Source organism: Lactuca sativa, chromosome 3 (genome assembly GCF_002870075.4).
Source record: "Lactuca sativa cultivar Salinas chromosome 3, Lsat_Salinas_v11, whole genome shotgun sequence".
Taxonomy (NCBI): domain Eukaryota; kingdom Viridiplantae; phylum Streptophyta; class Magnoliopsida; order Asterales; family Asteraceae; genus Lactuca; species Lactuca sativa.
This window is the reverse complement of record NC_056625.2, coordinates 304,894,561-304,966,649: the sequence shown is the minus strand read 5'-3', so window position 1 is coordinate 304,966,649 and position 72,089 is coordinate 304,894,561. Positions and strand designations below refer to the sequence as shown.

The window sequence follows — 72,089 nt, the reverse complement described above, 5'->3', positions numbered from 1 at the left end:
CCTCCAGCTCTCCGAGCTATCAATAACAATATGACACTTAGTCTGACAGTCCTCTAAAAGGTCAACCAGGTCAACTCTAGTCAAGGTCAAAATCCTGGTCAAAGTCAACCTTCCAGGTCAACCCTACTCGCCGAGTCCACCTAATAACTCGCCGAGTTCATATGCTCAGGGTCCTTCTATTCGCGACTTGACTCGCCGAGTCATTCCCTATTCCCGAGTCCTGACCTGTCCAACTCACTGAGTCCTTGCTCGACTTCGCCGACTCGAGTCTTAACTCGAAGGGTTTGGGACTACTCGACCTGACTCGCCGAGTCTAAGAACAGACTCGCCGAGCACAAGGCAATCTTCAACCAACTCGCCGAGTTGTTCATCCAACTCGTCGAGTTCATGCCCATCTTCAACCGACTCGACGAGCTGTTCATCCCACTCGTCGAGTTCCTCCTCATCTTCAAGCTACTCGCCGAGTCCACTCGAAGGACTCGTCGAGTCTATTCAGATCTTCATACATGCAGAGGACTTTTGAGTCATGCATGGACTCCATACTGCATATCTACCCTTCCCAAGCCTATTCCCCACGTAAAGTTGCAAACTTTACGTGTGGAGAAGGAGACCTAGGCACCATACACCATAAACTAGGGTTTAAGACCAAGGGGCTACAAAATCCACTCAATGGCTGATACTTTACGGGGTTCTAAACCAAAACAAGCATGGATCTGAGGTAGCAACCCCAGATCTGGACCTCAAGCTTGAGATTGATCTTAGACATGGCTTAAAAGCCCCAAAACTCATAACCAAAGAAGATCTAAAGGAGAGAAATGACTTAATACCTTCAAATGCTCAGAAATGTTCCCCAAACCTCAGATCCAAGGCCACACCCTGATGCTTCAAAGATTCCCACTTCTTCTTCTTCCTTTAAATCACTCAAGGAAATGGCCAAAAGCTTGAATGAGCACAATGGAGGCTTAGGGTTTCTGGTTCTGGACTATAGGGCCGCAAAATGAGCCCTAGGGAAGAGATTAAGACGCTTAAATAGGATACCAAGTCCCGAAATTAGGGTTTCCCAACCCAGACCTGACTCGCCGAGTCGGTCACTTGCTTTACACCTGGATCCCGCTCCGACTCGCTGAGTTCCTCCCTGGACTCGACGAGTCAACCCTCTTTAACTTAGGGTTTTCCTTTCCTTTCTTGACCTTTATGATTTCGGGTGTTACAACCGGCTGACGAAGAGTGCTCACTTCCTCGCTATCAGTGAGAGCTCTTCTGCAAAGAGACTGGCCGATATTTATGTGAGAGAGGTGGTAGCACGGCACGGAGTGCCAATCTCGATAGTGTCATATCGAGATGCATGCTTTACTTCCAGGTTCTTGAATAAATTTCATGAGGAGTTGGGTACCCGTTTGCATTTTAGTACCGCATACCATCTGCAGACAGACGGGCAGAGCGAGCGGACGATTCAGGCGCTTGAGGACATGCTGTGTGCACGTGTTATGGACTTCAGAGGAGTTGGGACACATATTTTCCCTTGGCTGAGTTATCTTACAACAACAACCATCATTCGAGTATTGGTATGCCTCCCTTTGAGCTTCTATATGGGAAGGGGTGTCAGACTCCCATTTGTTGGGGGAGAGGTAGGGCAGTGAGTGATGGGTGGTACTGAGATAGTGTTGAGGATGACCGAGTAGATTCAGCAGGTCAGACAGAGGTTACTAACAACACAGAGTCGCCAAAAGAGTTACACGGATCGGCGACGATCTAAGCTAGAGTTCTAAGTTGGAGATTTTGTCCTCCTTAAGGTATCCCCATGGAAAGGGGTGATCCGATTAAGGAAACGGGGCAAGCTAGGGCCTCGATACATTGGTCCTTTCAGAGTGATCGCCAGAGTAAGTAGGGTAGCCTACCGGGTAGAGCTACCGGCAGAGTTGAGCTAGATTCATAACACCTTCCACGTGTCTTAGTTTAGGAAGTGTGTAGCCGATGAGACGGTAATGGTACCATTAGAGGACATTCAGGTGGATGCGAGCCTGAATTATATTGAGAGGCCGATTGCATTTTTGGATCGGAAAGTGAAGGTTATGAGGAACAAGGAGGTGCCCCTGGTTCAGGCCCAGTGGCAACATCGGAAGGGGTCCGGGTGCACTTGGGAGCCGGAGTCCGAGATGCGCGAACAATATCAAGAGTTATTTTCAGATCCTGACTTCGAGGGCAATGTATGATTCTAGTGGGGAAGAATTGTAACATCCCAAAACCAGGTAGACCTTATAAACCCTTGTTCTTTTGGTAAGTTGTCAATTTTAGCCCTTATTAAGAAAAGGGTGGTAAATGAGTATCCGGGGCGTACGCGTGTGTACGCTCAGCGTACTCATATGCGTGTTTTTGACGCGGAAGCCACCTAGTACGTTGGGCGTACTAGGCCCAGAGTGAAAACCCTAATTTGGGGTGTGGCTCTATATAAAGGATATGATGGCCTCATTCCTGGCCACCATCCTCAGACAAAGAACCCTCTCAAACCCTAAATACTCATCCATTGAGCTTGTGTGTCCATTTGTGAGCTATTGAGTGATCTTGTGTTTCTTTGGAGTGAAGAAGGAGCCTTGAAGAAGAAGGAGTGGGATTCCAAGATTTGGATCTAAGCTTACCTGAGTTTGGAGCTTCATTTGAGGTATAAATCTCAAAGCTTTCTCACTCTTTTGATTTGTACATCATGTTAGATCATTTTATGGTTTTGGTCCCAAAGTTGGATGCTTTATGAGATATCGAGCTCCATAGACTATGATCAACTCCTTTGAGTGTTTATAGTGATATAGTGTCATAAAAATTGAGACTTGGACGTGTAAACCAACCCATGCATGAGATATGAGCATTTGGAGATAAGAGAATGAGAGTTTTGGGTGTTTGTGACTTTATCAACCATGCAAAAACTTAAAGTCACAGACTTTATGGAGTAAGAGCCTTTAGGGAGTCCATATCTCTGATATGAGCTAAGGTCTCAACGAATTTAGACCAAATGAGTAAGAAGAGCAAAGCCGGGACGTACGCTGAGCGTAATCCCAGTACACGCAGTGTAGGGTCGGGAATCCCCGATGCATGCTATATCGTTGGATTACGCCCAACGTAGAGGTCTGGTGCGCACGGCGTACGTGCTGCTGTTGCCTTTTGGGGTTTGGTCAATTTGTGGACTGTTAAGGCCATGGAGGGGTAAAATGGTATTTTACCCTTCTGTGAGCTTGTAGAAGGGTTAGTCTAGCTTCATTGAGAGCCTTTATTAATTAGGGATAATTATCGTATGTGTTAGGTAGAGGCTAGATCGGTGATTTGAGTTTGAGGTTATCAAATTTCTTACGAGGTGAGTCTTCTCACTATACTTACCTTCTAACACTCTAAAAATTTCAACCAATTTAAAACTTTTCAAAAACAATCCACATTTATAAAGTTATTACAAAAAGGTTTTCAACACTTTTATTATCAGAGTATTCCCCAGAACCATATCATAAAACCTAAACATGAGGAGCGGTACGATCACGCCTTTGCCTTGCCACGGTCTCCTGAAGAACCTAAAAACATTTAAACCACAACTGTAAGCCCGAAAGCTTAGTGAGATACCCCCAAAATACCAACCACATATACCATACACATAACATGCCATATCATAACATAACACAGAACAGTCATGCACTTCAGGTCTACAGTGTGATTGGTCCGCCGCACCGGCCTACAGTCCACCTGGTCCACCCTCCGAGTCTAGCCATATACAACGTGTCTACAGTGTGATTGGTCCGCCCGCACCGGGCCTTCAATCCACATGGTCCACTCTCTGAGTCTACAATATGACTGGTCCGCACGCACCGGGCCTTCAGTCGGCCTGGTCCACTCGCCGAGTCCAAGACTATCTTCAACCAACTCGTCGAGTTGTTCTTCCAACTCGTCGAGTTGCTGCCTATCTTCATGCCACTCGCCGAGTACACTCATGTGACTCGCCGAGTAACTCTAGCTCTTAACCCATACAGAGGCTTTCCAAGCCATGCAGGGTCTCAAATCCATAGATCTACTCTTATACAAGCCATCCATCACGTAAAGTGGCAAACTTTACATGAATCCAAGGAGATCTAAGCATAATACACTCTTGGCTAAGGTTTAGGACTAAAAGGCTTCACCAACAGCTCTTGAACAGGAACTTTATGCTCTTTTGGATCATCACTACTCTAGATCTGAGGTAGCAACCTCAAATCCAACCTCCAAACTCAAGATAACACTAGATAAATTCCAAAAAATCCCACAAATAATAGATCTAGATGGATAACAGCTCAAGCAACAAATCCTTACCTCCAAAGTAGACTCCAACAGAAGAATAAGCCAAAACCTTGCAAAGCCCCTTGCTCCAAGCCTCTTAATCTTCAAAGTTTTCTTCAACAAACACTCCTTCAAGATCCAAATGCTCTCTAATTCTTTCACACACGAAAATTAGGGTTTCTGGACTTCAAGGGAGAGCAAAGAGGTTGGGGAGAGGGTATTATGTTCTTTATATAGGGATCAATCCCTGGGATTAGGGTTTTCTCCACACAACACCAACTTGCCGAATCCAACCACCGACTCGCCGAGTTTGCCACTTAACACGTGACCAGAATCGCGACCCTACTCGCCAAGTCCACCCATGGACTCGCCGAGTTGACTATCCACATTTTCACTTTGAACCCTGAACTTGCACTCCTGAACTCGGGATGTTACACTTACCATGAGTGGTATATATGAGTGACCAGAGGGTCTTATGTGCTTACTTAAGTTATGTGATATTATGTATTTTGACTGTGTGATATATATGCTATATTCTGTGCTTACTGAGATAGGACCGGAGGGTCCAAACCAAGTTGTGGGACCGGAGGGTCCAAACCGAGCTGTGAGACCGAAGGGTCCTCATTGAGACACATGACCGAAGGGTCCACACCGAGACGCATGAGACCGGAGGGTCCATGCCGAGTTATAGCAATGAGAGGCTTATTATTTGTGTATGTTGTATTTTGGGGAACTCACTAAGCTTTGTGCTTACTGTGTTGTGACATCCCTAAATTTTACGGCCAGAAAAGACCGACTTTGTTTATGCTTAATAAAAATCAGAGTACTTCTTTAATAAAAGTGTTGCGGAATTTGTCCCCAGAAAAACATGATAAATACGTTATTAAAACATTTTCGAAGAAACGTATTTTATTCATTTTAAAACGTTTGGGATGTCATCGTCAATACAGGAACATAAGCATAAACAGAACTTACATTTATTTACACTAATGATTTACATCTCCTTTATTCTCTCAGTGAATTATGTCTTTGTATTGATACCTGTGATACAAAGAAAACTGAGTGGGTCAGGCTTGGGAGCCTGGTGAGCATATAGGGTTTTCAACCCACAATAATACATTTATTATATTCAATTAACAACAATCAACCCAAATACCCATCCCCATTATCTTCTTTAAGGTTTTACCCTAAGAATCGATTATACTTTCTTCATTCATTCCTAAGGGTTTACCTAAGGAACTGGCATACAGTCCATTTGCTACCACAGTTTATACAATAGGCACTACGTCGCATAGTCACCAGGGTTCATACAATTGGCACTACGTCTCATAGTCACCAGGGCTTACACAATAGGCAATACGTCTCATAGTCACCTGGGTTCATACAATTGGCACTACGTCTCATAGTCACCAGGTCTTACACAATAGGCAATACGTCTCATAGTCACCTGGGTTCATACAATTGGCACTACGTCTCATAGTCACCAGGTCTTACACAATAGGCACTACGTCTCATAGTCACCTGGGTTCATACAATTGGCACTACGTCTCATAGTCACCAGGGCTTACACAATAGGCACTACGTCTCATAGTCACCTGGGTTCATACAATTGGCACTACGTCTCATAGTCACCAGGTCTTACACAATAGGCACGAAGTCGCATCGTCACCAACTATTCCATCTACCCATGTTCTACCCAACATTTTCGTAGATATAAATACGAACACAATTTAAATCATTTAACACCCGTACAAAAACATCAATTCCAATCCACCTCAAATAGATAATTAATATCTAACACATATCACGTATTTCATAGCTAATACTTTATATTTATGTATTAGAAGAAAGTAACTATGCACTCGCGCATATAAACAACAATATATATAAATATACACGTAACACGTATTTTATAAAATACTTCATATTTATGTGTAAGATGAAAGTGACTATACACTCACTTGCTCAGAAGATGATCCGACAGCACTACGGCTTGCAGATGTAGCGCCTCTCCGCAGATCTGGAAGATTCTTCACAAAAACCGGCTCCTCGCGGGCAGGGCTTCGGCTCGGGAATAACGCTCTTCGGGATTCTCGGGGCTTCGGATCTCGCTTCGGGGCTCGGGAATGATACCGGGGCTTCGGGATATGATTGGCACGCAAATCGAGGCAAAACTTAGAGAGAGGGAAGAGTTTGAACAAGAGAAAATGGCTGATTTCGAGTTCTATTTATAGGCTGAGGGTCTGGGATTACGCGGGGCGTAATCTCAAATTACGCAGGGCGTACTCAGTACACGGGGCGTACTCGGTTACGCGGGGCGTACTTTGACGTCACTGCATGCGTCGATCTGTGGCACTCGAGTATTGGTCAGACAAGTTGCATCCGACTGAGTACGCGGGGCGTACTCAATTACGCGGGGCGTAATTGACTCGTCGAACTTCTAAATTGCGTAACTTTCGCATACGAGCTCCGTTTTCGACGTTCTTTATATCCACGCGAAGGTCAGACCATACTCTACAACTTTCATTTAGACTCCGTCGGCTAATTTTGACTTTTATTTTTATTATTTATTTTTAGAAGGCTAGGAAAGAAAAACTTCGTTATAAATTCATAACTTCTTCGTTTGACGTCCGTTCTCGCCTAACTTTTCATCGTTTCGCTACTAACAACGAGATCTTCGATTCTCATTTAGATTGTTTCGGCTAAAAACCGCTCGATCTCAAATCGAGTATTCGGTCTGCATACTGCTAAGTTGAAACTTAGAAAAATCATAACTTCCTCATACGAAGTCAGATTTGGGCGTTCCTTTTATGCACGCTCTCGGTTTAACGAAATCTACGACTTTCGTTTAGATCGCTAAGGCTAAATATCGCTCTAACATAAATTCACATTTTACGTCACTCGGCGTCGTGCCGGTTCTGTCGCGAAACTTCGACAGGTCATAACTTCTTCGTTATAACTCAGATTTTGGCGTTCTTTATATGTACGGAATCCTTGTAACATATACTATAACCTAGTTAAGATTATTCATTCTAAATAATCTTCTATCAGAAACTCATTTTTGATGCTTATCGTCTTTAAATTGACTAGCCCTGATCTACGGGCGTTACAATTATCTCCCCCTTAGGATGATTACGTCCCGGAATCATCAACGAAATAGGGCTTGTATAATGATTCCATATGTCATCCTTCCATCCTAAGTAATCACCATGATGCTCAATCTTGCACCTGCTCTTCGTACTATGTTGGGCTTTCAATCGTAACCTTCGCGTTACAAAATAGGTCCTTATTGAGGACTCCTTCTTCTTCTCAGGATAAATACGTTCCTTTATCTATTGTAACAGACCGATGGGTCGTGCTCTACTGACCTCTCATCGCATGATGTAATGCTTAGACTTTGGTCTCTTAGAGTTAAATTCCAAAATGGAATATACCTTCCTTCATATTCTAATGTGATATAATCACATTTCAGCATGTAGCATTTCTGCCTACAAACTTCTTTTAACAACGAGCACGACACTATCAATCGCATTAACTTCAACCTTTTGACTTAAGTAAGATGTTACATCTAACTTGGTCCTCTAGACCACGTAACATACTCCTCGTAGTCGAACTCAAATTTAAACATGACCACTAGGGTCGGAACAAGAACCATCTTACTAGTCATTACCGAAACAATGGTAATGACGTACCAGAATAAAGTGGAATCAATCACTAGCTTCTTGGTAACCTTGTGACTTTCCCTGATCCAAGTGCGAGTCCTGTGCTTCCGGTAGTATATGCATCTACTACCTTTCACACCTACTCATACTCGTCCCAAGTATTGTCTCTCAGTCGAACCAAGTCACTATACAAAAATCACACAATCATTTAACACATCAGGTACTAAAACCATAAATATCAAAACCAGGGTTTACAATATAACTTGAAATGATTACACAAAAGCTCAAGTTCACCCTATACTATGCCTTTAATTGGCTATATCATAAGTTGATCCTTGGATATAAATTCCTCATTCTTGATTCGCTTCGTCGAGGATCATGTGGAATGCCTTTGGCTGTGGTGGTGCGTTTTTCTTTGGGCAGTCTCTAGAAATATGCCCTTCCTCGTTACATCCGTAGCACACCCTTTTGTTGGATGCACACTTGTTGGCGTAATGCCCCGTCTTCCCACATTTGTAGCAAGTCATATCCTCGCTACACTTCCCAAAGTGTTTCTTTTTACACTTCTCGCACCACTTAGCTTCATCTCTTCCTCCAGATTTCGAGAATTTGGTTTCTTTGTTGATTATTGAAGATCCTTCATGTTTCCTTTTCTCTCCAACTTCAGCTCTCTCCAGACCCTTTTCTTTTATTTGGGTTTCAACATTTTTGGCTGCCCAGATGGCGGCTTTCAAAGTGGTTGCTTGCTTGACTATCGGACCAAAGTCCGCTGGTAATCCATTGGCAAACTTGTTGACCTTGGAAAGTTCAGTTGGAACTAGGTATGGAATGAGCTTCATCTTTTCCGTAAAGCTTGTGGCATATTCAGTGATGCTCAATTTTCCCTTCTTCAGATTTTGGAACTCATTGTTGATTTCCAGGAGATCCTGCTCAGAGCAGTATTGCATTTTCAATTGTACCACGAACTCCTCCCAAGACATCTTGCTAGCTTCCCCCTTGGGCATCGAACCGGCCAGTAACTTCCACCAGCTCAGTACTCCAGATTTTAATAGGGGAATTGCAAGAGCGGTCTTCTGCCTGTTGCTGCATTCGCAACTTTCAAACATAGTCTCCATTTCGGAGACCCAGTCCATAACTTGCACCGGCGTCGGGCTTCCGGATAGACATGGTGGTTTGGATGCCATGAAATCCTTATACTTGCACCCACGACCATCATTTCCTCCATACTGGTTATTGCGTCTAACCACTGGTTGTTCGACTTGACCAATGATCCCACTAAAGTTTTCTCCTTCAGACTGCCCTCCATTCTCCTCGGGCTCTTCTGCTTGAATTGACGGTTCTTCACGATTCTGCCTAAGCAGGCGTCTTGTTTCTTCCATCTGACGATCCAACATCATTTGAATCATCATTTGTACACCAGCCATTGTTATCGGCTCAGGTGCATTAGCTACGACAGGCACTTGTTGAATTACAGGCGGTTGATTCCTGTTTTCATCAGCATTTCCAACTCCGCTTCTTGTTCTCACCATTTTTTTTTCTACACACCGAATAATTTCACCTTATTACTCCAAACGATTACATGCTAGTTCTAATATCGTATACAATACGCTTAGAAACCTAAACACATAAACCTTCAGATCCGGTTAGCAACAAACCGTAGATCCGAACAAATAATATCATATATGGCAACATATAACATTTAGCACATAAAAGCATTTTAGGCAACTTTCCTAAAATAAACTAGTGCTCGTGTCTAAAATTTATCAGACACACATCTCACAATCTCCACTTAGCATTTTAAGTTTAAGTCTAGAAATCCTACAAATTCCTAGTTCGCTTAAACTAATGCTCTGATACCAACTGTGACATCCCCAAATTTTACGGCCAGAAAAGACCGACTTTGTTTATGCTTAATAAAAATCAGAGTACTTCTTTAATAAAAGTGTTGCGGAATTTGTCCCCAGAAAAACATGATAAATACGTTATTAAAACATTTTCGAAGAAACGTATTTTATTCATTTTAAAACGTTTGGGATGTCATCGTCAATACAGGAACATAAGCATAAACAGAACTTACATTTATTTACACTAATGATTTACATCTCCTTTATTCTCTCAGTGAATTATGTCTTTGTATTGATACCTGTGATACAAAGAAAACTGAGTGGGTCAGGCTTGGGAGCCTGGTGAGCATATAGGGTTTTCAACCCACAATAATACATTTATTATATTCAATTAACAACAATCAACCCAAATACCCATCCCCATTATCTTCTTTAAGGTTTTACCCTAAGAATCGATTATACTTTCTTCATTCATTCCTAAGGGTTTACCTAAGGAACTGGCATACAGTCCATTTGCTACCACGGTTTATACAATAGGCACTACGTCGCATAGTCACCAGGGTTCATACAATTGGCACTACGTCTCATAGTCACCAGGGCTTACACAATAGGCAATACGTCTCATAGTCACCTGGGTTCATACAATTGGCACTACGTCTCATAGTCACCAGGTCTTACACAATAGGCAATACGTCTCATAGTCACCTGGGTTCATACAATTGGCACTACGTCTCATAGTCACCAGGTCTTACACAATAGGCACTACGTCTCATAGTCACCTGGGTTCATACAATTGGCACTACGTCTCATAGTCACCAGGGCTTACACAATAGGCACTACGTCTCATAGTCACCTGGGTTCATACAATTGGCACTACGTCTCATAGTCACCAGGTCTTACACAATAGGCACGAAGTCGCATCGTCACCAACTATTCCATCTACCCATGTTCTACCCAACATTTTCGTAGATATAAATACGAACACAATTTAAATCATTTAACACCCGTACAAAAACATCAATTCCAATCCACCTCAAATAGATAATTAATATCTAACACATATCACGTATTTCATAGCTAATACTTTATATTTATGTATTAGAAGAAAGTAACTATGCACTCGCGCATATAAACAACAATATATATAAATATACACGTAACACGTATTTTATAAAATACTTCATATTTATGTGTAAGATGAAAGTGACTATACACTCACTTGCTCAGAAGATGATCCGACAGCACTACGGCTTGCAGATGTAGCGCCTCTCCGCAGATCTGGAAGATTCTTCACAAAAACCGGCTCCTCGCGGGCAGGGCTTCGGCTCGGGAATAACGCTCTTCGGGATTCTCGGGGCTTCGGATCTCGCTTCGGGGCTCGGGAATGATACCGGGGCTTCGGGATATGATTGGCACGCAAATCGAGGCAAAACTTAGAGAGAGGGAAGAGTTTGAACAAGAGAAAATGGCTGATTTCGAGTTCTATTTATAGGCTGAGGGTCTGGGATTACGCGGGGCGTAATCTCAAATTACGCAGGGCGTACTCAGTACACGGGGCGTACTCGGTTACGCGGGGCGTACTTTGACGTCACTGCATGCGTCGATCTGTGGCACTCGAGTATTGGTCAGACAAGTTGCATCCGACTGAGTACGCGGGGCGTACTCAATTACGCGGGGCGTAATTGACTCGTCGAACTTCTAAATTGCGTAACTTTCGCATACGAGCTCCGTTTTCGACGTTCTTTATATCCACGCGAAGGTCAGACCATACTCTACAACTTTCATTTAGACTCCGTCGGCTAATTTTGACTTTTATTTTTATTATTTATTTTTAGAAGGCTAGGAAAGAAAAACTTCGTTATAAATTCATAACTTCTTCGTTTGACGTCCGTTCTCGCCTAACTTTTCATCGTTTCGCTACTAACAACGAGATCTTCGATTCTCATTTAGATTGTTTCGGCTAAAAACCGCTCGATCTCAAATCGAGTATTCGGTCTGCATACTGCTAAGTTGAAACTTAGAAAAATCATAACTTCCTCATACGAAGTCAGATTTGGGCGTTCCTTTTATGCACGCTCTCGGTTTAACGAAATCTACGACTTTCGTTTAGATCGCTAAGGCTAAATATCGCTCTAACATAAATTCACATTTTACGTCACTCGGCGTCGTGCCGGTTCTGTCGCGAAACTTCGACAGGTCATAACTTCTTCGTTATAACTCAGATTTTGGCGTTCTTTATATGTACGGAATCCTTGTAACATATACTATAACCTAGTTAAGATTATTCATTCTAAATAATCTTCTATCAGAAACTCATTTTTGATGCTTATCGTCTTTAAATTGACTAGCCCTGATCTACGGGCGTTACATGTGTTGTGTGATGTGTGTTTCAGGTACTTCTCACGACCGCACGAAGGCGCCGACATGATAGTACACACCTGTTCGAGACTTTGTTAAGGATTCTGGGATTGACTTTTATTTGTGGATTTATGTTGACATTTGAGACACTTGTGGTTTTATGAAATATAATATATGAGTTTTATGTGTTTTAAAAATGAAAAATTTGGTTTCAAAATTTACATCGTTACAGTAGCGAGATGGTTTGAGACCGAGAATGAGATTTTGGTTAGGTTTGACGTTGAGCATGATGACTGATGCAGATTGGTTAGGAAATGAAGTAGTTTCAGATGATCCAACCATTGTTGCTTTAAGTAAGATGATGAACAGTAGAGAGAGAAAAGGGTTTTTGCCTTGAGAGTTTTGAATACTATGTGAGCAGTGAGTGAAAAACAAACCATCGATAACCCTTTTAAACGTCAGTGATAAGTGGCGAGAGAAAACCGCCGTTCCACATTCCCATATCCCGATAAATCAGCCTTGAACATCGTGACAGATGTATGTGTCAGACGTCGTTGTAACAGACACACGTAATGTTAGGTAATTCAAAAGACACGCTTATTTTGAAAATTGATCTCCTAGAAATTGCCATTTTGGTATTGACACATTCAGAATAATCAACCAACCCACCAAATTTGCAATAATGTCATGTTCTCAAATTGAAAGTAACCATTTAGAATTAGAACTAGACTTGGAAAAATCATAAGGATTTTTGTGCAAGAGTTTGCCAAAGATAAAGAAATAAAAGAAATAAAATTTTAGGGAGTATGTGATGTCAAATAAAATCGACATGAAATTCAGATGGATCCTGGGCAACGATCTCTTCCTTCTGAGTCATGAGAGACTCTAACGTGCTTGTGTGGTATCCTGTTGAATTACGATTATCTCTTTGTTGAGAAATAGTGAAAGGCTTCTTTTAAGTAGGCTATAAGGGTGGCTTAAGCTTCAATCAAATTCCAAAACTTGACATAAGTACGAAGATCTGAGAGAAGTACTTGTTTGACCAGTGTAGGCATAATAACAAGTAAGCTTTGGATATTATTTAAGTGGCTAGATATGATGAAAATCTCAGAAAAAAAAAACTAGATCTTGTTGGGAAGAAATGTCTTAGGTCTAGAACATTTCATTAAGATCACTCAAAAAGAAAAAAAAAATGAGATTTCATACATGTAATGGTACAAACCAAATAGGTTTTATGCATCAATTCCGTGGTGAAAATATCTAGAACATTTGATTGTTCACTGTCAATTCAAAAATAGTTGTTGGATTTTGGATTCCACTTAAAATCATGGTGCCAATGTTTTTTAAGATCATGAATACGGATGTTGTGTAACCATAAACCTCAGTGGTAATTGTTGAGAGTCACAAGGGTTACGTTTATGAACACAAATTTGATGGATAAGTTGTAGATTGGTTCCGAAGAAGAAAGTGTAACTCTACTATAAATGACAAAGCAGTCAACTCTTAACTCAATGTGAGAAGAGTAAGGTAGCTTGATGACTTATGTGAATAAATAGCCTGATTGGGAAGAAACAATCGAAATTAAATTTTCATTAAGGATTCAAACATAGAGTCTAAGAGGCTTGGGTCAACATGCAGCAACATGCTTCTAGGGACACTTAGCTAGTACAAAGATTCAGAATTATACCTGCCCCGTCGTTTTGAATTGAGATTACAAAGAATGTGTACCTGAGAAAAGAGCATTTTCTGAAGAAAACACATGAAAAATAGTAATAAAGAAAATATTTTTATGAATTTTTGATTTTCTGAAAAAGATTAAACAGAAATAAAGAAAAATGTTTTTGTAATTTTTGATTTTCTGAAAAAGATAAAATAGAAATAGAGAAAAAAAATTAAAGATAAATCAATCCAGAAACACGTGAACAGTAACTTCCGAATCATTCTGAAGCTCGGAACTAATCGAAAGCGACTTAATGTACAAAGGGTACAGAGAATTCTAAAACTCTGATCAATAGTAGATTCCGAACCATTCTGAAGCTCGAAATCGATCGAAATTTGAAAAATGAATTTCGAAGCATTCTAAAGATCGGAACATTTTGGAACATGAACAATAAATTCCGATTGTGAAGGGGATTTCTGAACTGAGTCCGCTTCAATCATGCCTAGCCCTTGTAAAGTCCGATTGGATGTTGCTTCAAGTAGGGCTTTTGTAAAGATGTTTGCCAACTGATTTAAGGATCTAACTGTAACATCCTGATAGATCATTTATGAAATTTGAGTTTTATTCGTGGAACTTTGAGGCTGTGAAGAGTTACTAGAAGCGTAGGACTTCTCACCACCTTTCCAGGGATATAAAGTTCGTTAGAAACGGACTTGTAACGAAGAAGCTACGACAGTTTGAAGTTTTAGAAACTTTAGTCCTTATTTTGAGATGTGTGGCAGTTGAGTATGCGGGGCGTAGTTATGTGTACGCTTGACGTACTCATGTGCGTGGATGGGACGCGAAGGCCACCTAGTACGTTGGGCATACCAGAGGGTACGCTGGGCGTACTAGGTCCTGAAAGAAAACCCTAATGTTTTGAAGTATCCCTATTTAAGGAACAATATGCCTTCACACTCAGCCACCCTTTCTAGCATCTTACTTCCCTCAAAACCCTAAATCTCGTTTCTTAGCTTGTGTGAGCATTGGAGGCTTATGAAGTGAGCTTGTGGGATTCTTTTGAGAAGAAGGAACCTTAAGGGAAGAAGAGTTGTCATTCAAGCTTTTGGATATGAGTTTCCTTGAGGATGGAGTATCATTCAAAGGTATCAAGCTCAAAACTTTGCTCTTATTTTGTATAGTTCATTTAATGGTCCATTTTAGGGTTTATGTCCCCAAAGCTTGAAGCTTTATGAGTTGGTCAACTCCAGAGCCTTATACTTGTCCTCTTTGATGTCTTTGGACGGTAAAAGTTCATAAAAATGGAGTCTTAGTCATCAAGATCTTCCCATCTATGAGATATGTGGATTTTATGGTGAAAAAGTGAGAGTTTATGAGATCTAGACTTGTCCAGCCTTGATAGAGCTTAAAGTCACCAACTTTATGTTATAAGAGACTTCATTTGACCGAGATTTGGGATGGTAGCCTTTGTCTTAATGGGTTAAGACCACTTGTGTGAGATAAGCAAGCCTCGGACGTACGCCGAGCGTACTCCCAGCTACGCGTAGCGTAGCACCGAGCCACCCCTGTTGCATGCGTGGCTAGGCGTACGCCCAATGTAGAGAGACGTACGCCCAGCGTACGTGGCGAGTGTTGACCTCCCGTTGACTTTTAGGGTTTCGAGCAAATGTGGATTTTGAGGGGAAAAGTGGTATTTTCACCCTCTTGGGGTTTAGTAAAGGATTATTGGGCTTGGGAGTTAGGTCCATTTAAGGTTGGGCCCAATTAGGAAGATTGGACCATTAGTGGGCCCTTGCGTTGGGCTTTCCTTTTATACTTGAGTTTAAGGGTTGGGCCTTGGGTGGGCCCATTTTGTATTGGGCCTTGGTGGGACCAATGGGTTTGGGCTATTTACAGACCGAGTTGGTGACTATCCTTAAACCTAACGAGTGAGGGTATGGTCTTATATCCTAATTGGGTTAATTGCGGGTTTGGCACAGTGTTAGAGGCCTGAGGGAAGCAACAACATTTATAAGAACTGTTCATCATCCGAGGTGAGTCTTCTCACTATACTTTACCTAGAGTGGTAATTATGTGAGACCAGAAAGGGTCTTATGTGCTTGCTTGAGTTATGCATTTCTATGTGATATATGTTGTGTGCTATATTATGTGATACTGAGACTGGACCGGAGGGTCCAACGAACCATGAGACCGGAGGGTCCTCACTTAGACCGGACCGGAGGGTCCAATGAGCAGTGAGACCGACGGGTTCTCACTTAGACCGGACCAGAGGGTCCAACGAGTTGTGGGACTAGAGGGTCCTACTGAGACACTTAGACCAGAGGATCTTACAAAGCTATAGCTTCGAGTGGCTAATTATTTGTGTGTGGTATTTTGGGGAACTCTCTAAGCTTCGTGCTTACCGTGTTATGTGTTATGTGTTTCAGGTTTTTATCAGGATTGCGGGAAGGCATCGGCTTGATTGTACACACATCGGAGATAGAGTTAAATTGAGAGGATCCTAGAGTTTTGATATATACAGTTTTTGGATATGAGATTTAATGATTTGAAATTGTGACATTTTGTGATTTTATAATTGTGATAAATGTGTTTTTAAATTGAAAATTTTGGTTTGAAATTTACGGTGTTACACTAACAAAATGAACTTAAACATTTCCATCCGCGACGTGATCCTTAATAAAATCTTATGGCAATGCTATGTGTTTCGTCTTTGAGTGTTGCACTGGATTATGACATATCCTTGTAGCACTTTCAGAATCACAGTATAATGAGATTCACTTCATGTTAATTCCATAATCTCTAAGTTGATTCTAAACCCATACCACTTGTGATGTACATGATGTTGCTGCTATATATTCAGCTTCAGCTGTAGATAGGGAGATATAAGTTTGCTTCTTAGATTGCCAACTTATAAGTTTTCCATCCAGAAACTGACAACCCCCAGAAGTGCTTTTACGATCAAGTCCACATCCACCAAGATCGGCATCAGAATAGGCTTGCACAAAGAATCCATAATTAGAAGGATACCAAATTCCGAAAGATGTTGTTCTTTTGAGGTATCATAATATGTTCTTTACAACTACCATATGTGGTTCACGGGGATTTGCCTGAAAAGACCTTATACTACCAAGAGTATATTCAGACTATTCTTCGTATTCTGGAATAGGCAGATCATTCAAGAGTAGTCAAAAGGTCGGCTACTGGCAACAAAAAAGACCTTATACTACTTTTCTAATTTATAAAAATGTTGCTAATGAAAAATAAATATATAAGGTTTTGGATACGAAATAACAATCTATCTCGGACATATTCTACGCATTCCGGACATGATTTCAAAATTCCAACCATCTTCTTTAAGTTGTTACTCCCTAAAAAACACATAAACAAATAAGAACTAACCCGTAAAGTCTTAGGGGGTGTTTGGTTTAGCTTTTCACAGCCCAAAAGTCCTTTTTGGAAAAGAAAAAAAAGCAAAAGATGTTTGACAAAACTAGTTTTAAAAGTTACTTTTGGAGTTTTTATACAAGGAAAATGAACTTTTTGGAAAAGTCAGAAAATCTTGACTTTTTGTAATTTTTCCAAAAAGGACTTTTGGGTTGTGAAAAGCTAAGTCAAACACCCCCTTAATATCAACATGATCGAGTGCACTTTTTGTAGTTCGCCAATAAGTTCTATATGTAATGCTTTAGCGTGCATTCTGAAATTACTCTAAAATAGGAGTCCCACCCTGTCAGGTAACTATTTCATAGCTACCATATGTGGTTCACGGGGATTCGCCTGAAAAGACCATATACCACCAAGAGTATATTCAGACTATTCTTCATATTCCGGAATAGGCAGAGCATTCAAGAGTAGTCAAAAGGTCGGCTAAAGGCAACAAAAAAGACCTTATACTACTTTTGTAATTTATAAAAATGTTGCTAATGAAAAATAAATATATAAGGTTTTGGATGCAAAATAACAATTTATCTCGGACATATTCTATGCATTCCGGACATGATTTCAAAATTCCAACCATCTTCTTTAAGTTGTTACTCCCTAAAAAACACGATGACAAATAAGAACTAACCTGTAAAGTCTTAATATCAACATGATCGAGTTCACTTTTTGTAGTTCGCGAATAAGTTCTATATTTAATGCTTTAGTGTGCATTCTGGAATTACTTTAAAATAGGGGTCCCACCCTGTCAGGTAACTATTTCATAATAGCTAAGACTGGACTTAGTACAAAATGATATGTTCCAAACTTATTGGTTATTTCATCGGTTTACCAAAAAAACAGGTTATTTTGATTAAACATAGTTGAAATTATGGTTAGTTTAATATGTCTTGTATAATTATGTATTTAACCTATATTTTGTAGGTTTTTATGGTTAATTTTATACATACCCTACATGTGAGTGTTTGAGTCTATGTATATCGTCCATGTTTGAGTTCTTATGTTAGTAAGAGAGGGTATCGTATAGTAACACCTGTTTTATCACCGTGCCAAAGGTGGAAGCAGAAATTATTAGATGACTATCCACTTAATTTCATGATAGATTGAAGAAAAAAAATGATAAAAAGACAAAAACACCCTTCATGCTATGCTAGATTTTAGACCATGCGTATGAATTTGACGAAAGTTGACGAATTATATTTGCCCAAATCTTTAACGACAAACCGTTGCATGGACGGGGTGGCTTACGAGTTACGACGCTCGAAATTCGGTGATATGAACATTGCCGGAACAAAATTAATCCCGCAATCCGCCTTGATTCATCGTTCCTCATGTCAATTTCATCAACTGGGATTTTGAATTATCCACGAAAACGAAAAACCCACAGAAGATTACGATTTCATATCATCAAACCCGTATGGATCCATGATACCAACAAGACGGAGCTGTTATAGCATTTAAGAAACGACGATTAGGTAATGTTCTGATTTTTTTCTACTGTTTTCTTCGATAATTTGCTGGAAAAAATGAAGAAAACCCTGATTCCATTCTTGTCCCCAAATGGGAATTTTGCGTATTGTATAGAAATTTTGAGAAATTCTCTACGATATTGATACCATTTGGGGGTTTGTAGGATGAGAATTAAGTTTGGAATTTAAAGATGCTAGTTTGCGTTACAATGTGGTTGCTAATCTTTCAAATTGTGTTTCTTTGTCTCTTTGGATCACTGCAAATGGGGTTGTTCCAATTTCAAACCTTTTTAAGTAGTTCTTTACTTTCTTTAAATTGCATGACTGAGCTTCACTTGTAAACTCTATTGTTCTAAAGTTTTCAACATGAAAGTAATCATCTTTTTCTGCGTATGATCATCTTCTATAACTTGGCCACTTGGGGTCACATTGATAGAACTCATTATATTTCTTCCTTATATCAGAATCTGTTAAACATCAAATGCCATCAAATTACATGATTATTAGAACTTCAAGCAATAAAAGCACAACCAAACACCACCACACAATTACTTTCAAGCCACATCCATCTCTACATTATCAAAGGGCAATTAAAATTACCTATATGCCCTTATTCCATTCATTATAATTAGAATCTGCTTAATAGTCGATACCATCAAAACTGATTATTACAGCTTCAACCGGTAGAAGGACATCTTGTTAGTCTCACAATTATGATGTTATATTTGATGATTACAATTTGTACGGACCATTTGGCTTAGTATGGGATCTAACACATCCAAACACCTCCTAAGTAATTAATTTCTTTATTCATTTTATAAGATTACTTTATCTTGTTTTATGCTTGATCAACTCTGGCTTACATTTGATTTCCTTAGGTGATTGTAATTGACACTTTGAATAAAATGATATCTTTCAGGTTACCATGCATAAAGATTTGTTTCTTTACAACTAGTTAAAGTGATATCATGGACGGTGGAAAAGAAAAAAGTGGTGGTGATAATGGCCGTGTAAATAACAAGGCCTATACCGATACTAATGATGTGGATGCTCTTTGGAAGCAAGCATGTTTAGATAGAGAGAAAGATTTGGATAAATTAATGAATCCATACGGTGTTGTCACGGATGACACGTATGACTTACCTATTACAAACGGATCTTCACTAGCTGCTATTAAAGCAAACCATGATCCTAATAATCTAGAAGAGGGTCTTTCACCTTTTTTCACCGAACAGTTTTACTTCGTTCCCTCATCACCAAAACCCAAACCGAAATCCGTCCCACTTGATATGAACACAGAAATCCTACGGTTAGTGGATTCTGCAATCATGGGTCAACCCGGTAGTATGGACTCCATAAAGAATATGGTGAGTGGTGTAGAGGATTGTGGAGATGGATTTGATCCAGAAAGTGTTGCTTTTTTACTAGTTGATACGCTTCTCACAACAATGGGGGGAGTTGTATCTTTTGATGAAGATGATGATGATAATACTAAACCTAGTGTGATGAAAAACTCAAAAGCTGCTATAATTTCAGGCGAGCTTATTCCATGGCTTCCATGGTTAACAGACAGTGTTGGTTTCATGTCACCTAGAACTCGATTAGTTCGTGGTTTGCGTACTATTTTACGCGCATGTACAAGAAACCGATCCTTGTGTTGTTCGGCTGGTTTGACAATGGTACTTTTGGAAACAGCTGAGAAGATATTTTTAGATGATGTGGGGTCCACAAAGCAGTTACATTGGAATGGGGGCCCGTTGTGTTCGTGTTTGCAGTATTTGGCAGGACATTCGGTTACTGTAACCGAATTGAAGACGTGGTTTCGGTTAGTTAAACGAATGATTAAAACTCCATGGGCTTTAAGGTTAATGGTTTCTTTAGAAAAGGCATTACGTGGGAAGGAGTCGAGGGGCCCAAAAGCTTCGTTTGAGTTTGATGGTGAAAGTTCCGGTTTGTTATGTCCGGGTGAAGGTCGTTGGCCTTTTCTTCATGGATACACGTTTGCCACGTGGATTTTTGTTGAGTCATTTTCAGAGACTACACATAAAACAAAGGATGCGGAATCTAAATCCAAGAGGTTTTTGTTTAGTTTTATATCGGGTGATAATAATCAGGGTATAGAGGTGTATTTTCAAGCTCAGTTTTTGGAGGTTGAGATTGGAAGTGGAAAGGGGAAAAGGGCAAATGTGTCTTTTACTCATGTGTTTAAGGCACGACGGTGGTATTTTATTGGTGTGGAGCATACTTCAAATAATGAATTGAGATTGTACATTGATGGGAATTTGCAAGAAACTCGTTCTATTGATCTCCCTCGTATCACAAAGCCGCTATCATTTTGTTGTATTGGTACAAGTCCGTCACCAAAAAAGGGTGGTTTGCTGCGAAATTTACGACAATGCCCCTTGTTTGCAGAAATGGGGCCTATTTATATTTTTAAGGAACCGATTGGGCCGGAAATGGTTGGTAGGTTGGCTTCTAGGGGACCAGATTCACTTCCTTCATTTGGTAATGCCTCAGGGTTATTATGGTTGCCAACAAATCCACATGTGCAAAATGCCGAAGAGGAAAGTGCGCGTTTGGATACAGAAATTGGAGGGTACCTTCACCTTCTTTATCATCCGATTTTACTTAGTGGTCGTCATTGTCCGGATGCTTCCCCCTCCGGTCCCTCAGGTTTTTTTACATTTATCTTGTTCTCATGTATCGTAAATAATGAATTCAAAATATATTGTCCCCTTCTGTACTTTGAGCTTGTATTGCTAGTATCTGCTTCGTGCTTTATTGTTAGTCCTTGCTTTTACAATTTGTGTATTCGTACAATATTTACTTACTTACCCTTGCCTAGCTTTCCTTTTCAACTTTATTGTCTGTATCTGCTTTTGCTTTTCTTTCTTTAGTCACACACCATTGTTTATCATTCACATTACATATGTAGGAAATCATCAGTGTGGAATCATGTTTTTCTTTATGATGTCATCTATGGTCTCAATCTTCCTAACCTCGGTAGAGGCTGCCTACATCTTACCTTCCGTTTACTCCATTCTAACCGGATTGGGTATTGTTGTTGAAAAACTAATTTTGTTATATATGTTTTTACAAAGATTTCCATTTTATACTGCTTAAATATGTCTTTTATGACCTTTTAGGCTCCACACATTTGGTCAATTATCACCCCTCTAAATTATTTCGTCATCTTGTGGGTAAATAAGCATCTAAAGATGGTGATAAAATAGAGAAAATTTCTTTTATCATCATGTTCTTAGAAATTATCTATTGGAGTCTAAGTTGCTACACCCTTAGGGGTGTACATTTTTTATTAGAAATTCAGATATCACATGTAATTAGGCAGATCTATAGCATCCGGGAGGGTATGCACAAGCATATCGTTGAGTTTTTGTAGTACAGAAGTTAATAAAAATGTAATGGTAGTGCATACATAGATTTTTTTTTTTTTAATTGCAGTGCATACATAGGTTAAAAATCTGGGCTCATCACTGATCATATGCTAGGGAATAGAATTAGCGCAATATCTATATACACTTCCATGTCCATTGAAAACTGCAAAGTTCATGTTTAAATGACCTATTAACAACAATACTCAAAATCCCATAATGAAATCGGGTGAGGGGATAAACAGTCATACCTCCATCCATGGTAGAGTAGTTGCTTCCATTAAATGGCTTTTGACATATGAAATGTAAGCCTCAATGGCGAAAATAGGGGGATTAAGCATATACATGCAGTAATGCATGTAAACAAGCAATAGAGCATAAAGAAGGTATACATGCAATAAAAAGGGGAGAGGGGGTAAGTATATTTATATATAGACAATCAAAGCATAAAGCAATTATACAGGTAGTCAACCATAAAGCAAGTATACAGGAAATAATGCAAATCAAGTATACATGTAATTAATAAAACAACTATATAGACAATAAAGCATAAATCACGTATACAAGCAAACGGATATTCAAGTTTTATGATCCGTAGGGAGTACCTCTTTCAGAAGAATTGGATTATTGTTTAAAAGTTTTTGACATATGTTACTTGTTTATGTTTCAGGTTTACTCCAAAGACCTGCTGAGGTTATAGGGCACGTGCCTGTAACTACAAGAATACGACCTGAAGAAGCTTTGTGGGCCTTAGCATATGGAGGCCCAATGTCATTACTTCCATTTGTAGTAAGCAAAGTTAACAATGATACACTGGAACCCGAAGAAGGCAATCTTAATGCGTGTCTAGCATCAACGGCTCTTGCTGCTCCAATATTCAGAATCATATCACTAGCAATCAAACACCTTGGAAATAGCAACGAACTTTGTCGTGCAAGAGGCCCTGAAGTTCTATCAAAAGTTTTAACACATCTATTAAAAACTTTATCTTCAGTTGATGTTGCCAAGCATACTGTTGCAGATGAGGAAATTGTTGCAGCGGTTGTGAGTTTATGTCAATCTCAGAAGAGTGATTTTACGCTTAAAGTACAACTTTTTAGTACGTTGTTGTTGGATTTGAAGATTTGGAGCTTATGTAGCTATGGGATACAGAAGAAGCTTTTATCATCGTTAGCAGATATGGTTTTTGAAGAGTCAAGTGTAATGCGTGATGCGAAAGCTATTCAAACACTACTTGATGGATGTAGGAGATGTTATTGGACAATTCATGAAAAAGATTCAATGAATACGTTTTCTTTGAGTGATGGACCACGTCCAGTTGGAGAAGTGAATGCTTTAGTCGATGAGCTTTTAGTAGTTATTGAGCTTATTTTGGTGGCAGCACCTCCTCCAATGGCTATGAATGATATTCGTTGTTTGCTTGGCTTCTTGGTTGATTGTCCACAACCAAATCAGGTAACATTCCACCCTTGTCCTCATCATGTTGGGAAAATGGGCTAAAAAATTCTCAACCCACATAAAGATCTATTCCATTCCTTTAGTTTTATTTATTAGTTAAATTTTATTTAGTTTTCTAGTTATACTTAACAAACAACTTGTTTGAATGATGCATTCCATCAGGACAATGGAATGTAATGATCCATTCCATTCCTTTGTTGTTCTTGAATATTATTTATGGTTTTAATCCTTTGTGGCTTTGTTAATCCCTTGATTCTTGATTCCTTTATTTGCAATACAGGTTTCAAGGGCATTACACCTAATATACAGACTAGTGGTACAACCAAACACTTCTAGAGCTCAAACTTTTGCAGAGGCATTCATATCATGTGGTGGTATAGAAACACTTCTAGTCTTGTTACAACGTGAAGCAAAATCTGGAGATCATGACATACAAGACCACGATTATGAAGCCGAAAGTGGTAGTGGGTATCCAGATAATATTCATGCTGATGATAATACATCCTTCAATGGAAGTGAATTTTCATCATTTGACCCTCATAGACAGAACAGTGTCTTTGCGGGGTCCAGTGTAGGAAGCAGATTGTCAGCTTCCGAAAGTCAACTCATCAAGAATTTGGGTGGTATAAGTTTCTCAATAAATGCTGAAAATGCAAGAACCAATATTTATAACATTGATAAAGGTGATGGAATTGTTGTTGCAATAGTTGGGCTTTTTGGGGCTTTAGTTAGCTCAGGATATTTAAAATTCGGTTCTCATGCACCTACGGATCTTTCGGGTAACCTTCATAGTTTGCTTGAGGGTGCAGGGAGTATGTTTGATGATAAAGTTTCACTTCTACATTTTGCTCTTCAAAAGACTCTTCAAGCTGCACCAAATAGGCTTATGACTGGGAATGTCTATACTGCTTTATTAAGTGCCTCGGTATGTCATACTATTTTAGTAATCTTGTAGTTGCACACTTGCACTTTCATTGGCATTTTATTAGATTTGATGATGACTTAAGTATAGAAACAGATTGGAATTTTATTAGATTTAAAAACAACTTATTAGCTTATTGCGTTTTAATACTGCATAAGCTATTCCAAACATCTTTTATGACCCTTTTCCCATGTAATAAACATGGTCTTTTTTTTTCTCCATTTTTAGTTAAATTCATCAGCAAGAGACGAGGAACTTAATTTCTATGATCCACAACATCGTTTTGAGCATTTAGAGCTCTTGTTGGTTCTTTTGCGTTCACTCCCATATGCAACAAAGAGTTTTCAAATTCGAGCGTTACAGGTACTACTTTTCACTCACCGCATTTCAAGAGTATCGTGTAATTTGTTTATATTTTCACTTTTATATGTATTTGCTTTTCCATTTGTTTCAGGATCTTTTGATTTTGGCTTGCAGTCATTCAGAAAACAGAATCAGTCTCACTAAGATGGAGGAATGGCCCGAGTGGCTCTTGGAAATTCTTATATCTAATTACGAGGTCTTACTTTTCCTCTTGAAAATCTTGTTTGTTTGCCACAAAGGAATGGAATGGAGCATTCATCATGGAATGCGATTTCTTCTCTTGAATTGATTTTTATTCCATGGGGGAGGAGTATTTTTTTTTTTTTTTTCTCATTCCTTAGGGATGAGCATGGGTCGGTTTGGGTCGGTTTTTGGCTAAAACCAAACCAAACCGTAGAAAGTCGGTTTTTCGATTTTTAAACCCATATAGGTTCGGTTTTTGCATGGTTCGGTTTTTCGGTTTTCCGGGTTGGGTTTATGGGTTTTCGGTTTTAAACCGTGGGTTTATGAGCTCCTATTTTTTTTTCTAGTTTTTGGGTTCAAACCTAGTGAAAATACGTTGCGATAAATAGTATTGTATCTACTTTAAATATACCAAAATAAAGAGTACGAATTCTAGTATTATAAAAACATAAAAATGTTTAAAATATCAAAGTTTAACATCATTAACAGTTTATTGAAAATAAACATAAAGTATTAAAGAGATAAAGTCTAAAGTCTAAAACTAAAAGTTTAAAACATAATAAATAATATATATGTGGGTCGGTTCGGTTTTTATGGGCGGTTTTATACGTCAAAACCGAACCAAACCGTTATTTTTCGGTTTTTGTAAAATTCAAACCTAAACCGTCGGTTATTGTTTTGGTTTCGGTTTTTCGGTTTCGGTTATATTGGTTTTTTTCGGTTTTTCGGTTTTTCGGTTCGGTTTTTGCTCATCCCTATCATTCCTTGAAGGAACGGACTGATGTGTTACAATTATAAGCTAGTCTTACTTATATAATCTTCAATTATATTAATTTTGTTTTAAAAGAAATTCAAAACTTCAATTATTTTAAAATGATAAATAATCTTTTTTTTAACTATTGGAAGTATATATATATATATATATATATATATATATATATATATATATATATATATATATATATATATATATATATATATATATATATTAAATGAGATGAAATATGTTTATATGCAAATTATTTAAAGATATATCTTTATTTGAGTAAAGTTTATTTTTATAAAATAACTTTTTTTCCTTATTCATCAAATTAGTACTTTAGTTTTCTAATTATAGATAACAAACATGTTTGAATGATTTTCCATTTCCTTGAGCGTACCAAACGTAATGGAATGTAATGATCCATTCCATTCCATTCCTTTGTGATTACATTCCATTACAACAAACAAACCTTAAATGTACATCTTGTTCCTACAGATGGGCGCAACAAACGCTTCAATGTCTACAAGCATAAGAGAGGTTGAAGACCTGGTACACAATTTTCTCATCATCATGTTAGAGCATTCAATGCGTGAAAAGGATGGATGGAAGGTTTGGTGTAGTATTAACATGCAACTTATTGATTAATTATTGTTAATCTTTTAAAGAATAGGCTATCGATTTGCACTAAAACATTGCGTGCTTGTTTCTTTCGATGTTTTATGAAGCATATGTGGTTCATAATTTCAAGCATTATCAGTTCATTTATATTGTTTTTGATCATACTTTCCCTTGACAGGATATTGAAGCTACAGTTCATTGTGCAGAATGGCTTTCAATGGTAGGGGGGTCAAGCACAGGAGAGAAAAGGGCCAGGTATATTGTCCTCCATAAAATTACCATGATTTGAAATAATAAAGACGATTATAAACCAATCTTTAACAATGATCTTTTTTTTTTTTTTTTTTTTTTTTTTTTAAATCTTCTAGACGTGAGAAATCATTGCCCATCTTTAAAAGAAGGCTCTTGGGCGAGTCGTTGGACTTCATTGCTAGAGACCTACGGGTTCAGGTCAAAGTTTTATTCAATTTTCTTCCTTTTCTCCCTCTTTTTTTGGCTTGTGAACATTGTGGGTGACTGAAATTGCTTCTCTTTACTTTCTGCTTTATTGCTTGTATCTGCTTTATTGTCAGTATCTGCTTTCACTATTTGTGTATTCGTACAGTATTCACCTGCCTACCCTTGCTTCTCTTTACCTTCAACGTTATTATTTGTATTTGCATTGTTGCTAGTATCTACTTTCACTAAGACATTGTACTTTGAAAAATCTATGCAATTATAGCATTGTATTTTCATTTTTTTTCACTGCAGACGCAAGTTATTGCCACAGCATCTGCTGGTCTGGGATCCTTTGGGTTACCTCCTGAGGTCTCAAGGGCAGAAGTGGAAAATGCTGCCATACTTTCTGTGGCTTTGGTGGAAAATGCAATTGTGATGTTAATGCTTGTTGAGGATCATTTACGCCTTCAAAGCAAACTATTTAGCTCTAGCCATTTTCAAGCTGGTTTAAAACCATTGGAACAAGGGAATTCTTCTAAAGACTTTGAAGGACTTTCTTTTGATGTATGTTTTCATTTTGTTCTATTTGTTGAGATGCCTTAGTTAATAATTCAGTTCGTTGAGTAGAGACCACAATTTCGACACATTTACCTAAAAATGGATCAACTTTTGGGTCATGTTTTAGGGCTAAATTGCTTGAAACGGAAAGCATACTTTTGTTTCTTTGTTTATTAGGGAGACCTACATTCGTTTTTTTCTATACAGCACTGCACATTAATTATTTTTTCTTATTATGGCACTTACTTTGTAGAATCTACCCAATTATAACACCGTAGTTTTCGGTTCTTTTTTCTATTTAGAACATTATAATTGAAAAAAAATCTACCAAATTAAGTAGTGACAATTGCTTTGTATTTGAATGGCATTGCTATAAGGGTAGATTATTTAAACTACAATGTTGTAATAGGAAAAATCTCAATGAAACTATATTGCTATTTCTGGCATTTACCCCTAAATATCATCGGGTCAAATAAAAATAGTTCAGCTAAAGTGGAAAACATCGGCCATATTGTATTTTAATACTATTTTTATTGGAATCATATTGTATATATTACTTATTTACAAAACTCAACAGAAATGGATAAAAGTGTAAAAATTACTCGTTCTGACCTCAACCCATTTTGATTTTTTTTATGTCTGGACGCTTCTCCACATCTACACATGAGTGCTAAAGTTGTAATTTTTTTTTATAATTTTCATCAGGATCTTTCATATATGGCTGATGGTAAAGGTGAAATTTCAGCATCTGAAATGGAACGCCTTGCAGCTGCAGCAGCAGCTGAACCTTATGATGCTGTTTCATGTGCTTTTGTATCATACGGAAGTTGTGTGATAGATTTATCAGAAGGATGGAAATACAGAAGTCGCTTATGGTATGGTGTTGGTCAACCCTCAAACCCCGTTGACTTTGGTGGTGGTGGCAGTGGGTGGGACTCTTGGAAATCTTGTTTAGAAAAAGATTCAAATGGTAATTGGGTTGAAATTCCATTAATAAAGAAATGTGTCAACATGCTACAAGCTTTATTGATAGATGAATGTGGGTTGGGTGGGGGGTTGGGTATGAGTGTGGGTACGAGTGGAGGAATGGGGGGTATGTCTGCTCTTTATCAGTTGTTAGATAGTGATCAGCCATTTTTATGCATGCTTCGTATGGCACTTCTTTCTTTGAGGGAAGATGATGATGGTGGTGAAAATGGGTTGATTATGAGGAGTGTTAATAATGGTGATTATGGATTGCATGGAAGATTACATGGAGATGATGGAAGTTCCCCTTCATCGGTAGCAAGTAGTCCTGGAAGATCAATGAGGCAACCCCATTCAGAATTATTGTGGAGGTACTTCCTTAACATTCTCCTCTTTTTACGTCTATTTCATCTGAGATAATGTGATTTCTAACAGATTTAACACTTTTTTCATCTATGATCAATAGTGTGCTTTCACCAATCTTGAACATGCCGGTTTCTGAGACCAAGCGACAAAGAGTATTGGTTGCATCATGCGTTATATATTCTGAGGTTTTTTTCATTTTTAAATAGAAAGCCTTAGAAAATTTTCCCTAAAGTGTTTCTTGTATTGTTGTTACCTGTAATCTTGAATTCAAGGTTTTCACTTGCTTAATTTGGAAAGTATCCTGGTTATGTGTAGGTGTGGCATGCTATTAGCCAGGACAGACTCCCTTTAAGGAAACAATATCTAGAGGCTATTGTCCCACCACTCGTTGCGGTTCTAAGGAGGTGGCGCCCACTTTTGGCAAAAATTTATGAACTTGGCCCCCCTGATGAACTAAATCCCCTTGCTATTGATGATCCAGCCCTAGACGTTGATGCAACACCTATAGAGGTTGAACTAATTTCCCCTACTTTCCTCTCTTATTATCTTTCACTGGAATGCATTGGCAGACCCACCATCGTGTTTCGAAAATGGTCTCAATGATTCCCAACAATCCGTCTAATGGAAAATAATATAAAATTTGAACACAAAAATAGTTGTAGAAACCTACAAAACCGGAAAAAAAAAACCATAGGCATTCGGGGATGAAAAGTGACTATATGATAAATTATTATGATCATATAGACAAATCTCTCAAACTAATCCCCCCCCCCCCCCCCCCCCCCCCCCCCTCACCGCCACCACAAATACATATGTGCTCTCCAAAGTCCAAACATTTAATTAGGGGTGTCAGATTGCGTAATTATGTTGTGTTTTTATCTGACACGACAATATCTTATGCAACACAACACGATGTCGTGTATTTCTTGCTAACACGGAAATGACTCAATGAAAACATGAAAAAAATAACAATTAGTTTACTTAATTTATGACTAATTATACAGACCAAGACAAACATGACATTCATGCGTAATGTCATGTAAAATTCGTATCGAATTTTGAAAACCAACACAATCCAACATGATGTTGTGTTTTTTTGAACTTGACACGAACACAAACTTAAATTTCAGTTTTTTCCCAATTTTATTTAGTATTGTGTCATTAATTGACACCCCTAGATTTAACCAACACTTTTCTACTCTCTAAAGAAAGAGAAGAAAAGGAAAGAATTGACACCCACTCTACCTTTTTACACTCCACCAATGTGGGGCAAATTCTTTCTTTCATGTTAACCAACATCTCACAACACATGGAAGCCATGCATACTCTGAATATCTTTATAATGTATTGAAGTGTAAAAAATGAAAAACTGTTTGTTGTGACTAGGGTGCTCTTGCTATGATTGCTCCTGGATGGGCTGCTGCTTTTGCATCGCCACCTGCTGCAATGTCATTAGCCATGATTGCAGCAGGTGCTGCTGGAGGGGACTCAGTGGCTCCTGCTCCTGCAGTAAATGTCCATTTAAAGCGCGATTCTTCTACTTTACTTGGAAGAAAAACAGCCAAACTTCATACGTTTTCAAGCTTTCAGGAATCCTTAGACGCTTCCAAGAAAGCAACAGTTGCTTTAAAGGATAAAGCTACTGCAAAAGCAGCTGCTTTGGCTGCTGCACGTGATCTTGAAAGAAATGCAAAAATAGGGTCTGGAAGAGGATTGAGTGCTATAGCTATGGCTACATCTGGACAGAGGCGAGGGAAAAGTGATATGGAACGTGTAATGAGATGGAATGTCTCTGAAGCAATGGGAACTGCTTGGACTGAATGTTTGCAGTCGGTTGATACGAAATCGGTTTATGGGAAAGATTTTAATGCATTGTCATATAAATTTGTTGCTCTGCTTGTTGGAAGTTTAGCTTTTGCCAGAAACATGCAACGATCGGAGGTTTATTTCTTTTTCTTTAGACAACTTACTAAAAAAAAAAAGAACACTTTATATTTTTGGGCAGTTTTGCGACTAAAACACTAATACTTTATCTTTTTCTAATCAAATTGTATAAGTTTCATTGGTAATTTGACACGTTATGTTAGGGTTCTTTGGAAATTTTATTCTATCAGGTAAAAACCGGTATCTTTGTAAATTAACCATTTTAACTTGTTATATTAGGTTGCACGGAACTTTTAATATGTGAGATTTCACCTGTAACTTTTAAAGATAACCATTCTGACTGATTTTATCCCCGGTAAAAATGAGTATTTTGGAAAAAAAATGTTTAAAACTTTTATTGTTTGATTGGAAAAAAAAAGTATACGTGCTTAAACAGCAAAATTGTTCAAAATATAAACACTTTTTTTTGCAATTTTCCCTCTTTTTTCCATACACAGATTACGAAAAAGAAACTATTAAATTTTGGGCAGCTATGCGGTTTAATCAGTAATATTAAACTTTAATCAATCAACAATAAAAGTTTCACAAATTTTGACATGATGTATGATGTTTCACCAATGATTTTGTTATATTAGGTTTCACGTGTAAATTTTCAAATTAAACATTATAATCTGCTTTAGCAGGTCAAAATGGTTAATTTGAAAAAAAAGATTGAGACTCTTACGCTATGATTAGAAAAATAAGCTATAAGTGTTTTTGACTGGTTATATAAGGTTTCACACGTAATTTTTTATATCAGCCAAAACCTGTCATTTTTCTAATTAACCTTTTTGACGTGTAAATGTCAAACTTTTATGGTTTGATTGGGAAAAAGATATATATATATATATATATATATATATATATATATATATATATATATATATATATATATATATAAGTGGTTAAAGTGCAAAATTTCCAATATGTAATAGTTTTCTTTTTTATAATTTGATCTTTCGTTCTATTTTTTTTTCTTTCTAAATTCAAATGAAGTTCTAATTTAAACTTCTTATTATTAGGTTGATAGACGTGCTCGAGTTGATTTTGTTGCTCGGCATCGTTTATCTACTGGTATACGTGCGTGGCGCAAACTCATCCATTACCTAATTGAGACAGAAAGTCTTTTTGGATTATTGAGTAAAAAGCTTTGCAATCCCAAACGTGTATGTTACTTGCATTTATCATCATTGTTACATACACCACTCAATGAATTGTAATCTCACGCATTTGAGTCCACTTTCAAGCCATAAGATTAGCTCTAAGTTTATAAAATTAGAACTTTTCCAATTTATAGGTTTTTTGGAAAGTAGACTACATGGAAACTCCTTCAAGGATGCATAGATGTCTAAGAAGAGACTACAAAGGATCAGATCATTCCAATGTTCCTCCGGTTTCGCTAGACCACGATAAAGATCCTAAGGCCTCAATCTTAGCCCTAGAATCTATCACAATAGAACTAGCAAATGAAGATGATGAACAAGACACAGTTGTTAACATAGAGGGAAACACAGATGATATGTGGTTGTATGAAGATATTCATACTAGATCATCTACAACTGCAGAACAACAGTTTCAGATTCCAATGGATTCTACAGAATCACAAGTTACAAATTATCAAGATTTTCCACAAAGTCCATCAGCAGCTGGCCCTGGATACATTGCTAGTGAACATTATGAAATAATTATTCTTGAGCTTCCTGCATCAATGATTCGACCACTAAAAGTTCGCCAAGGAACATTTCAGGTAAATTATTTTTTACCCAAAATATATATAACCACAACATACTTACATTTTCTGTGCACATAAGAACAATATTTATAATCACAACATACTTATATTTTCTTATCGATAATAGGAATATGTAACGTATAAAGTACAATGCTCATATTGGTAACGAAATGCAAGTATGTTGATGTTATAGATAAAAAATGAAAATGTAAGTATGTTGATATTATGGGTAAAAAATAAAGTACATTGTCGTATTGGTTATAAAGGTAAAGTACAATGCTATTACTATAACTTATAGGTAAAAAAAAATAAAGTACATCGCTATTATCAGTAAAGAAATAAAAATATGTTACTATAAATTATAGGTAAAAAAAATAAAGTACATCGTTATTATCAGTAAAGAATGTAAAGTACATTGCCCATATTGGTAACAAAGGTAAAGTATGTTGCTATTATAGGTAAAAGAATATACTCTTGTTTCTACTATAATAGCAATTTACTTCAAACTTTTTACCCAAAATGGCAACATTATTACATTTTTTGAAGTGTTTTTAACTATATGTACATTATTTGTTTCCAGATAACAACTAGGAGACTTAACTTTCTTGTTGATAAATCTGAGAGAAAAACCGAAGATAAAGGTGAAGATAAGGACCGAAGTTGGTTGATGTCTTTACTTCATCAAGTACACAATAGAAGGTCAGATAAATAGACTACTTAGGTTAAAGTGACTGAATGAGTAATGATGTTTATCTAGATTAACTAATGTATACATATAAGATCTGTTTTTTTTTTTTTTTTTCTAGACTGAATAATTTTTTTGAATGAGACTAAATGACCATTTATCCTTGATTCCAAAAAACAAATTTCACAATATTCATCATTTTTAACGTGAGAGGGGCTACGAGGAGAAAAGAAAAAAGAAAAAAGACAAATAGGTAAAGGATGATTAGTGTCTTAATACATTAAGCCAGGTTTTTTGGCTTAACCCATTAAGTCATTCCAATGATGAATAAAATACCCATTAAGTCAAAAAAATAAACAAACCGTAATGTGGATTGTGTATGTACAAATGTCTAAAATACCCTTCAGTAACAACATTTGACTAGCTTCACAGTTGTACCGTTGTTACAGATATCTCCTACGAAGAAGTGCTCTGGAGTTATTTATGCTAGACCGGTCAAACTTCTTCTTCGATTTTGGGGTATTTTTTTTTATTAACATTTCAATATGCTCCTTGAAGAACATGATGTTGACTTTAGTTTATAAAAACTTTTTTTCGTTGACATTTTTTTTTTCAGAATGCTGAGGCAAGAATGAGCGCGTATCGAGCTATTGTTCATGCACGCCCTCCCCGTTTAAACAATATTTACTTGGCAACTCAGGTTTTTTTGCATCCAACAAACGTTGTTAATGACTAATATACCCTTTTGTCTCAAGAAAATTGCAGTTTTTTACTACGCACAATAGTTTAATTTAAGAACCATGTTACATTTGTTTTATTTTTGTCTTAGAGACCTGAACAACTTCTCAAACGGGCTCAACTTATGGAAAGGTGGTCACGCTGGGAGGTACAATAGAAAATAATATATTTTAATTTTTATGTCACATTTTTTTATAAAAATTATTTATATCTTGACTTTAAATAATGAAAATTGCTAATTATTTCTGTTACAGATCAGCAACTTTGAATATTTGATGCAGCTCAATACACTGGCTGGGCGTAGTTATAATGACATCACCCAGGTGAATATCACCAAAAATAAATATTTAAGGTTAATCACAAAATGACCACCTATTTTTGGTGAAATAACTTTTTTTTTACCAAACTGCTTTATCAGTGGTCCCCAATTGGGGGTTACCGAAGAAGCAATTTTCATAAGGGAAAATGACTTAAGAGACCATCGAAGTTTCAAATTTGTTCAAAAAAACCATTCAAGTATTACATTTTTAAAAAACACCATGAAACTAAGACATATGTTCAAAAAACATCAACGAAATACATGTTCTGTTCAAAAAATACCATTTCTATGGTTTGGAGTAACTTACATATTTAGTCCCTAACTTTTTTTCTTAGCTTGGACAGTCCCTTTAGTTTAAATTTGCTTCGACTTCAGACCCTTATCGAGTTAAAAGACTAATATATCCTTATTACTTTCATTTAACATTATTTTTATTATTTATTAATTATTTATACAATTTATGTTATTATTTTTTTATAAATATATCAATTGTATAAATAATTAACAAGTAATAAAATAAATGTTAAATGAAACTAATAAGGGTATATTAGTCTTTTAACTCGATCATGGTCTGAAGGCAAAATAAATATAAACGCTAGGGACCGTCCGAGTTAAGAAAAAAAAAGTTAGGGGCCAAACATGTAAGTTACCCCAAACCATGGAGATGGTGTTTTTTGAACAGAATATGTACTTTGTTGGTGTTTTTTAAACATATGTTTTAGTTTGATAGTATTTTTTGAACATGTAATACTTGAATGGTGTTTTTTGAATAAATGTGAAACTTCGATGGTCTCCTAAGTCATTATCCCTTTTCAAAAAATAAAATAAAAGGTATTTCACGAAATAGGTGGTAATTGATGGTCATTTTGTGATATTACCTTCTCAGTTTTGGTTATTTTTGTGATTAGTCCCTATTTTAATCGTGTTATTGGAATTAAATTTTCATTGATTATGCTAATAAGTTTGCATTTCACTGCAGTATCCTGTTTTCCCCTGGATTCTTTCAGATTACAAGTCAACTCATTTGGATCTATCCAATCCTTCATCTTACCGAGATCTTTCCAAGGTCATTTTTTTTTCTTTTATAATTTGCATTTCAAACTTTACCCTAACAAAGTGATCAAAATTACTTTTCAGCCCATTGGAGAACTAAATGATGAAAGATTTAAAAAGTTCCAGGAAAACTACTCCAGCTATAACAATCCTGCCATACCCAAGTACCATTATGGCTCACATTACTCAACAGCTGGGACAGTAGGTTTTCCAATTATTTGCACATTATTTTGTGAATGTTATACCCAAAATACCCTACAAATTGTTTCTAAAGTCTTTTTTAACAAGATTATGAGTTTATGACATGCAAATATAAAATTAATTCGTGTTCCTATATGACAGGTGCTGTATTATCTCATGAGAGTCGAACCATTTACTACCCTTTCAATTCGATTACAAGGTGGCAAATTTGAACATGCAGACAGAATGTTCTCTGATATCAATGCCACCTGGAATGGAGTTCTTGAGGATATGAATGACGTGAAGGAATTGGTATGACTTTGTTTAAATTTGTACAAATTATCGCTTTATTTATTTATTTATTTTTTTAAAGCTGATTAGCTTCTGTTGAGTATATTTGTTGAGGAGACTGAACAAAAGAATATATATGGAAACTCCAAAACCGGTGATCCACAAAGAAAGATTCACTATATGACAAATTCTTACAATCACATAGACAATTATCTTAAGCCAATCCCCCCCAATTGCATCCACATCTCCATTCTCTTCTCTACACTCTAAAACAAGAGAAGAAAAGAAAGGAATCAAATACTTAAAGTGTATTTGATTGTGGCACTATGACACCAAAGCCTTGTACTCTTTTATAGGCATGAAGCCCAATCTATCAATGTCTCTATTTCTACAAAACATATTTTATATTATCTTTTTTGCTTTTCTTTATGTTAAAGGTCCCTGAGATGTTTTACCTTCCGGAAATGTTGACGAATGAGAATTCTATTGATTTTGGTACGACACAACATGGAGATAGAATAGGTATAAACTTCAATTACTTTCCATTTTCGCCCTTCACTTTTGAAAGCTATCTTTTTTTTTTCCTAATATTGCTTTTGTTCTCAGATTCTGTAAAGCTTCCTCCATGGGCTGAAAACCCGGTTGATTTCATGCATAAGCATCGAATGGCTCTCGAGAGTGAACATGTCTCTGCACATCTGCATGAGTGGATTGATCTCATATTTGGGTAGTTTTGTTTTTTCTTTGATTATCTTTTATTTTCAAAAATTGCAATTTTGGTTGATGGTTTTATGATATTAGGTATAAGCAACAAGGGAAAGAAGCTGTTGCAGCAAACAATGTGTTCTTTCACATCACGTATGAAGGAGCTGTTGATATAGACAAAATTCAGGATCCAGTAAGACCCTTTTTGTTTTTTTCTCCATCAAAATAAATGACATTTAAAAGTTAGGAAATGGGAGGACATCACACTTGGGAACCATAAATATAACTTACTTTTTAAAATATTTGAGAAAGTGACATCACACTTGGGAAATGGGAGGACAAAATTTTGTGACAAGTTAGGACTTAGTAAGTCATTTTTAACTTTCTCTATTAAGTTGTTTTTTTTTCTACATTAATTAAGACTTATATATAGCTTACTGGATCAAGTCATGTCTCTTTCTGCTAAATTCATTAATTAAAAAAAGAAACAACATCTAAGTCTGTTTATGATTTTGTTTATTATTATTGCCCCATTGTCCCATGAAACTTGGCACTCTTCCTTATATGGGAAGTCTCGACTGAAAATTGCAACATTTACTTTTTATGAAGTTTGTGATAATGATTTGGGTCCCCGATTCAAGTTTAGGATAAACTACATAAATCATTCCTATGGTTATGTGAAAATTACGGATTTGGTCCTCGACTTCAATTTTAAGCTTTTTAATCCCTTAAAGAAGAAGTTGAAACGATTTTCGTCCCTCTAGTTAACACTATCTGATTTCCACCACCAGATCAATATAAAATGACCAGTTTACCGCTGCTAACACATTTATTGTATTTTGTTGTTGGATTTGTATTTCTTTTTCTTATTCTGTTGAATGAACATTAAAAAGGTTCAAAGACGTGCTGTACAAGATCAAATTGCTTATGTTGGACAAACTCCATCACGTCTTTTGGCGATCCCTCATATAAAAAAGATGCAAGTTGCAGATGTTCTTCATATGCAGGTAAACTCTTATTTAAGAAAGTAAAAGATAAAAATAGTAAATTACAATATATGGTCTGTTTACTTACTGTTGTTACTGTGTTTTGTCTAAATTAAAACGTTTTTTGATTTTGGTCCTTTTTTCAAAGTTTCATATGGATTTGGGTCCCTGGGAATTTTTTATTTTGGTCCTTATCTCAAAGTTCCAGTGACCAAAATCGATATGAAACCTTGATATATGACCAAACTGAAGAAGGATTCAGTTTTGGACAAAACATGGTCAAAATAAAAAGCACATGATCTTTTGTTTTTATTTTGTTTTTTTTGGTAATTTAATCTAGGTTAAAATTCATCTTTGGCTCTAAAGTATAGCCAAAATTTGTAATTTTGGTCCCAAAAAGTTTTCTTTTGCTATTTTGGTCATTATTTGAGGTTTTTGTAATGTTTTTGGTCCTTCCAAATAATATGACTAGGGCTATAAATGAACCAAAGGAACATGAACGGGGGCTTGTTCATGTTCGTTCGTTTAAGTTAGTCGAACAAATGAAAGAACACGAACAGATAAACGAACGAGTTTTCTTGTTCATATTCATTTGTTTAACAAATTACATTGTTCATGTTCATTCATTTATGTTTGTGAACATGCTAAACGAATATAAATAAACAAAGATAAACAAACATAATTGAACATAAATGAACATATATTATAGTAATCTAATCAAACACAATTAAGCATATATAAACATAAAAGGAACTTATATGAACGAACATAAATGAACAACATAAACGAACGTTCACGAAAATAATTGAACGAATGAGACCATTGTTCATGTTCATTCATTTAACTAAATGAATGAGAATTTGTGTTCATGTTCGTTCATTTATTAAATAAACAAACTTCCCGCCAAATGGCTCACGAACAGTTCATTAAATGTTCAGTTCGTTTAAAGCCCTAAATATGACTATATTTTTAGGACCAAACTGGAAAAAAAAATCAGCTATACTTGGGGAACAAAAATAGTTGGTTTACCTGAAATATGGACCGAAACATTACAAAAAAGCTCAAATAAAGATCAAAATTGCAAGACAAATTTTTAGGGACCAAAAATCTAATACACTTTACTCTAATAGAAATGTAAGATAAAGATAAATAAGTGATTTTACTCTATTCTAATGCCAGACCATCTTTCGGAATCCCAAAGAAGTCAAACCCTATCATGTTCCATCTCCACAACACTGCAATCTACCTGCATCTGCCATTCATGCAACTTCAGATGCTCTTGTAATAGTTGACACTAATGCCCCCTCAGCAAACATAGCATTACATAAATGGCATCCAAATACACCCGATGAACATGGACTACCCTTCATATTTCAACATGGAAAAAGTAGTGTAAGCTCAAGTGGCGGTGGTGGTTTTTTGCGTATGTTTAAAGGAAAAAGTAGGTCCCGCTCACGGACGTTTCCCCAAGCTCATGCCTATGCAGCTTCCGGGATTAGAAGCTCTTCGATCGTCTCCATCACATATAACAATGAAGTTATCACAGGTAAGGACTAATTTTTTTACGTCGATAATTCGGAATATATGGAAAAACACAACGTACTTTCACAATCTTAATGGTTTAGACACTTGACTATTTTCTGTAGTGATTAAGCCACTATATTGTTTTGATACCACATAATCCAATAAGAAACTTTAAAAAAATAAGTTATTTTAAAATTAGCTATGCCAAACACCTCCTAAATGATAATTAAAAGCCAAATATGTAAGTGTATTGTCAATAATCAATATTCCTAATATTTTGTTTCAATGTTTAAGATGTTTTATAGACTATAAATGAAGATTTTCCTATAGTTTAGGGTTGCTAAAAGTTGTATTAAGGCACAATACATTGGATTCTTTAGAGTTTAATGGATTGTCACATCATTTATTTATTCTTCATATAATTGTGCCTAATTTTTCATACAATGCATTGAACTCTACAGTTAAATGTGACATATTTAAAAAAAAAAAAAGAAATCGTTTATTAGAGAATTTCATTTTTATCATTGAAGAGTTCAAGAGTTCAATGCTTATTAAATTTCATATGCATTGAACTCCAACATAACGCCTGATAAAGTTTAATCCATTGAATGTCAATTAGACATATCTTCAATTCTCCCATTAAACCATGCATTGTAGAAGCTCTTACTTGCTATATATATTTATATATTGTTTTTCATACCAGGTGGACACGTGGACAACAGTATCCGCTTGATTTCACCGGATGGAGCAAAAACCCTAGAGATAGCAAAAGGCCATTGCGCACCGGTGACTTGTTTATCTCTATCACCCGATAGCAAATACCTCGTTAGTGGTTCCCGAGACACCACCATTTTAATCTGGAGAATACACCGGTCACCACGATTCCGGTCAGGCAACATCTCAGAGCCGCCCACCGGCACTGTCACACCAACTTCAGTCAGCGCCACCACCGCCGCTAGTAGCTTCATTGATAAAAACAGAAGAAGACGTATCGAAGGTCCCATACAGATAATCCGTGGCCATCTCGGAGAAGTTATTGATTGTTGTGTGAACTCAGATCTTGGAGCTGTTGCGTCGTGCTCTGATTTATCAGATGTTTTGCTTCATTCGGTGATTAGAGGTCGATTGCTTCGAAAGCTTCATGGTGTGAAGGCTGATATCGTTAGGCTTTCAAAACATGGCGTTATTGTGACCTGGAATAATTCACTGCGTGTTCTCTCAAGCTTCACGCTTAATGGGATCTTAATTGCTCAATCACGTCTTCCTCTCTCGTGTAGCGTTCATTGCATGGAGATTTCTTTCGATGGCCGGAGTGGTTTGATCGGAATAAATTCTTGCTCGGAAAATGTTGAATCGAATGAAGGTTCTAAAATCGAGAGATTAGATGTCCCATCTCCTTCTGTTTGTTTCATCGATCTGCATACTTTGAAGGTAAAAATTGAGAATGTTGTTGATTAATGATACATACTTTTTCATTCGGATTTGGAGTTTGTTAACGTATTTTGACAGGTATTTCACACAATGAGACTTGAAGAAGGGCAAGATATAACAGCACTCACGATGAACAAGGACAACACTAATCTATTGGTGTCAACATCTGACAAAAAGTTAATAATCTTCACAGATCCTGCTGTAAGTTTACAATTCCAATCCAGAATCTTCAAAAGACTATTCTCTTTCCCGAAAAAAACTTTCGTTATTTGAACGTAAACACATGCAGTGGTATCATGATTAGTGGTTGATTGGTGTTACTGTTATTATTCCAGAGAATTAATTCGGGGGTCTTTCAGGTGAAGTTCACAACGGTGGTTCGGAGGGCAGGAAGCAGTCTTATAGGATTGACCAGGGGCAGGAGGAGATCAAGGAGGAGCTTGGCAAGTGTTTCCAGTGATGATGAATAGCAAGTGTCACATCAAGAAGGTTTCTTACTACTTTGACCAAGTCAGAGGTACGTTTCATAATTATATCAAACAATTATTGTATGATAAATTTGCAACAATTAAAGCTATGTTTGGAAGACTAATTAAAAAACTAGCTGCTAGTGCTAGCTGAGAACTAGATGTTAGCAGATAAGCTAGCTGAAATATGTAAAATGACATAAAATGCATGTAGAAGATTAAGTTTTTCATAATTGCTAAAGGGTATATGTGGAAAAAAAAAGTTCAATAAGCTCGTTGTAACGCTACTCTGAGTTGCTTTTTAAGAAGATAGCTTATAAGCTATTTTTTTGTTTGTAAAAAATAACAACTTAAAAAAACTCAAAAAATAAGCTAACTATGGCGTCTCAAACATAGCCTTATTGATTAGGGTTAAATACACATTTTATGCAATAAAGTTTCGCTTTTCTTTTTTTTTTCTTTTCAAATTTATGCGATAAAGTGCTTTTTTAAACGAAATATACAATGTGTTCTAAGTTCTATTCACGAACCAAAATATGCAACATTTTAAATGCATATTTATGCAACAATGTGTTACTCTTTTACCAATTTATGCAATTACATTTCACTTTATTTATCAATTTATGATGTGGTTATCCTTATTTATGCAATAATTTGTTATTTATTTATTTTACAAATTTATGCAATAACATTTCACATTTTTACTAGATTTTGCAATGATGTTTCACATATTACCAATTTCGGTCATTGTTGTGAATTATGCAACCAGTAAAATATTGCATCTTTTGGCCTTAAAATAGAATGTCGTTCCATATTTCATGTAAAAAATCACATGGTTACATAAATTGGAAAACAAAATTTGAAACGTTTTTGCATAAAATGTATGTTTAATCCTATTTCTATTGATTGATACCATACAATTCCCTACAAGTAAAATGCCTAGAGTACCCCTTAATAGTAAACATGGTCTCCTTTTTATGATAATAACAATAATAGAAAAATGAGTAATTTATCTGGAATTTTTTTCTAATAAGAGTATTTTGTTCGAATGATGTGAACAAAACTTCAATATTTGAAAGTTAACCTTCAATGCATGTAGGCTGAGCTTGAATATGGTGGATGAGATGCTAATTTTATGAAATTTCTGGGGAAAGTCAACTTTTTGACCATTGACCGGAAGAGCAAGCTGGCCAGTATCTTGACTTGAGTTATCGTGTACAAATATTTCTCCCGGCTTCGTATATATGAATTGCAGAGTATTAGATGTACACTAGAGGGGCTTTTGAGTAAATTTTGACTTTGACCTTGTAAATTGTACATTTTTACTCTAATGCAATACTACATGTATTCTCATATGTTAGAAATAGAAGAAAAAGTGCTAACACCAATCTTCAGTTTTGTTTCTATGTGAATTTAGGTAGCAATTGGTGACATGGCTAAAAGGTAACTTTACACCACTTAATGGATTTCGTTAGATTCTTTCTTGAATTTTGTAAACTTCAAGTGAAGTGACCTGGGGTTACTAAAAGGTGACTTAATTATATTGTTGAAACCGATCTTTAGCTAGACAAATACGATAAAACCTGAAAATGAGGGTTAGATGTGTGGGTATTGGACTTAGGCCCACCCGGGATCATTTAGGGCTCCATTTAGCCTGCTTGTACTTGTGTTGTAGGAACTGATTGGCTTCAAAGTGCCTTCATCATGTCAAGTTTCAGGCAACTAATTGGCATCAAGGGACATTAGAAGAAGAGAAATAAGTGTAGTGTTATCAAGGGACATTAGAAGAAGAGAAATAAGTGTAGTGTTATCAAGGGACATTAGAAGAAGAGAATTAAGCATAGTGTTCAACTATTTCTGTAAGCACCTCTCTAAAATAGAAATATATCCTTGATTCCATTGAGATTTCCTCCCCAACTAGCCACTTATTAACCTAAAATGAAAGAAGTTTGGGAATCATCATCCCCACTCAAACCTGCTACCCTGCCACCTTATAATTCTAAAGAAACATTTCTTTAAAAAAAAAAAAAAAAAAAAAAAAAAAAAAAAAAAAAAAACCCTAAATGCTTAAGCTCAATATTATATGGGAAAAAAGTCAAATAACATTTTTCCCCGTTTGACTATTATACTTTCTTTATATGTTTATCAAACTTTACAAGTGAGTCTAAACAACCTCAATAAATTTCATAACCATTATTTAATCTCATTTAAGTTTTATATTCCGTAAGTCTTGATAGTTAAGTTACTTAGACATCATAAAAGCTAAAAGAAAGCCTATGTAGACATCCAACATCTTCATTACTAAATAAGCTCCTAATAGTTTCCAAGTTCATTACCAAACATTCCATTCTTTTAATAAACTTTACTAACTACTAATAAACTCATAATAACCTCTCAAATCTCTTATTAAACCTTGTAATGCCCAATTCCATTGGATTCATGTGTTAGAATTGATGATTCCTTGAGTTTGTGAACTTCAAATTCCATTCAACCTCTAAAAAAAAATACTTTCAACAAATTATTCATCATTAATCCAACATACAAATTACATACTGTTTAAATTCCTAATAGATTTCATTCCTTAAAAAAAACCAACCATGAATATTAAGTATTCCAATTTTAACATGTGATTTGTTTTTAAATCATTTAAATTAAGTTAACTTGATTATTACAATTGATCAACCCTAAACCCTTAATATTCCATCATAGATGGAGCTTGTAAGCTTTAATTTTCGCACTAATCCCCACAACAAGTTAACTATGGTTTGATTTTATGGAGATTAGGAGTTTAATGTGACATTCCCAAATTCACAGTCATTTAAAAAAAAATTATTTATGCGTATTTGAAAATCAGAGTATTCATTTTAAAGAATAATATTGCGGAATTTATTCCCAGAAAACATGATAAATATATTATCAAAGCATTTCCGAAGAAATGCATTTTTTTATTTATATTAAAACTTTGGGATGTCATCGTCAATATAGAAACATAAGCTTAAACAAACCTTACATTCATTTACACTAGTGATTTACATCTCATTTAATCTCTTGGTGTAATGTAGCTTCGTATTGACACATATGATACAAATAAACTGAGTGGGCCAGGTTGGGAAACCTGGTGAGTACATAGGGTTTTCAACCCACAATAATATAGTTAATTTGTTTCTTCACATAATTTATGTCAAATAATTAACACGATTACCCATCCCCATTTTCTTCATTTAAACTTCCCTAAAGACTCATCCTAAGGGTCATCTCCTACATCGTATTTACCTCTCATTTCCTTACATCGCATTTTCTTATATATTTGTTCCTAAGGACTTTTCCTAAGGATCACTGCCTACATCGCATAGACAGTACTGATTCGGGGGTTACTCCCTCGATACGTGTCTGGTAAGGTTTAGAGTATCATCACATGAATACGTAGTTACAACATTGCTTGAACTCGTAATTCATAGTAAGAGTTAGAGTATCGTCGCATGAATACGTAGCTACAACATCACCTGAACTCGTAATTGATAGTAAGGGTTAGAGTATCATTACATGAATACGTAGTTACAACATCGCCTGAACTCGTAATTCATCACCTACATGTTATGAGCTTGCTGGTATTTCCACATGACTGTCTAGAATAGTCTGTGGTCGCCACCTATATACTCTGGTAGATGACTACATCGTCACATCGTCGGTCAAGGTTATGGTATCTCCTGTCACACCCCCAAACCGGAACGGAGGAAACGTTTGGGGACGGAGGACGTCATGTACAGTATCACAACAATTGTATAATAGTAATCAAAGCAGCAGCTACCATCGTATTAATAATATAAATTTTACATTATTTTCAAAACATTTCATGCTTTACATTAAAACTATAACAAAAATTAAGACGTAGAGCTCCGTCTTCGCAACACCTGAGAGGGTACCTATCTACTAACGTTCCTGAGAATACAAGTGGTTTGAAAAAGTGTCAACATTAAAGTTGGTGAGTTCATAAGTATTTTTATTATAAAAAGTATATTCTTTGTTCTTTGGAAAAGTTCGCTTGTTTCTCCAGAAAATTCTATATTATCTTAATGAGTAATATGACTGTGCCCGTTCCTTCTGCAATTATTTAGTGAATACAAATTATATATAATACAGATCGAATAAACAATTGAATGTGTGGATTTGCCCTAAGCCCACAACCAAACAAGGAACAGGAAGTAAGACGGAAATCACACATTCCACTGCCCATCGGATCTTCATTATATATAATTCTAACATATTCACTAAGTAATCACAAAGTTAACATTAATGATTCTTTTAAATATGATGAAAGCGTTTCCTTCAGAAAATCCTATATTTTCTTGGTAAAATGGTGACCACAATAGTTCCTTCTACAATCACTTAGTTTATACTAGTTATATATAATCTAATATCGAACGAACAGTTGAATGTGTAAATCTGCCCTAAGCCCACAACCAAACAAGGAACAAGAAGTAAGGCGGAAATCACACATTCCACTGCCTATTAGATATTATTTATATATAACTCTGACGTATAAACTAAGGAATTATATAATTAACCATTACATGTCCCTTATATTATACTAGTTTGTAAATAAGTGTTGAACCTTTTGTAAATATGATGTTTATCATAGAAAATCCTATATTTTCTATAAAACCGATTTGTAGTCTTGATCGTTCCAATACCGAAAAGCACAAGTATAATTACCATACTTAGTATAATGATACCTACACTACTAGAAAAAAAAGCCTTTTACGACACGCAAATAATGACACTCACTTATAGAAGACGCGCATTTGTGCGTGCCCTAAAAATTAATGTCAGACTTCTAAATTTTGAAGAATAGAGGACACGCATTTGTGTGTGCCCTAATATTATTGTCCCACAAAAAATTACAAACACGGAGGGCGCTTTTTTTAAGTGTGCGTCCTCTGTGAATGTCGCTTTATAATTTTTCTCAAAACGCACGATCTCAAAAGGGGGAAATGAAATCCTCCTAAAATTCTAAAATTTTTAAATACACCGCTTCATTCTCTTCTTCCTTTCTCTCTGCAAACCCTAATCATGATACCTCGCCTCCCCTTGTCGGACCTTAGGCTTACTTCTTCTATTGCTCAAATTTACAAGCCATATCTTATTAAGGTGAATTTTAACCTTAATAATGATAAAAGTCCAAAGCAGCCACACCCAAGTCCCAAAGTAGAGGTTCTACTTCTATCAACAATGGCGTTCTCCAACCCTCTCTTCTCATCACCACTCCCTCTGTTCCCACGCAGATCGAACCACGGCTAAAGTCCAATCCGTTTTCCTTATCCAGTTCAGGGTTCCTTGGCGCCATTAGTCGCAGCATCAGCTTAGATAACCATCTCCATCTCCATATACATCCGATTTCATCTGTTTCTTCACTGAAAACCAAATTCACCATATTTTCCGGCCTAACAGGTGGTCAAACAGCTCTAGCACTACGTCTACTGTTAGCCCTTCTAAGATTTCCTCAAACATCAATTGCCCTTTTGGTGATGAGGTATACAGTTTAGACAATTGATCGTTACAAGAACCATCTTCAAACTTTTCATGCTCTTAATTGACAAGTTTTATGTTAGTTTCGTGCAGCAAAAAAAGCATCCGAAGAAATTAGGGCACAAGTGGTATTAGGAGATGGGGAAAAACAAAGTTCGTCAAGAATCAAATTGGAAGTATTTGAACCACCCACGGTAGGGAATCCGATAAAATCTTTATGTTTAGCTTCTCAATTCTTAGTCAACATCTCTATTGCTGTGATCAGTGGATTGGAGGTACATGAATGTGGTGTGAGATAAAGTCAACGTCTCTATTGTTGTCATGTGACAACCATTACTATTGGCCAGTATTAGAAGGTATAATGTTTTTTTTTATCAAATTTATCGTTTGATTAAGAAATCACGATTCCACATAAAACTCTTATTAAACAAACACATAATCCTTTTTATCTATATCTAACTAGTTACTTTATGAGATAAAAAATAGTAAACCAACTAAAGCTTGTTTTTATCCTTTCAGATCACATGCTTGAGTTTAGAAAGTAGAAGATACTCATGTACTCGTGCCCTGCTGCTCCTACTTTAGATGAGATCAATGTTTGGTCCTTTCTTAATATGATTGAATTACATATGAAATTGACAGATCAATCGAAAAGATTATTCCATCCAATGAATTCTTAAAGGAATCAGTTTGTACTTTTGATTTTCATAACAATTTTATCCCCTGTCCTAGTCCCAAGTAAAATGACTTGATTGCCCTTCATATAGTCAGTCTGACTTTTACCTCCAACTTTAAATCTTTTTCTATTTTGCTAACAACTCATTTGCAATGGTCATAAACTGATTGAAAATCATTTAGAGCAAAAAAAGTGTCGTCTATTGTTTAGTTTCCCATGTTAAAAGATTTTTACAAGTATTGCTTTTTTTTAAAATCTTTGTCAGAAGATGATGTTACATCTCTTTTGATCAAAGATGCCAAAAGTGTAAAGCTTTGGTCTCCTAAAATGAGTCTGGTCATGAGATTGTAGTCGTTGAATGAAAGTAGAGGTATGATCTTTCCTCTCTAAAACTACAACGTAACTTTATTTCTTTTGTGTGGGTTATTATTCTTTATCAGTGCATATATGGTATGTTTCAGTAATCCTTATCGAGAATCAGGTTTTCCAGATGTCAAGTTGGTAAAGTCAAACAAGATGGTTATTATAGTTCTTATTTATTTCTATTAAAAGATAGGAGTAGTTTGTCGCATCTCATTTAATGCTATTCTTCGTGAATCTGCTGAGGAGGCTCCAACTGATCCTGTATCATACCCAATCAGTGATGCAAGAGTTCTTCCTGTTTCATCAGGGAAACCAAGATTTGGGGCTGGTGCACAACTCAAAAATGCAGTAACTCTCTCTCTCTCTCTCTCTCTGTGTGTGTATATATATATATATATATATATATATATATATATATATATATATATATATATAAACAAAAAACTCTACTGATAATGATGTTGTTTCTTCAATTTATAGATTGGAAATTGGCCAAGGTGGCTGACTGATTTATTTGGTATTGATGATGATGATGATTCACTCAAATCTTTGTAGAAACGAATGGGAGAGCCCTTGTAAATTCACTTATGCTTTGGAAAAAGTTGAATCTTGGATCTTTTCACGAATTATCGAGTCACTCTGGTGGTAGGTTTGGTTCATAATATTAAATATTAATGACTTTTCTTTTTTTATTATATAAGAGTATAAGTATGTGGTGATTGAGTTGTTGCAGACACTTACTCCACATATGCAATCAACGGCTGCAAGGGCAATTGTTAGAATTGTAGATTCAGAATGTAGTAAAAAACATCACGTGAGCAAGAACAAGCAAACTTCTCAATGGAGCTATGGAAGACTGCTTTCATGGATGCTTGTGAAAGGATTTGTACTGTTCGAGTTGCTGGACATGATTGTGGTTGCTTGCCTGTGCTTTCTAGATTGGTAACTTTTCATCTGATTACATTATATGTATGTGTATAGATTATACAATATACATAGAGCTTAATAGTAATTTGTTTTTTGGTTGATAATGTTTACTAGGTAATGGAAGAGTGCATGGGGAGATTAGATGTGGCTATGTTTAATGCTATTCTTCGGGAATCTGTTGATGAGGCTCCAACTGATCCTGTATCAGACCCAATTAGTGATGCAAGAGTTCTTCTTGTTTCATCAGGGAAACCAAGCTTTGGGGCTGGTGCAAAACTCAAAAAAGTAGTAAGTCTTTGTCTGTATACATATATATAAATAAATTATGTCAACCAAAACTCTAAAATGTTGTTCTTTTGGCAATGTGTAGATTGGAAATTGGTCGAGGTGGCTGATTGATTTATTTGGTATTGATGATGATGATTCATCATTCAAATCTTTTCATCTCCTGAATGCATTCAGTGACCTGATGAATGCATTCAGTGACCTGATGATGCTTCCTAAGGATATGCTGTTAGCTTTACCCTAACTTACCTCTCCATCTTATTTACCATTTTACCCTAACTTACCTCTCCAAATTACCTCTCTATTTTACCCTAATTTACCATGTTTTCTATCTGTTTGCTCTTGCCTCCATCTAATATCAATCCACCAAAATCTGGAGAGGTAAGTTAGGGTAAAATATAAGTTAATGTTTAGTAGAGGTTTTGATCCTTATCTTTTATCACTCATAATGTCTACTATATATTGTTCAGGGCACGTAAAACAGAAAGAATGCCTTGTGTGTAAACCAGAAAAAAAACGACAACAACTCTGTTGCAAGAACCAGAGGTAATGTTTAGGGTTGTGCTCGGTGATTCTCAATTATGAAGTCGCTGACAATCTCAGTGAAATCAAAGGGTAATACTGTAATTATTGAATTATCTCTTTTTCTTTTTCATAGTCAGTTGTTTTTTGTTTTGTGTAGCTGTTGTTCGAGGACTACCATCATATGCTTCATGGATGGATCTCACGGTAACAAGAATTAGTTAGTTTCTCTTGATATACATGAATTATATAAACTTAGATGATCTTATACAAAAAACTAATTAAATTGATGCACAAACTAATGCCAATTTAACAAATATATTCGTTTTTTACTAAGATTTAAGAATCTGGTAGACCAACAAAATTTCATCGGTACAAAAAAAAAGCAGAAAACTCAACTATCTTGACAAATTACAAGAATAACCTTGAAATGGGTGTATGTGGATCTCAGTTATCATAAAAAGATTTGCAACAAGTTTATATACTAATGTTTCAGGAACTGCAGGGTCAATTGCCCCTTCACTTGACCAATAGCATCACCTGGTTCTAATGTGTGATGGATGCTTTCTTGAGGATAGTTATCAGTGCTTAATGCAACAATGGCTTCCAATATGCAATCTTTTCTCATAGAAGTGGTTAAATCCCTTGCTAAAAATGCATATACTCTATGTTCCCTTTCCAAGTATGACTATTCCATTGAAGTTTCATGCCTGATTTGTAGAGGTTCTATCCTATCATTCACTTCTATAACATGAGTAACACTTGATACTTCAGGAAACATTCTTATGCAAAGCTGCTTAGCAAGGCCATTCATGAAAACTGCATCACAAAGATTAGCAGGTAAGAATCTTTTCTATGTTTCAATCAGTTATAAAATGACAAATTCTTTGAGTTATATGCATTAACCTAAAGTGTATTTTGCATCACAAAGATTAACATGTAAGAATATTTTATTTATCATTGTGATAATTTTGAGAAGTTGGATTTCTCGCTATCTAACTTCTTATAGTAACTGATTGGTTTCTTGTTATGCTTAAATCTTAACAGCTATCATTGCAACCTTCAACAATAGTTTTGGATCGACACCTTCTAGCAAATGATATAGTGTACGTGTTCTTGTGTTGCTATTGTGGATTCGGGAACATCCTTGCTTACTGGTCCAAATGTATGTATCTCACGTGAAGCTTCTGTTTGAACTATTAATCTCAAGGATTTCAAGTTTTTCATATTTCTTGTATCTAATTAGTTTGAAAATTTATGTTACAACTTCTATTGATTTGTTTTATCTTTCCATGCAACGATTATTTGAATGACATTAAATTTTATGCAATGGATTGTATTTTTTGTATATGATATTTTATTTTCTATTATGAGATATTAAATGCAAATTTAATTTGAAAATTAGTAAATCTATAAATAATATTGTAACACCGTAAATTTTCAAAATAATTTTTCTTTTTCAAAATCACATAATGTATCACATCACAATTTCAAATCCATAATCAATATTGTTTTCAAAACAAATCCCAAGATCTCTACACATAATAAACTCCATCGGTGTGTGTACGTGTCAAGCCGTCGCCTTCCCACGGTCCTCGCTGGTACCTGAGACATCAAACACAACAACTGTAAGCATAAATGCTTAGTGAGTTCCCAAAATACCACATACCACAAATACGCCACTCAAGGCTAAATCCGACCCTCTGGTCTAGATGTCTCAGCGGGACCCTCCAGTCCCGCAGCTCGTCGGACCCTCCGGTCCAGTCACAGCTCATTGGGCCCTTCGGCCCGGTCAGAATCGTTGGGCCCTCCGGCCCGGTCAGAATCGTTGGGCCCTCTGGCCCGGTCTATATAACCATACAGCATACAAATAACACATAGCACGAAATCTCTAAGGCAACACATAATCTCATACATAACACATAAGACCCTCTGGTCAACTCGAAATACCACTCAAGGTAATGTATAGTGAGAAGACTCACCTCGCGTGTCTCGGTAACTCGTAAATCTCTTAACCACTAGTGCTTGATCTCCCGAGCTATCGTCCTCCTACAACACAAGCATATTTCTACTTAATACTACCTTGACTCTGGCTGACTAATACCACGAAGTCAAACCAGTCAACACTGGTCAACGGTCAACCCGACTCGCCGAGTCTGGGGTGGACTCGCCGAGTTCCTACGGGAACCCGATCCCTCTGAATCTCTTTCGACTCACCGAGTCACTCACCCGACTCGGTTACTCAACCCCTGGTTCGTAATCGTTGAACAACCCGCACCAACTCGCCGAGCTTGGGGAATGGACTCGGCGAGTGCATTCCATGCACAAACCCAAACGACCTTCTGAGGTCAGATCCGCTTCACTAACTCATAGATCCAGTCTCCTTAAGCTTATTGACCATGTAAAGTCCAAGTCTTGATGCTCATCAAGCATTTAATAGCTCATGAATGGTGTTTTAGCCTCAAATACATTGATCCCAAGCCAAAACTTCCATGGTTGCATATAAAGCTTTGGTAAAGAGGTGCTCTGGACCTCTATGGGTCCAGATCCAGGACCTTAACTCTCTAAGGGACCATGAGGACACTAGATCTAGCCACAAATGGGTTCAAAGGCCCTAAATCTACATGAACATCACAATAACAGAGAATAATTCGAGATTGTACCTCAGTTATGATGTCCTGGACCTCAGTTCTTCAGGAATCCACCCCTCTCTTGCTTCCTCTTGGCTAGATCTCCTCTTTCCTTGCTAGGCAACAACTCCAAGATCAATAATGGCTCCTTCCCTCACTTGAATCGCTCAAATGCTCTAGGGTTTCACTCTGGGGACTGATGAGCGCAAGTGACGGCCATAAGGCCCTATAAATATGCCTCAAACCCGAGAAATCAGGGTTTCATTAAACAGCGTGGACTCGCCGAGTCTGAACGCGATCCTGCGTCCAAATCCACGATCATACTCGGCGAGTCTAGGCTCCAACTCGCCGAGTCTCCTCACAAATTACCAAAATAAATAAATGAATAATACCTGGGAATCCGGGTTGTTACAATTCTCCCCCACTAGAACTAGACTTCACCCTCGAAGTCTCGCTCTGCAAATAACTCCGGATGCTACTCACGCATCTCACGCTCCGGTTCCCAAGTCATCTCGGACCCCCTCCGATGTTGCCACTGAACCAAAACCAAGGGTACTTCCTTGTTCCGCAGAACCTTGATCTTTCGATCCACAATCGCAACTGGTCTCTCCGTGTAGTTCAGGCTCGCATCCACCTGAATGTCCTCTAACGGCACTACCGCCGACTCGTCGGCTATACACTTCCTCAACTGAGACACATGGAAGGTATTATGAATCCGCTCCAATTCCGTGGGTAGCTCCAAGCGATATGCTACCCTGCCCACCCTCGCGATCACTCGAAACGACCCAATATACCGGGGCCCTAGCTTACCCCTCTTCCTGAACCGGATCACTCCTTTCCAAGGAGATACCTTCAGGAGAACATAATCACCGACCGGGAACTCGAGCTCGGTTCGAAGTCTATCTGCACAACTCTCTTCTGGCGACTCTGAGCGGTCAACAACCTTTTCCTGACCTGCTGGATCTGCTCTGTCGTCTGAAGCACTATCTCCGTACTACCCATCACACGTTGCCCCACCTCACCCCAGCAAATAGGGGTACGACACCTCCTCCCATACAACAGCTCAAAGGGTGGCATACCGATGCTCGAATGATGGATGTTGTTGTAGGAAAACTTTGCCAAGGGCAAATATGCGTCCCAGCTCCCGCCGAAGTCCAACACACATGCTCGGAGGATGTCCTCAAGCGTCTGAATCGTCCGCTCACTCTGCCCATCAGTCTGTGGGTGGTATGCGGTACTAAAATGCAACCTCGTACCCAACTCCTCGTGAAATTTCTTCCAGAATCTGGAAGTGAAACGCACATCTCGGTCTGACACGATCGAGATGGGTACGCCATGCCGCAATACCACTTCCCTCACATACAGCTCTGCCAACCTCTCCGCAGAAGAACTCTCACTAATAGCGAGAAAGTGGGCGCTCTTCGTCAATCGGTCCTCTATCACCAAAATCGCATCGACACCCCTTGCCATTCTCGGCAATTTGGTGATGAAATCCATGGATATCTGCTTCCACTTCCACTCTGGAATCTCAAGTGGTTGCAACTTACCATGCGGTTTCTGGTGCTCGGCCTTAACCCTACGACAGGTTAGGCACCTCTCAACGAACCACGCCACATCCCTCTTCATGCAGGGCCACCAATACTCCCTCTTTAGATCCAGATACATCTTAGTGGCCCCAGGATGGATCGAAAACTTCGATCTGTGCGCCTCTTCCATCATGATAGTACGCATCCCGCCCACAAACGGTACCCAAATCCGACCCTGAAAGGTCATAAGCCCGCGGCTATCGGTAACAAACCCTGACACCTGCCCGATAACTCGCTCTCTCTTACGGTTCTCCAGTCTCACTGCCTCGGCCTGGGCCCCTCTGATGGTATCCAATACCGGAGTCATCACCGTCAACGTCATACAGATATCTCGCATCGGGGCACCCTCTGCCATACGACTCAGGGCGTCGGCTACCACATTAACCTTACCCGGGTGGTACAGGATCTCGAAATCATAATCCTTTACCGCATCTAGCCATCTCCTCTGCCGCATGTTCAGGCTGGGCTGATCCATCAAGTACTTCAAACTCTTGTGGTCCGTGTATATCGTACACCGAACCCCATACAGATAGTGACGCCAGATCTTGAGGGCGAACACCATAGCCCCCGACTCCAGATCGTGGGTGGGATATCTCATCTCATGAGGCTTTAACTGCCTCGATGCATACGCGATCACATGCCCTCTCTACATCAACACCGCTCCCAACCCTGATATCGATGCATCACAATACACCACGAAATCTTCCATCCCTTCCGGTAGTGCGAGCACAGGAGCTTCGCACAATCTCTGGCGAAGGGTCTCAAACAAGGTCTGCTGCTCTGGATCCCATGAGAAAGTAACACCCTTCCGGGTCAACTTGGTAAGTGGCACGACGATCTTGGAGAAATCTCTGATAAATCTCCGATAGTAGCCTGCCAGCCCTAAGAAGCTCCTGATCTACGTAGGTGACCTCGGCACCTCCCAACTCATCACAGCCTCGATCTTGGCCGGGTCAACCAAAATCCCATTATGGTTAACGAGATGCCCTAAGAACTGGACCTCCCGTAACCAAAAATCACACTTGGAGAATTTGGCGAAAAGCATCTCCGCTCTCAGAACTCCGAGGAGCTCCCTCAAATGTTCCTCATGTTGCTCTCTGGTCCTCGAATACACCAGGATGTCATCAATGAATACAATTACTGAACGATCCAACATCGACCTACACACCCTGTTCATGAGATCCATGAATGCCGCTGGTGCATTGGTGAGCCCGAATGGCATCACCACGAACTCGTAATGCCCGTAACGAGTCCTAAACGTCGTCTTCGGGATATCCTCATCTCGGACTCTCATCTGATGATACCCCGACCTCAGGTCTATCTTGGAGAACCAAGACGCCCATTGCAACTGATCGAATAGATCGTCGATCCTCGGTAATGGATAACAGTTCTTGACCATCAACTTGTTCAACTCCCAGTAATCAATGCACATCCGGTGTGAACCATCCTTTTTCTTGACAAAAAGGATCGACGCTCCCCAGGGAGAGCTACTGGGACGGATGAACCCTTTCCCCAACAGCTCTTGCAGCTGTGAGGATAACTCCTGCATCTCTGGTGGCGCTAGGCGATATGGCGCCTTAGCGATAGGCGCAGCCCCGGGAATCAAATCGATACGAAACTCCACCTGCCTCTCGGGAGGCACACCCGGCAACTCCTCGGGGAACACGTCCGGGAACTCACGCACTATCGGCACATCATCCACTGAACTTGGCCTCCCAACGGCCTCTCGCATATCCGTCACATAGGCTACGAACCCCTTGCAGCCCTGCTGCAAACTCCGCCTCGCTTTGGCAGCCGAACAGAATACTGAACAACCACGAGTCCCCTCGCCATAAACTGTCAGCACTCCCCCACTAGGATCTCGGATCGTCACCAATTGATGCTCGCAATTTATGACAGCCCCGAAACGGCTCAACCAATCCATGCCTACTATAACACAAACATCCCTCATGGCAATCGGTACCAAATCAATCGGAAACTCCACCCCGAAGATCTCCAGTACGCATCCACGTATCACCTCGGTAGCACACACCTCACGCTCATCGGCTATGGAAACTTGCAGAGGTAGACTTAACGCCTCTCTCGGAATACTAATGTGCCGACTAAAAGTCACAGATACGAATGACCGACTCGCACCCGAGTCGAACAACACTAATGCAGGTACAAAACTCACAAGAAAAGTACCTACGCATAACATATAGCAATTACCATAGCATAAACTCAACATAAAATAGATAAAGAATACATACCCACCACGACGTCAGGCGCTGCGCGGACCTCCTCCGCAGTCAACTGGAAGGCTCTTCCCCTAGCCTTTGGTGCTTCGGCCTTCGCTGGCCGGGTCTCCGTAGCTCGAATCGCAGGTGCAGATCCCTGCACTGACCTCTGAAGCTGGGGGCACTCGGCCTTCCAATGGCCGGTCTGGTTGCAATGAAAGCAAACCGAGAACCCCTTAGGACAATCCCTCGCGAAATGTCCTCCTTTCCCACACTTGTAGCATACCCCAGTCTTGCATGACCCATCATGACTCTTGCCGCACTTCCCACAAGTACGGCCCCTCGAACTACTCGTCCTCGAATCAGCGGGCTTTGCCCGCTTGGCGGCCGGCTGCGACTGCGCCAGTCGCCGATCACCCCTCTGAGACTCGGTCTCATCCCTCGCCTGTGTCTCAAGCTCAATCTCCCTCTTCCGAGCATTTGCCTGGAGCTCGGCAAATGTCTGGTAAGTCGAGTTCGCCACGAACTCACGGATGTCCCTCCTCGGTATACTTAGATAACGGCTCATGCGAGCCTGCTCAGTGGTCACCTGTTCCGGGCAAAACAACGCCCGCTCATGAAACATCCTCGTAATCACTGTCACCAACTCAATCCCCTGCTTGAGGGTCAGAAAATCCTGGGCTAAACGTTCCCTCTCCACCTGGGGAACATACTCGTCACGAAACATCACAGTAAACCTCTCCCAGGTCACTGCAGTCAGCTCAGATGCCGAATAGCTCGCGGTTGCAAACTTCCACCAGTCCTTCGCCCCCAAGCGAAGCTGGTTGAGTGCAAACCGCACCCTCAAGTGCTCCGGACACGAGCACGTATAGAAATACCCCTCTATGTCTGAGATCCACCTCATAGCGGCGATCGGATCCTGTGTACCATCGAACTCTGGTGGTTTCATGTTGCTGAACTCTACCATCGAACTCTGGTGGTTTCGTGTTGCTGAACTCTCGGTACAGCAACGAATTACCACCCTGGGGTCTCGCAGCAGCAACAGCTGCGGTGGCTGCAGCAACAGCAGCATCAGTCAAAGCAGCGTAACGCTCGTCAAACGTCTCGATCAGTGTGGTCTTAATAGACCCAAACATCTCCGGAATCTCGGCTCTGATGGCAGCAGCCACCTCCTCATGGATGATCCGACGGATCTCCTCATCACTCACCCCACTGCTCCCGGTGGTCTGGCGTGTCCCGACCATGATCAACCTCTGAAATTCAACATAAGGAATATTAGGGAAACTCTCGAGTATACTCACACTCGATAACTCAATCATCCTCAACTTCTGGTACCCCAAGGATTCTTACTTGGACTGCGCACCAATCCGGTGTCTTCAATAGTACGGGCCCAATACTATCGTCCACACCGAATCGATATACAACCCAAGTCCTCTTCCTAGGATCCCAAATCGCAAATACTCTACTCTCGGTATGCACTGGCTACCCTCAATAGCCCTCTCCTGAGCTCCTCACTGCTACCTACTCACTCTCAAAGTATCTCATAGCGGCAACGATCTCCTAAGCTAAGGCATCACAAATCAGGCCCACTCTAGTCCTAATAGGAATACCTAGCCTCTCCACATGCACAACATAATATCTCATAACTCATAACATATAATGTAAGAGTATTTTGGGGATTCACCGTTCGGGCGTTGGCTGCCGTACACACCTTCCACTCTGCTTGTTTCCAAAACCTCTTTTTCTTTTTAGAAAATTTTAGTTTTATTTGAAAATTTCTCAAATCCTCGGTTTGAGTTCAAATACGCCCGAAGGTGCATCCGAATCCCTCAAACCAAGGCTCTGATACCAACTTGAAACACCGTAAATTTTCAAAATAATTTTTCTTTTTCAAAATCACATAATGTATCACATCACAATTTCAAATCCATAATCAATACTGTTTTCAAAACAAATCCCAAGATCTCTACACATAATAAACTCCATCGGTGTGTGTACGTGTCAAGTCGTCGCCTTCCCACGGTCCTCGCTGGTACCTGAGACATCAAACACAACAACTGTAAGCATAAATGCTTAGTGAGTTCCCAAAATACCACATACCACAAATACGCCACTCAAGGCTAAATCCGACCCTCTGGTCTAGATGTCTCAGCGGGACCCTCCAGTCCCGCAGCTCTTCGGACCCTCCGGTCCAGTCACAGTTCATTGGGCCCTTCGGCCCGGTCAGAATCGTTGGGCCCTCCGGCCCGGTCATAATCGTTGGGCCCTCTGGCCCGGTCTATATAACCATACAGCATACAAATAACACATAGCACGAAATCTCTAAGGCAACACATAATCTCATACATAACACATAAGACCCTCTGGTCAACTCGAAATACCACTCAAGGTAATGTATAGTGAGAAGACTCACCTCGCGTGTCTCGGTAACTCGTAAATCTCTTAACCACTAGTGCTCGATCTCCCGAGCTATCGTCCTCCTACAACACAAGCATATTTCTACTTAATACTACCTTGACTCTGGCTGACTAATACCGCGAAGTCAAACCAGTCAATGGTCAACGGTCAACCCGACTCGCCGAGTCTGGCGTGGACTCGCCGAGTTCCTACGGGAACCCGATCCCTCTGAATCTCTTTCGACTCACCGAGTCACTCACCCGACTCGGTTACTCAACCCCTGGTTCGTAATCGTTGAACAACCCGCACCAACTCGCCGAGTCTGGGGAATGGACTCGGCGAGTGCATTCCATGCACAAACCCAAACGACCTTCTGAGGTCAGATCCGCTTCACTAACTCATAGATCCAGTCTCCTTAAGCTTATTGACCACGTAAAGTCCAAGTCTTGATGCTCATCAAGCATTTAATAGCTCATGAATGGTGTTTTAGCCTCAAATACATTGATCCCAAGCCAAAACTTCCATGGTTGCATATAAAGCTTTGGTAAAGAGGTGCTTTGGACCTCTATGGGTCCAGATCCAGGACCTTAACTCTCTAAGGGACCATGAGGACACAAGATCTAGCCACAAATGGGTTCAAAGGCCCTAAATCTACATGAACATCACAATAACAGAGAATGATTCGAGATTGTACCTTAGTTGTGATGTCCTGGACCTCAGTTCTTCAGGAATCCACCCCTCTCTTGCTTCCTCTTGGCTAGATCCCCTCTTTCCTTGCTAGGCAACAACTCCAAGATCAATAATGGCTCCTTCCCTCACTTGAATCGCTCAAATGCTCTAGGGTTTCACTCTAGGGACTGATGAGCGCAAATGACGGCCATAAGGCCCTATAAATATGCCTCAAACCCGAGAAATTAGGGTTTCATTAAACAGCATGGACTCGCCGAGTCCACTCTTGGACTCGCCGAGTTCGGACGCGAACCCGCGTCCAAATCCACGATCATACTCGGCGAGTGTAGGCTCCAACTCGCCGAGTCTCCTCACAAATTACCAAAATAAATAAATGAATAATACCTGGGAATCCGGGCTGTTACAAATATTTTTTTTAAAACATTTAAAATTACGGTACGCAAAAATGTGTGTCATCTTCATTTATGACATGACCTTTCATGACAGGGGCTTTAATGATACGCAATGTGAGTCGTAAATGTGCGTCATAAGTTTACGACACGCAAATGCCTGTCATCTTCCTTTATGACAAGGTCTTCCTTGATACGCATTGCGTGTCGTAAATGAGCGTCGTAAATGCGTGTCGTAATGCACGTCATCTATAGACGACGCGCAAAAGCGTGTCGTCTCTCGTTATGATAGGGCCTTCTTTGACACGCATTTGCGCGTCGTCTGAGTGTTTTATGACACACATTTCGTGTCGTAAAAAGACTGGTTTTCTAGTAGAGCTAGTTTTATCTATAAGTAAAACTAGCTGAAGATATGTTTGCCCTGAAAACTCGATGCGACGATACTACTCTCCTATGATCACTTAGTACATACGAGTTGTATATAACTGAGATCGAACACACAGTTGAATGGGTGAATCTGCCCTAAGCCTACAACCAAACAAGGAACAAGAAATGAGGCGGAAGTCACACATTCCACTGTCTACCGGACTTCAATTTTATATAACTCTATTGTATTAATAATATAAATTTTACATTATTTTCAAAACATTTCATGATTTACATTAAAACTATAACAAAAATTAAGACGTAGAGCTCCGTCTTCGCAACACCTGAGAGGGTACCTATCTACTAACGTTCCTGAGAATACAAGTGGTTTGAAAAAGTGTCAACATTAAAGTTGGTGAGTTCATAAGTATTTTTATTATAAAAAGTATATTCTTTGTTCTTTGGAAAAGTTCGCTTGTTTCTCCAGAAAATTCTATATTATCTTAATGAGTAATATGACTGTGCCCGTTCCTTCTGCAATTATTTAGTGAATACAAATTATATATAATACAGATCGAATAAACAATTGAATGTGTGGATTTGCCCTAAGCCCACAACCAAACAAGGAACAGGAAGTAAGACGGAAATCACACATTCCACTGCCCATCGGATCTTCATTATATATAATTCTAACATATTCACTAAGTAATCACAAAGTTAACATTAATGATTCTTTTAAATATGATGAAAGCGTTTCCTTCAGAAAATCCTATATTTTCTTGGTAAAATGGTGACCACAATAGTTCCTTCTACAATCACTTAGTTTATACTAGTTATATATAATCTAATATCGAACGGACAGTTGAATGTGTAAATCTGCCCTAAGCCCACAACCAAACAAGGAACAAGAAGTAAGGCGGAAATCACACATTCCACTGCCTATTAGATATTATTTATATATAACTCTGACGTATAAACTAAGGAATTATATAATTAACCATTACATGTCCCTTATATTATACTAGTTTGTAAATAAGTGTTGAACCTTTTGTAAATATGATGTTTATCATAGAAAATCCTATATTTTCTATAAAACCGATTTGTAGTCTTGATCGTTCCAATACCGAAAAGCACAAGTATAATTACCATACTTAGTATAATGATACCTACACTACTAGAAAAAAAAGCCTTTTACGACACGCAAATAATGACACTCACTTATAGAAGACACGCATTTGTGCGTGCCCTAAAAATTAATGTCAGACTTCTAAATTTTGAAGAATAGAGGACACGCATTTGTGTGTGCCCTAATATTATTGTCCCACAAAAAATTACAAACACGGAGGGCGCTTTTTTTAAGTGTGCGTCCTATGTGAATGTCGCTTTATAATTTTTCTCAAAACGCACGATCTCAAAAGGGGGAAATGAAATCCTCCTAAAATTCTAAAATTTTTAAATACACCGCTTCATTCTCTTCTTCCTTTCTCTCTGCAAACCCTAATCATGATACCTCGCCTCCCCTTGTCGGACCTTAGGCTTACTTCTTCTATTGCTCAAATTTACAAGCCATATCTTATTAAGGTGAATTTTAACCTTAATAATGATAAAAGTCCAAAGCAGCCACACCCAAGTCCCAAAGTAGAGGTTCTACTTCTATCAACAATGGCGTTCTCCAACCCTCTCTTCTCATCACCACTCCCTCTGTTCCCACGCAGATCGAACCACGGCTAAAGTCCAATCCGTTTTCCTTATCCAGTTCAGGGTTCCTTGGCGCCATTAGTCGCAGCATCAGCTTAGATAACCATCTCCATCTCCATATACATCCGATTTCATCTGTTTCTTCACTGAAAACCAAATTCACCATATTTTCCGGCCTAACAGGTGGTCAAACAGCTCTAGCACTACGTCTACTGTTAGCCCTTCTAAGATTTCCTCAAACATCAATTGCCCTTTTGGTGACGAGGTATACAGTTTAGACAATTGATCGTTACAAGAACCATCTTCAAACTTTTCATGCTCTTAATTGACAAGTTTTATGTTAGTTTCGCGCAGCAAAAAAAGCATCTGAAGAAATTAGGGCACAAGTGGTATTAGGAGATGGGGAAAAACAAAGTTCGTCAAGAATCAAATTGGAAGTATTTGAACCACCCACGGTAGGGAATCCGATAAAATCTTTATGTTTAGCTTCTCAATTCTTAGTCAACATCTCTATTGCTGTGATCAGTGGATTGGAGGTACATGAATGTGGTGTGAGATAAAGTCAACGTCTCTATTGTTGTCATGTGACAACCATTACTATTGGCCAGTATTAGAAGGTATAATGTTTTTTTTTATCAAATTTATCGTTTGATTAAGAAATCACGATTCCACATAAAACTCTTATTAAACAAACACATAATCCTTTTTATCTATATCTAACTAGTTACTTTATGAGATAAAAAATAGTAAACCAACTAAAGCTTGTTTTTATCCTTTCAGATCACATGCTTGAGTTTAGAAAGTAGAAGATACTCATGTACTCGTGCCCTGCTGCTCCTACTTTAGATGAGATCAATGTTTGGTCCTTTCTTAATATGATTGAATTACATATGAAATTGACAGATCAATCGAAAAGATTATTCCATCCAATGAATTCTTAAAGGAATCAGTTTGTACTTTTGATTTTCATAACAATTTTATCCCCTGTCCTAGTCCCAAGTAAAATGACTTGATTGCCCTTCATATAGTCAGTCTGACTTTTACCTCCAACTTTAAATCTTTTTCTATTTTGCTAACAACTCATTTGCAATGGTCATAAACTGATTGAAAATCATTTAGAGCAAAAAAAGTGTCGTCTATTGTTTAGTTTCCCATGTTAAAAGATTTTTACAAGTATTGCTTTTTTTTAAAATCTTTGTCAGAAGATGATGTTACATCTCTTTTGATCAAAGATGCCAAAAGTGTAAAGCTTTGGTCTCCTAAAATGAGTCTGGTCATGAGATTGTAGTCGTTGAATGAAAGTAGAGGTATGATCTTTCCTCTCTAAAACTACAACGTAACTTTATTTCTTTTGTGTGGGTTATTATTCTTTATCAGTGCATATATGGTATGTTTCAGTAATCCTTATCGAGAATCAGGTTTTCCAGATGTCAAGTTGGTAAAGTCAAACAAGATGGTTATTATAGTTCTTATTTATTTCTATTAAAAGATAGGAGTAGTTTGTCGCATCTCATTTAATGCTATTCTTCGTGAATCTGCTGAGGAGGCTCCAACTGATCCTGTATCATACCCAATCAGTGATGCAAGAGTTCTTCCTGTTTCATCAGGGAAACCAAGATTTGGGGCTGGTGCACAACTCAAAAATGCAGTAACTCTCTCTCTCTCTCTCTCTCTCTCTGTGTGTGTATATATATATATATATATATATATATATATATATATATAAACAAAAAACTCTACTGATAATGATGTTGTTTCTTCAATTTACAGATTGGAAATTGGCCAAGGTGGCTGACTGATTTATTTGGTATTGATGATGATGATGATTCACTCAAATCTTTGTAGAAACGAATGGGAGAGCCCTTGTAAATTCACTTATGCTTTGGAAAAAGTTGAATCTTGGATCTTTTCACGAATTATCGAGTCACTCTGGTGGTAGGTTTGGTTCATAATATTAAATATTAATGACTTTTCTTTTTTTATTATATAAGAGTATAAGTATGTGGTGATTGAGTTGTTGCAGACACTTACTCCACATATGCAATCAACGGCTGCAAGGGCAATTGTTAGAATTGTAGATTCAGAATGTAGTAAAAAACATCACGTGAGCAAGAACAAGCAAACTTCTCAATGGAGCTATGGAAGACTGCTTTCATGGATGCTTGTGAAAGGATTTGTACTGTTCGAGTTGCTGGACATGATTGTGGTTGCTTGCCTGTGCTTTCTAGATTGGTAACTTTTCATCTGATTACATTATATGTATGTGTATAGATTATACAATATACATAGAGCTTAATAGTAATTTGTTTTTTGGTTGATAATGTTTACTAGGTAATGGAAGAGTGCATGGGGAGATTAGATGTGGCTATGTTTAATGCTATTCTTCGGGAATCTGTTGATGAGGCTCCAACTGATCCTGTATCAGACCCAATTAGTGATGCAAGAGTTCTTCTTGTTTCATCAGGGAAACCAAGCTTTGGGGCTGGTGCAAAACTCAAAAAAGTAGTAAGTCTTTGTCTGTATACATATATATAAATAAATTATGTCAACCAAAACTCTAAAATGTTGTTCTTTTGGCAATGTGTAGATTGGAAATTGGTCGAGGTGGCTGATTGATTTATTTGGTATTGATGATGATGATTCATCATTCAAATCTTTTCATCTCCTGAATGCATTCAGTGACCTGATGAATGCATTCAGTGACCTGATGATGCTTCCTAAGGATATGCTGTTAGCTTTACCCTAACTTACCTCTCCATCTTATTTACCATTTTACCCTAACTTACCTCTCCAAATTACCTCTCTATTTTACCCTAATTTACCATGTTTTCTATCTGTTTGCTCTTGCCTCCATCTAATATCAATCCACCAAAATCTGGAGAGGTAAGTTAGGGTAAAATATAAGTTAATGTTTAGTAGAGGTTTTGATCCTTATCTTTTATCACTCATAATGTCTACTATATATTGTTCAAGGCACGTAAAACAGAAAGAATGCCTTGTGTGTAAACCAGAAAAAAAACGACAACAACTCTGTTGCAAGAACCAGAGGTAATGTTTAGGGTTGTGCTCGGTGATTCTCAATTATGAAGTCGCTGACAATCTCAGTGAAATCAAAGGGTAATACTGTAATTATTGAATTATCTCTTTTTCTTTTTCATAGTCAGTTGTTTTTTGTTTTGTGTAGCTGTTGTTCGAGGACTACCATCATATGCTTCATGGATGGATCTCACGGTAACAAGAATTAGTTAGTTTCTCTTGATATACATGAATTATATAAACTTAGATGATCTTATACAAAAAACTAATTAAATTGATGCACAAACTAATGCCAATTTAACAAATATATTCGTTTTTTACTAAGATTTAAGAATCTGGTAGACCAACAAAATTGCATCGGTACAAAAAAAAAGCAGAAAACTCAACTATCTTGACAAATTACAAGAATAACCTTGAAATGGGTGTATGTGGATCTCAGTTATCATAAAAAGATTTGCAACAAGTTTATATACTAATGTTTCAGGAACTGCAGGGTCAATTGCCCCTTCACTTGACCAATAGCATCACCTGGTTCTAATGTGTGATGGATGCTTTCTTGAGGATAGTTATCAGTGCTTAATGCAACAATGGCTTCCAATATGCAATCTTTTCTCATAGAAGTGGTTAAATCCCTTGCTAAAAATGCATATACTCTATGTTCCCTTTCCAAGTATGACTATTCCATTGAAGTTTCATGCCTGATTTGTAGAGGTTCTATCCTATCATTCACTTCTATAACATGAGTAACACTTGATACTTCAGGAAACACTCTTATGCAAAGCTGCTTAGCAAGGCCATTCATGAAAACTGCATCACAAAGATTAGCAGGTAAGAATCTTTTCTATGTTTCAATCAGTTATAAAATGACAAATTCTTTGAGTTATATGCATTAACCTAAAGTGTATTTTGCATCACAAAGATTAACATGTAAGAATATTTTATTTATCATTGTGATAATTTTGAGAAGTTGGATTTCTCGCTATCTAACTTCTTATAGTAACTGATTGGTTTCTTGTTATGCTTAAATCTTAACAGCTATCATTGCAACCTTCAACAATAGTTTTGGATCGACACCTTCTAGCAAATGATATAGTGTACGTGTTCTTGTGTTGCTATTGTGGATTCGGGAACATCCTTGCTTACTGGTCCAAATGTATGTATCTCACGTGAAGCTTCTGTTTGAACTATTAATCTCAAGGATTTCAAGTTTTTCATATTTCTTGTATCTAATTAGTTTGAAAATTTATGTTACAACTTCTATTGATTTGTTTTATCTTTCCATGCAACGATTATTTGAATGACATTAAATTTTATGCAATGGATTGTATTTTTTGTATATGATATTTTATTTTCTATTATGAGATATTAAATGCAAATTTAATTTGAAAATTAGTAAATCTATAAATAATATTGTAACACCGTAAATTTTCAAAATAATTTTTCTTTTTCAAAATCACATAATGTATCACATCACAATTTCAAATCCATAATCAATATTGTTTTCAAAACAAATCCCAAGATCTCTACACATAATAAACTCCATCGGTGTGTGTACGTGTCAAGCCGTCGCCTTCCCACGGTCCTCGCTGGTACCTGAGACATCAAACACAACAACTGTAAGCATAAATGCTTAGTGAGTTCCCAAAATACCACATACCACAAATACGCCACTCAAGGCTAAATCCGACCCTCTGGTCTAGATGTCTCAGCGGGACCCTCCAGTCCCGCAGCTCGTCGGACCCTCCGGTCCAGTCACAGCTCATTGGGCCCTTCGGCCCGGTCAGAATCGTTGGGCCCTCCGGCCCGGTCAGAATCGTTGGACCCTCTGGCCCGGTCTATATAACCATACAGCATACAAATAACACATAGCACGAAATCTCTAAGGCAACACATAATCTCATACATAACACATAAGACCCTCTGGTCAACTCGAAATACCACTCAAGGTAATGTATAGTGAGAAGACTCACCTCGCGTGTCTCGGTAACTCGTAAATCTCTTAACCACTAGTGCTCGATCTCCCGAGCTATCGTCCTCCTACAACACAAGCATATTTCTACTTAATACTACCTTGACTCTGGCTGACTAATACCACGAAGTCAAACCAGTCAACACTGGTCAACGGTCAACCCGACTCGCCGAGTCTGGCATGGACTCGCCGAGTTCCTACGGGAACCCGATCCCTCTGAATCTCTTTCGACTCACCGAGTCACTCACCCGACTCGGTTACTCAACCCCTGGTTCGTAATTGTTGAACAACCCGCACCAACTCGCCGAGCTTGGGGAATGGACTCGGCGAGTGCATTCCATGCACAAACCCAAACGACCTTCTGAGGTCAGATCCGCTTCACTAACTCATAGATCCAGTCTCCTTAAGCTTATTGACCACGTAAAGTCCAAGTCTTTATGCTCATCAAGCATTTAATAGCTCATGAATGGTGTTTTAGCCTCAAATACATTGATCCCAAGCCAAAACTTCCATGGTTGCATATAAAGCTTTGGTAAAGAGGTGCTCTGGACCTCTATGGGTCCAGATCCAGGACCTTAACTCTCTAAGGGACCATGAGGACACTAGATCTAGCCACAAATGGGTTCAAAGGCCCTAAATCTACATGAACATCACAATAACAGAGAATAATTCGAGATTGTACCTCAGTTGTGATGTCCTGGACCTCAGTTCTTCAGGAATCCACCCCTCTCTTGCTTCCTCTTGGCTAGATCTCCTCTTTCCTTGCTAGGCAACAACTCCAAGATCAATAATGGCTCCTTCCCTCACTTGAATCGCTCAAATGCTCTAGGGTTTCACTCTAGGGACTGATGAGCGCAAATGACGGCCATAAGGCCCTATAAATATGCCTCAAACCCGAGAAATTAGGGTTTCATTAAACAGCATGGACTCGCCGAGTCCGGACGCGAACCCGCGTCCAAATCCACGATCATACTCGGCGAGTGTAGGCTCCAACTCGCCGAGTCTCCTCACAAATTACCAAAATAAATAAATGAATAATACCTGGGAATTCGGGCTGTTACAAATATATTTTTTAAAACATTTAAAATTACGGTACGCAAAAATGTGTGTCATCTTCATTTATGACATGACCTTTCATGACAGGGGCTTTAATGATACGCAATGCGAGTCGTAAATGTGCGTCATAAGTTTACGACACGCAAATGCCTGTCATCTTCCTTTATGACAAGGTCTTCCTTGATACGCATTGCGTGTCGTAAATGAGCGTCGTAAATGCGTGTCGTAATGCACGTCATCTATAGACGACGCGCAAAAGCGTGTCGTCTCTCGTTATGATAGGGCCTTCCTTGACACGTATTTGCGCGTCGTCTGAGTGTTTTATGACACACATTTCGTGTCGTAAAAAGACTGGTTTTCTACTAGAGCTAGTTTTATCTATAAGTAAAACTAGCTGAAGATATGTTTGCCCTGAAAACTCGATGTGACGATACTACTCTCCTATGATCACTTAGTACATACGAGTTGTATATAACTGAGATCGAACACACAGTTGAATGGGTGAATCTGCCCTAAGCCTACAACCAAACAAGGAACAAGAAATGAGGCGGAAGTCACACATTCCACTGTCTACCGGACTTCAATTTTATATAACTTTATTGTATATACTGAGTAATCACATAGTTAATATCTGTAACGCCTCGATTCTCAGGTATTGATTTAAGTAAGAATTTCTTGGTTTTAAGTCCTACTCGACGAGTTAAGGGTGCCCTACTCGTCGAGTAGCAGTGAGGTGGGATCGCACATTTAGTGACCTACTCGCCGAGTCCATAAAGGGACTCGACGAGTAGGAGCTGGCAGATTAAACCCTAAATTTCAGGGTATCTCACCCTATTTAAAGGATCATTGGCCATCCCTCCAGCCTCCCCTTCACTACTTCTTGCCCCTCTAAAACCCTAATTGTGTGTGAGCTCATTTTGTGCATTCTTAAGCTTGGAGGAGGATTTTCTTGGAGAAAAGAGCTTGGAGATCAAGCATTCAGAAGCAAGGAGCTTGAAGTGCCTGAGATCTATTGTAGTTAGCATCTTCTGGAAGGTATAAACCGTTACCCTAACCTCATTCATTCTAGATCCTCTCTTTGGACAATTCTAGGGTTTTCATAGTGTGATTGGAAGCTATTCTTCTTTGCAACCTCAGATCTGAAGTTATAACTTCAGAACTGAGCTCCTTTGGGCTTCTTAGTACATAAAGTTTCCAGCTTGTGCAAGAATGAGACTCTCCCAAGGTGTAAAGCTCCATTAGAAGCATAGATTGGTCATTTAGGGCCTTTAGAACCTTGCATGCACGTAAAGTTTGCAACTTTACGTGATAAGCATTCCCTAGAAGCTTGGATATGTGATTTGGAGCCGCTGCATGGCTCAAAACAAGTATGTATGGAAAAAAGACTGAATGGACTCGGCGAGTCACATGAAGATTGTAACAGCCCAGAATTTCAGGTATTGCTTTAATATTATTTTGGGGCATTTTAGGAAGGGACTCGGCGAGTTGGAGCCAGACTCGCCGAGTAGGGCCCCAGACTTGGTCGCGGGTTCGCGACTGGACTCGACGAGTCCAGATATAGACTCGGCGAGTCTACGTTGTTCAGCAGAAACCCTAGCCGTTTGGTTTTGGATCCTATATAACGTCCCATATGCCGTCATTGTCCGTCTTTTGGCCGATTGAGAAGAACCCTAAGCGTCTGTGGACTTCTAGAACAGGAGTGAAGGCTATTGGGACCTTGAAGAATTTGTTAGGCAAGAAGAAGAAGAGTTTTGGCCAAAGGAATATCAAGGGGATCGAGTTCTGAGGTTTGGGGACACAGAGAGGGTGTTATCCGGGTAATATTTCGGATCATTTCTTCTATATTGATGTGTGCACGAATTTAGGGTTTATGAAACCCATTTGGTGATTAGATGGATTATTATATTGTTATCCAAACGTTTGTAACCCAGTAATAGGATGTTTAGAGGTCTAGAAGGTCCCATGATTGTGCATTTCGGGACCATACGTAGTTCAGGAAGCAGTTTGATCGACTGCATGGCATGGACTCGCCGAGTCCAATGAGCAGACTCGGCGAGTGGCTTGAAGATTGACTGGGACTCGCCGAGTTGTTCTTCAGACTCGGCGAGTGGCTTGAAGATTTACTGGGACTCGCCGAGTTGTTCTTCAGACCCGGCGAGTGGAGTCGGGGTGGCCCCGCGATTCTTCCACGTGGATCTCGTCGAGTCAAGGGGGATACTCGACGAGTAGAAAGGGAACAACAGGGAAAGTTGGGGAGGACGTCTAGACTCGTCGAGTCGCCCTTGCACTCGACGAGTCCTGTCAAGTTGACCGTTGACCAGAGTTGACCTGCATGTAATTTCTTAGGGTCAGTTGTCTTGGATGATAAGAGTATTAATAAGGGTATATGGTATTATAGGGAGTCTGCGGATCGGCGGATCGAGTGCGAGTGGTTTCAAGAGTTGATAGTTTTCATTACCACGAGGTGAGTCTTCTCACTATACTACACCCGGAAGGGTTGACTGTGAGACCGGAAGGTCGAATATGATATGTGTTATTTATGCTATAAATAGAAAGGTAGTTGCTATTCATGATATGTATGTTTACACGGGCCGGAAGGCGATATGTTATGTGATAGAAAGGTCAGGCATGATGTATGATATATGTGCTATGTGTGCTAGATTAAATGTATTATGTGTCGTAAATATTATGGGCCGGAAGGCAATATGTTACGGGCCGGAAGGCAATATGTTATGGGCCGGAAGGCGATATGTTACGGGCCGGAAGGCAATATGTTACGGGCCGGAAGGCAATATGTTATGGGCCGGAAGGCGATTATGTTACGGGCCAGAAGGCAATGTATTGTGGACCGGAAGGTCAGGGCCTGGAAAGGCGTATATGTGTAAGTCGTATACTGGGGAACTCACCAAGCATTTATGCTTACAAGTTGTTATGTATGTGTTTCAGGTACTAGCGAGGACCGTGGGAAGGCGCCGGCATGATACATACACACTGCTGCTATTTGAGATCTTAGGGATTTTTTTTATATATATGTATTTGATGTGAAACATAGAATAAATGTTATTGGTTGAGTAAAATCATTTTATTTTAAATGAAAATTTTATTTGAAAATTTGCGTTGTTACAAAGATGGCCGAGAACTCGACGAGTTGGATGAAAAACTCGACGAGTCCAATGAAGATTTCCATAAGACTCAACGAGTTGAAGAACAACTCGACGACTCGGATGAGTTTTCTCCAGGATATGTATGTGTGTGTATCCGTAAAGTTACAAGGAGGAAACTCGACGGGTGGCCATAAAGTTTGATCGAGAATCGAAGGAAATCGACAAGTCACCCCGATGACTCGGCGAGTTGGAATGTGCTTCAAGGAACTCGTCGAGTAGCCGAGGGTACTCGGCGAGTTGAGGTCAACATGGACTGTTGACCTTGACTGAGGACTTTGAATTTGACCAGGGGTTAACTAGTTAGTTTATGGAGTACTTTGTAAGGATGAGGACTTATGAGTATATTCGTACTATGGTAATAGGTGGTGGAGTCCTTGGCAAGTGATCAGAGAGTTGGGATTATCTACCGAGCTGACATCTACGAGGTGAGTTATCCTCACTATACTAAGGGGTCTAAGGCACCAATGCCAGCCCATTAAATATTTTATCCTAGTAGTGTTACATGTTGAGTATGAGTTTGTGTTGCTTGCTAGTGGTTATGCCAGTTAGGTAGACCTGTAGGACTACCTGTGATGTTATATGATTATTGCATGCTCAGTAGTTATGTTATATGTTATGTGGTTTGGGTTGAGGTTGCACTGCTCCATGCGGTAGCCAACAAACCCTAGAGTATTCTAGATATGAGATGAGGGCCTGGTAGGCATTCCAGACTCGTACTGAGGACTCGGGAGCATTCCAGATACGAGTTGAGGGCCCAATAGGCATTCCAGACTCGTACTGAGGGCTCGGTGGCAATCCAGATGTGAGCTGAGGGCTCGGTAGGCATTCCAGACTCACACTGTAGGCCCAAGGGTATTCCAGTCTGTAGAGCTGTGGACTCGTTACGTGTTGTTCTGTTCAGTTTGTTATGATATGTTATCGTTGACATGGTTATGTGGACTGTATGTGTATTGGTATTTTGGGGGTAACTCACTAAGCTTTCGGGCTTACAGTTTCAGTTTATTGTTTCAGGTACATTAGGGGATCACGGCAAGGCAAAGGCGTGATCGTACAGCTCCTCCTATTATGTTTATGTTTCTGGGAAAGCTCTGATAATTTATATTTTAAAAACAAAGTTGTAATGTTTTGATGAACTTGACATGTTTTATAAAGTTTATATTGGTTTGGAATTTTAAGTGTTACAATATCCCTTGAAACTGTTTAAGAAAAAGTATATTACTACATAAATATATTGTTGTTTTCGCCATGTGAGTTCTTATAACCATACTAATATGACGGATATCCAGACAGTTAATGATGTTTGTCACCCAGAATAACTATACCTAATAGTCAGGGTGCGAGATTGTCAGTCCCGTATAGATCTATACACAAACTCATGCTCTCCCTCTAGGAGACTTTGGTTCATAAGGCTAGACTTCCCATGGTACTTAGGTAAGTACACGAAGACGTGTCTCACAATTAGCTTCAACGAATTTACAAGTAATAATGTGAAAACCTTTGTATAAATAACAGGTAATTTGTAAAAAGATCCCTTTGTTCCATAAACTATAGTTATTATAGTTTATAAGTTTATTTCCATGTTTTAACCTGGACTTTATAAATAGTTCATATAATCCATAAACTATACCTATTATAGTTTATAAGTTTATTTCCATGTTTTAACAAGTTTCATGATTAAATGCATATTAATGGTAAGGAAAACATAATAAGTAAATTATATTTTTAAACACAAAAATATTTCTTGTGTTTTACTTGTATTCCCCCCTTAAAAACATTGAAAAAGCTTGGAAAAATATGGGGGTATAAACTCACCT

The 72,089-nt window shown here is 38.4% G+C and overlaps 1 protein-coding gene across 1 annotated transcript; it reads left to right on the top strand.

The window, feature by feature from the left end:
• The first annotated feature begins 19,686 nt into the window (after positions 1–19,686).
• LOC111911365 (BEACH domain-containing protein C2) lies at positions 19,687–42,782 on the top strand. Its single transcript, XM_023907154.3, has 32 exons — positions 19,687–21,391; positions 22,781–23,565; positions 23,849–24,493; positions 24,719–24,853; positions 24,945–25,049; positions 26,295–26,408; positions 26,596–26,672; positions 26,786–26,867; positions 27,168–27,419; positions 28,119–28,750; positions 28,846–28,930; positions 29,061–29,255; positions 30,132–30,686; positions 31,691–31,834; positions 31,966–32,415; positions 32,981–33,099; positions 33,535–33,604; positions 33,702–33,785; positions 33,915–33,971; positions 34,078–34,146; positions 35,122–35,208; positions 35,280–35,396; positions 35,538–35,687; positions 36,104–36,188; positions 36,273–36,393; positions 36,468–36,564; positions 37,265–37,378; positions 38,537–38,903; positions 39,585–40,312; positions 40,391–40,513; positions 40,648–40,829; positions 41,879–42,782. The coding sequence occupies exons 1-31, from the start codon at positions 19,687–19,689 to the stop codon at positions 40,780–40,782; spliced, it is 8,484 nt and encodes a 2,827-aa protein (XP_023762922.1). The 3' UTR covers positions 40,783–40,829; positions 41,879–42,782.
• The last annotated feature ends 29,307 nt before the right edge of the window (positions 42,783–72,089 follow it).

Bases quoted from the DNA above. Each gene is read 5' to 3' on its own strand.
- LOC111911365 (XM_023907154.3), top strand. From the start codon at position 19,687: ATGGACGGTGGAAAAGAAAAAAGTGGTGGTGATAATGGCCGTGTAAAT. The intron at 23,566-23,848 runs GTAACATTCCAC...TTTGCAATACAG, and splicing joins ATTGTCCACAACCAAATCAG to GTTTCAAGGGCATTACACCT. The intron at 24,494-24,718 runs GTATGTCATACT...CTCCATTTTTAG, and splicing joins CTGCTTTATTAAGTGCCTCG to TTAAATTCATCAGCAAGAGA.